At 56.9% G+C, this 60,948-nt stretch overlaps 2 protein-coding genes across 2 annotated transcripts; both read right to left on the reverse strand.

Moving 5' to 3' along the window:
• Positions 1-35,860: 35,860 nt before the first annotated feature.
• On the reverse strand, positions 35,861-38,391 carry ADRA2B (adrenoceptor alpha 2B). The gene has a single exon (XM_062208757.1). It carries the CDS (start codon positions 38,350-38,352, stop codon positions 36,991-36,993), a length of 1,362 nt encoding a protein of 453 aa, XP_062064741.1. The 5' UTR covers positions 38,353-38,391; the 3' UTR covers positions 35,861-36,990.
• Positions 38,392-56,843: 18,452 nt separating this feature from the next.
• Positions 56,844-58,758, reverse strand: DUSP2 (dual specificity phosphatase 2). The gene is made up of 4 exons (XM_062208758.1): positions 58,371-58,758; positions 58,152-58,273; positions 57,755-57,974; positions 56,844-57,635 (listed from the first exon to the last, which is right to left on the reverse strand). The coding sequence occupies exons 1-4, from the start codon at positions 58,756-58,758 to the stop codon at positions 57,421-57,423; spliced, it is 945 nt and encodes a 314-aa protein (XP_062064742.1). The 3' UTR covers positions 56,844-57,420.
• Between the last annotated feature and the right edge of the window lie 2,190 nt (positions 58,759-60,948).

Raw genomic sequence — 60,948 nt, forward strand, 5'->3', positions numbered from 1 at the left:
TCTCCCATGGGGTACAGGGCCCAAGGACTTGGGCCATCCTCCACTGCACTCCCTGGCCACAGCAGAGAGCTGGCCTGGAAGAGGGGCAACCGGGACAGGATCGGTGCCCCGACCGGGACTAGAACTCGGTGTGCCGGCGCCGCAAGGCGGAGGATTAGCCTAGTGAGCCGCGGCGCCGGCCTCTTTTTCCTTTTTTTTTTTTAAAGATTTATTTATTTATTTGAAAGTCAGAGTTATACAGAGAGAGAGGAGAAGCAGAGAGAGAGAGAGGGAGAGAGAGAGAGAGAGGTCTTTCATATGCTGGTTCACTCCCCAGTTGGCCGCAACAGCCGGAGCTGCGCTGATCCAAAGCCAGGAGCCAGGAGCTTCTTCCAGGTCTCCCATGCAGGTTCAGGGGCCATCTTCTACTGCTTTCCCAGGCCATAGCAGAGAGCTGGATTGGAAGTGGAGTAGCCAGGACTCGAACTGGCGCCCATATGGGATGCTGGCACTGCAGGTGGCAGCTTTACCTGCTATGCCACTGTGCTGGCCCCACACCTTTCTTTTCAAGGATCTTTTTATTGGGGTATACACATCTAAGGTCACAGACTTTTTTTTTTTTTTGGACTGTTAAAATTTAGTTGTCTTTTAGCTTCTTTTTTTTTTCTTATGAAAAGTCAGCATTCTGTGATACAACTGCATTTTCCAGATGAGTAAAGATTTCCTCTTTTGTTTCCTAGTTTGATTATTATGTCCCATCTTCTGCTGCTTTCCCAGGCTCCATAGCAGAGAGCTAGATCAGAGGAGCCAGGACTCCAATTGGTGTTCCAGCATGGGACGCGGGCCTTGCAGGCAGTGGCTTAACCCGCTGCTCCACAACACCAGCCCCCCATCCTGTTTTCTGGGCTAGTAAACGAATGCTTCATTTTAGAGATGGCATTTTTCAGTTCTGGGGTTTTCATCTGTGTACTTCCAATAAGTAGCGCTATGGTTTGCACATTAGTTTGAGCTTACCCCCAAAAGCCCACATGTTAAAGTCTTGGTCCCTAAAGTCTTATCTTACTGGTACTAAGAGAATGGGAACTTGACCCGTTACAGCATCTGAAGGTGGCCCCCCTCGGGAGCATTAGTTTGGATAAGGTTGTAAGGGCGGGGCCCTGTGCCACCTTAAGGCTCTGCCAACAAGAACGCCATCACCAGATGCTGGACCAGTGAGGACTGCCCGATTTTGGACTGTGAACCTCCAAAACCATGAGCTAAAATAAACCTTCCTTCATGAGTCGCTTGCATCAGGTGTGTCATTGTAGTAGCAAAAAGCAAACGAATACAAATATTTTTTGAAGTTTATTCCTCACTTATTGAATAGACTTAATTTTTTGGAGCAGTTTTAGATTCATAGCAAAACTGAACAGAAAGTAAAGAGAATTCCCATATACTCCCCACTCCTGTGCGTGCACAGCCTCCTCCATTATTTTAAGATTTTTATTCATTGATTGTTTTGTTTTAAAGTTTTATTTATTTATTTGAAATAAATAAAGAGGGGGAGAGAGAGAGAGAAAGATCTTCCATCTGCTGGTTCTCTCCCCAAGTGTCCACAATAGCTGGAGCTGGGCCAGGCCGAAGCCAGGAGCCAAGAACTCCATCTGGGTCACGCACATGGATGGCAGGAACCGAGTACTTGGGCATCTTCTGCTGCTTTCCCAGGTGCATTAGCAGGAAGCTGGATCAGAAGCAGAGCAACCAGGACTTAAAGTGGTGTTCCTTTGGGACACCAGCCCAACCTTCCCCAGTATGTCTGTCTTCTCCCAGAGTAAACTTGTGTTACAGTTGATGAACCCTCATTCACACGACTACCACCCAAAGTCCATTGTTTCCGTTGGAGTTCACTTCCGGTGGATTTTGATAAACGTGTCATGACACGTACCCACCATGATAGGATCACACGGTGGGCTCATTGCCTTAAAAGAGCCTGTGCTCCATTTGTTCACCCTTCCCTTCTTCCTAACCTCTCAGCTTTTTTATTTCTGAAAGGCAGAGAAGCAGAGACAGAGAGACAGTCCGTGCCCTGGACTGCAACAATCAGGGCTGGACCAGGCTGAAGCCAGGAGACTGGATCTCAGTCCGGGTCTCCCATGCACAGGGCAGGGACTCAGGCCCATGAGCCATCACCTGTTGCTTCCCGGAGTGTGCATTAGTGGGAAGCCGGGGTGTGGCGTGCCGCCAAGCCTGGAGTGCAGGCACTCCTACAAGGGATGTAGGCGTCCCAAGTGGCATCTTAACTGCTGTGCCAAACCCCCGCCCTCCACGGATCGTTCTACTGTCTCCGTCGTTTTGCCTTTTCCAGAATGTCATATAGTTGGAATCACAGAGCCTTTTCAGATCGGCTTCTCTCGCTTAGTAACGTGTATTTATGTTCCTTCTATGTCTTTTCAGGCCTTGACAGCTCATTTCTTTTTAGCACTGAGTAATATATTCCATTGTCTGAATATACCATTGTTGATTTATTCGTTCACCTAATGAAAGAAATCTCGGTTGCTTTTAAGTTCCCACGGTTATGAACAAAACAGCTGTAAGCATCCGTGTGCAGGCTTTTCCATGGACGTGATTTTTGGACTCGTTTAGGTAAATTCTACAAAGTACAGTTGCTGGTTTAGCATTGTAAGAAAGTGCTGTACTGGCTTCAGAAGAGGCCGTAACACGCTGCATTCCCACCAGCAGTGAGTGGGAGTCCCTGTCCATATCCCCAGCAGTATTTGGTGTTGTCAGTGTTGTGCATTTTGGTTATTCTAATACATATGTAGTAGTAACTCATTGTTTTAACTTGCAATTCCCTATTGACATGCAATATTGAGCATGATTTTCTATGCTTTCTTGCCACCGTATATCTTTTTTGATGAGATATTCTGTTCAGATCTTTGGCCCATTTTTTAATTGGATTTTTTTTTAATCATTTAGGTTTTTTTGTTTTTGTTTTGTTTTTGTTTTTGTTTTTTGACAGGCAGAGTGGACAGTGAGAGAGAGAGAGACAGAGAGAAAGGTCTTCCTTTTGCCGTTGGTTCACCCTCCAATGGCTGCCACTGTCGGCGCGCTGCACTGATCCAAAGGCAGGAGCCAGGTGCTTCTCCTGTTCTCCCATGGGGTGCAGGGCCCAAGCACTTGGGCCATCCTCCACTGCACTCCCGGGTCACAGCAGAGAGCTGGCCTGGAAGAGGGGCAACCGGGACAGAATCCGGTGCCCCAACCTGGACTAGAACCCAGAGTGCCAGCGCCGCAAGGCGGAGGATTAGCCTAGTGAGCCACGGCGCCGGCCTCATTTAGTTCTTTGTGTATTTTGGATGAAAGTCCTTCATTTTCTCCCAGTCTGTGTGATTCACAGGGAAGTTTTTGATTTCAATGAAGTCCAGCTTATCAAATATTTCAGAGATCATGCTGTATTTACCAAGCCATTCCAGAGGCAGGTGTGTCATGGTAGACCAAGATTCTGCTTGGGACGTCCACAGCCCTTATCAGAGAGCCCGCTTCAAGTTCCAGCTGCTCCACAGTTCTGATCCAGCTTCCTTCCAAAGTCCCCGGGAGGCAGCAGATGCTGGCCCAACTATTCGAATTTCTGCCACCCACATGGGAGAGCAGGATGGAGTTCCTCGCTCCTAGCTTTGGCCTGGCCCAGCCTTGGCTTTGACAGGCATATGGGGCGTGAGCCAGTAAATGGAAGATTTCTCTCTCCCTCTCTCTGACTCTCCTTCTCTGTCACTCTGCTTTTTAAATAAATACATAAATCTTAAAAAAAAAAAAAGTCATCACCCTATGCAAGGTTATCTAGATTTTATACGATGCAATCTTCGGAGTGTTACAGCTTTTGATTTTACATTTAGGTATTTGATTCATTTTGAGTTGATTTTTACGAAGGATTTAAACTTTGAGCCTAATTGCTTTGCTTGTTTTTGGCATGTGGATGTCTAGTTTTTCCAGCCCCACTTTAGAAAATATGAACTTTTCTCCACGGTATTGCCTTCCATGCTTTGTATGGAAGGTCAGCTAACTGTATTTTAGGCATCTGATTCTAGGCTTTCTCTCCTGCCCCATTGAACTATTGTCTGTTCTTTCCCAATGCTGTACTGCTGCGATGACGGTGGTTTTATTGTAAGGCATGGAGTTGAGTAGTATATTGTAAGGCGTGGAGTTGAGTGGTGTATTGTAAGTCATAGAGGTGAGTGGTGTATTGAAGGCGTGGTTGAGTGGTGTATTGTAAGCTGTGGAGTTGAGTGATGCATTGTAAGTTGGAGTTGAGTGGTGTATTGAAGGCGTGGAGTTGAGTGGTGCATTGTAAGTTGGAGTTGAGTGGTGTATTGTAAGCTGTGGAGTTGAGTGGTGCATTGTAAGTTGGAGTTGAGTGGTGTATTGTAAGCTGTGGAGTTGAGTGGTGTATTGTAAGCTGTGGAGTTGAGTGGTGCATTGTAAGTCTGGAACTGAGTGGTGTCGGTGTTGCTCCTCCAACTTTGTTCTTCTTCACCACTGTGCTGCTTGTTCTGGATCTCCTGCCTCTCTGCATAAACTTTAGGATCAGTGTATGAACATCCGCAAAACAACTGGGTGAAATTCAGATTGGGATTGTGTTTTATCTAAAGACCAAATTGGAAAAAAACTGACATCAACAATATTGAGTTTTCCTAACCATGAGCATGGAATATCTCTCCATTTATTTAGTTTCTCTTTGATTTCTTTTGTTGGAGTTTTGTAGCCTCCTCATACGAATTTTGCACACATTTTGTTATGTTTATACTCAAGTCCTTGATATTTTGTAACGTAAATGGCATTGTGCTTTTAAGTCCAAGTTCCTCTCGTCCATTGCAGGTTATAGGAAAGTGATTGACTTTAATATATTGACCTTGTATCCTACAACTTTGATAACATTGCTTATTAGTTTTATAACTTTTGTGTTGATTCTTTCGCATTTTCTACATAAACAAACACAGTGCCTGAAAACAGAGACAGTACATTTCCTTCCTTTACAATCAGTACTAAAGGACTTGTGGCACTTTTCCCCTCCTCGCGTTCTTCCTCCTTCCCCATCCCTGCCCACATCCTCCCTTTCCTCTAGATCCTTGGTGCCTGACCCAACCCTTCTCAACTCCTTGCAATGCAAATGGCAAAACTGGGCAGCAATGAAACAGACAAGAGGGAAATTCCCAGAGACTTCGAAGAGCCCCCTACTCCTCTTCTAGCTGCCTCCCCCCTCAAATTCCCTCCTAACCCAGATAAAATCCGGAGTCCCACAGGCACCCAGCCACATTCTCTTTGCAGGAACAGACAGTTGCCAACCTATTTGCTTCCAAAAAAGCAACCTGTCTCTGTTGAAGTCGGTCTCCATCTCCTTTATCCGTCTCTCCTTTCTGAGGGTACGAAAGACCGGAACCCCGAGCTATTCCAGACCTGACAAGTATACTTTTTATTTCCTTTTCTTGTCTATTGCATTCAGTACACATTTTGGAAAAGAGTGGTGAGATAGGGCATCCTTGCCTTGTTCATGGTCTTCACAGTAAAACCGGATTTGACCATAAAGTAGAGCATTAGCTGTAGGATTTCAGTGGATATGATTGACCAAGTTAAGGAAATCTCCTTCTAAGTTTACTGACGGTTTTTATCATGAGTGAGTATTGGATTTTGTCAAACGTGTTTTTTCAATCAATTGGTGATTACATGGTTTTGTTTTCCGCCAGTTGGTAGTAATGAATTACATAAAATGATTTTAATTTTTTAGATGTATTTATTTGAGAGACAGAGGGGGGGAAGAAGAAGGGAAGTGGAGAGGGGGGAGAAAGGGGAGAAGGGGTGGGTGGGCGGGAGATGAGAGAGAGAGAGAGAGAGAGAGAGAGAGAGCTCTCCCATCCACTGGTTCACTTCCCAAATGCTTACAGTCCCAGAGCCAGGCTGAACTAAAGCCGGGAGCCAGGAACTCAATCCAAATCGCACATGTGGGTGGCAGAAATCCAATTACTTGAGCTGTCACTGGTGCCTCCCAAGACCTGCATTAGTAGGAAACTGGAATCAGGAACCAGAGCCAGGTACTTCAACATGAAATGTGGGCATTTAAAAAAAATTCATTTATTCATTTTTATTTATTTTAAATACAGAACAACACGCAGAGAAATCTTCCATCTGCTGGCTCACTCCCCCAGAAGGCGGCAAACCTGGGCTGGGCCAGGCTGAAGCTGGGAGCCAGGGGCTCCATTTGGACTCCCAAGTGAATGGCAGGCTCTCCTACCATTAGTAGGGAGTTGGATTGGAAGAAGGGGTGGAGGTGGGACTTGATCCGAGGTGCTCTGATATAGGATGTGGGTGTCCCAAGCAGCAGCTTAACACACTGTGCCACAATGCCTACCTCAAGATGTGGGATGGTTGGCGCCGTGGCTTAACAGGCTAATCCTCCGCCTTGCGGCGCCAGCACACTGGGTTCTAGTCCCGGTTGGGGCGCCGGATTCTATCCTGGTTGCCCCTCTTCCAGGCCAGCTCTCTGCTGTGGCCTGGGAAGGCAGTGGAGGATGGCCCAAGTGCTTGGGTCCTGCACCCGCATGGGAGACCAGGAGAAGCACCTGGCTCCTGGCTTCAGATCAGCGAGATGCGAGCGGCCATTGGAGGGTGAACCAATGGAAAAGGAAGACCTTTCTCTCTGTCTCTCTCTCTCACTGTCCACTCTGCCTGTCAAAAAATAAATAAATTAATTAATTAATTAATTAAAAAAAAAGATGTGGGCATCTTAACTGGAATATTAAACCACTAGGTTATATGCCCACCCCAATTTTTGAATGTTGAACCAGCCTTGTACACCCGGGGTAAATACCACTTGGTCTTGATGTGTAACTATTTCATGTTTTTTTTTTTTTTTTTAAGATTGACTTATTTATTTGAAAGTCAGAGTTACAGAGAGAGGTAAAGCCAGAGAGAGAGAGGTCTTCCACCTGCTGGTTCACTCCCCAGATGGCCGCAATGGCCGGAGCTGTGCCAATCCAAAGCCAGGAGCCAAGAGCTTCTTCTGGGTCTCCCACGCGGGTGCAGGACTTGGGCCATTTTCCACTGCTTTCCCAGGCCATAGCAGAGAGCTGGATCAGAAGTGGAGTAGCCGGGACTCGAACTGGCGCCCATATGGGATGCCAGCTTCAGGCCAGGGCATTAACCCGCTGCACCACAGCGCCAGTCCCCATGTTTTGTTTTTATTGGCCAATAGATGTTGAGAGTTTTTCATCTATGTTCATACAAGATATTGGTCTATAGTTTCCTTTTTTTTTTTTTTTGGACAGGCAGAGTGGATAGTGAGAGAGAGAGAGTCAGAGAGAAAGGTCTTCCTTTTCCGTTGGTTCACCCTCCAATGGCCGCTGCAGCCGGCGCATCGCGCTGATCCGAAGCCAGGAGCCAGGTGCTTCTCCTGGTCTCCCATGGGGTGCAGGACCCAAGCACTTGGGCCATCCTCCACTGCACTCCCGGGCCATAGCAGAGAGCTGGCCTGGAAGAGGGGCAACCGGGATAGAATCCGGTGCCCCGACCGGGACTAGAACCTGGTGTGCCGGCGCCGCAAGGCAGAGGATTAGCCTGTTAAGCCACGGCGCCGGCCGGTCTGTAGGTTCCTTATAAAGTCTGGTTTTGGTATCATAGTAGTGCTGGCGTCATGAGAACAAGGAGGAACAGTATCCCCTCTGTTTATTTTCTGGAAGAGCTAGCAGGATTTTGGCGTCACTTCTTCCTTGGATGTTTGGTAGAACTCACTAGTGAACCTGACTGGGCTGGGTGCTTTCTGTTTCAGATGGTTATTAATGACTTTTAAATTTCTTAAATAGAGATAGACCTCTTCCTGTTGTCTTTTTTTTTTTTTTTTTTTTGACAGGCAGAGTTAGACAGTGAGAGAGAGAGAGAGACAGAGAGAAAGGTCTTCCTTCTGTTGGTTCAACCCCACCGCTACGGCTGGCACTGCACCGATCCAAAGCCAGGAGCCAGGTGCTTCCTCCTGGTCTCCCACGCAGGTGCAGGGCCCAAGCACTTGGGCCATCCTCCACTGCACTCCCAGGCCACAGCAGAGAGCTGGACTGGAAGAGGAGCAACCGGGACAGAATCCAGCGCCCCGACCGGGACTAGAATCCGGTATGTCGGCACCGCAGGCGGAGGATTAGCCTAGTGAGCCGCTTGCCAGCTGTCTATTTCTTCTTGCATGAGTTTTGACATATTGATATTCAAAGAATTGGTTCATTTTGTCCAAGTCATCACATTTGTAGGCATAGAATTTTCAGAATATTCCATAGGGTCTGTGGTCGCCTTTCATTTCTGATACTAATAATTTGCTCCCTCCCTCTTTTTTGGCGGGGAGTAGGGGTTAGCCTGGGTAGAGCTTTTAGGTTCTATTGATCTTTTCAAAGAACTGACTCGATTTTGTTGATTTTCTTTACTATTGATTTCTTGTTTTCAATTTCCTTGATTTCTGCTATAATTTTTATTTTCTTTTTCCTGCTTTAGATTTAATGTGACTTTTTTAGTTTCCTAAATTAGAAATTTAGATGATCTTACTTTTCTAATATGTAATCTAATAATTATTTTCATTAATTTGTTGCTATAAATTCCCCTCTACTCACTATTTTTGCTACATCCTACAAATTTTGGTGTTATATTATCACTTTCATCTGTTCCAAAATATCATTAACTTCTCTAAATTTTTCTTTTACCCATGTATTATTTAGAAATGTATTGTTTAACCTCCAAGTATTTTGGTATTTTCAATCTATCATTTTGTTATTTATTTCTAGTTTAATTCCATTGTGGTCTGAGGACAGACATTCTGTGATTTCTGTTCTATTAAATTTTTAAGATCTGTTTTATGTGGTCTATGTTGGTGAATATTTCATATCAACTTCCGAAGATTTTGTTTCTGATGTTATTGGACAAAGTCATCTGTAGATGTCCATTATACCCAATTTATTGATGGTATTGTTGAGTCCAACTATGTTTTTACTGATTTTATGCCTAGCGTATAAATCTATTCCTGATGGAGTGGTGTGAAGACTCCAAATATTACAGCATATTGACCTAGTTTTCCTTGCAGTTCTATCTTTAGGTTTTGCAGAAAGAGAAAGTGAGAGGTCTTCCATCCACTGGTTCACTCCCCAGATGGCTGCAATAACCAAGGCCGGGCCAAGCAGAAGCCAGGAGCCCAGAATTCCATCCAGCTCCCCCACGCAGGTGCAGAGGCCTAAGCACTTGGGCCATCTTCCACTGCTTTCCCAAGCGCATTAGCAGGGAGCTGGATCAGAAGTGAGAAGTCAGGACTCCAGCTGCTGCTCATATGGGATGCTGGCTTCGCAGGTGACAACTTCACCTCCCACGCTACAGTGCTGGCCCCAGGGAGATTCTTTAGTCCTGTGATCCGTCTTTTAGTGAACACGTGCCTTTGAACCGTGAACTTCCAAAGTACTTCTCATTTCTTTTTCCACTCTCTGTGCATACATAAAAAAGTATTAAAGGGGTCAGCGCTGTGGCGTAGCGGGTAAAGCCACCGCCTGCAGTGCCGGCATCCCAGATGGGCACCGGATTGAGTCCTGGCTGCTCCACTTCGATCCAGCTCTCTGCTACAGCCTGAGAAAGCAGTAGAAGATGGCCCAAGTCCTTGGACCCCTGCAGCCACGTGGGAGACCTGGAAGAATCTCCTGGCTCCTGGCTTCAGATCGGCCCAGCTCTAGTTGTTGCAACCATCTAGGGAGTGAACCCACAGATGGAAGACCTCTCTCTCTGCCTCTGCCTCTGTATCTCTACCTTTCAAATAAATAAAAAAAATTTTTTTAAAGTATTGAAGTCTAACCAGTGTGTACACGATGGAAATAAATAAATAATTTTTTTTAAAGTATTGAAGTCTAACCAGTGTGTGCATGATGGAATGTTTGAAGGGTTGGGGGAAGTATACAGATGTCTCCAATTTACTCTGAAGGTCATCAAAAGATAAGATGGATTGATAGATATGAGACAAAGCAAGTGTGGTAAAATAGAGATTGTAGAAGCTAGGTGATGGATATATATATATAGTCCTGGCACTATTCTTTTAACTTTTTTGTGTGTAATTGAAATTCTCAAAACAAAATGTTCAAGAAAGTAGCCCAACAGGCTAGGGATATAGGTTACAGCCAATAGGGTAAAACTCAATGCCAGTGAGGGGCAAGGAATATGTTCTCTTCTGCTTAAGGAGAGGTTGAGACTGTCATTTCTTTTTAAAGATTTATTTATTTATTTGAAAGTCAGAGTTATAGAGAGGCAGGAACAGAGAGAGAGGTCTTCCATCTGCTGGTTCACTCTCCAGATGGCTGCAATGACCAGGGCTGGGCCAGGCTGAAGCAAGGACCCAGGAGCCTCTTCTAGGTCTTCCACGTAAGTGACAGGGGCCCCAAGCACTCGAGCTATCTTCCTCTGATTTTCCCAGGCACATTAGCAGGGGGCTGGAGCGGAAATAGAGCAGCCGGGACACAAATCAGTCCCCGTATGGGATGCCAGCTTGGCAGGCAGCAGCTTAACCTACTACGCCATGGCACCAGCCCCAGAGAAAATCGTTTCGTACCAACTCTTCATGCTCCTAAGAAATGGCTGCACCTAAGGTTTTGTCAAGAGCTGCCGTTGCAAGAGATGTAGAATCAATGAGCGCTTCCATGATACTAAGACAGAAAATGGGGCACGCCCTCCTACTCCACCACCTCCTCCTAAAACGAGAGGTCCCACTTTCAGGGAGTCTGGAAAACAAATGTGTATCAGTGAGGATTGACTGAGTTTTACTGCAGTAACAATCCCCCCAGATCTCAAAGACTGCTCTCTCATGCTCCGTATCCACTCTGGATTGGCTGTGGCTCTCCTGTTTGCTCTGGGATCCAAGCTGATAGCGTAGTTTTTATCTAGAACATTCTAGCTGCAGGGGGAAAGAGATGTGGCCAAGCACAAGCTGGCTCTTTATTTTTATTTTTTTATTATTTTTTGACAGGTAGAGTTAGACAGTGAGAGACAGAGAGACAGAGAGAAAGGTCTTCCTTTTTCCATTGGTTCACCCCCCAAGTGGCCTCTATGGCAGGCACATTGCGGCCAGCACGCTGCACTGATTCAAAGCCAGGTGCCAGGTGCTTCCTCCTGGTCTCCCATGCAGGTGCAGGGCCCAAGCACTTGGGCCATCCTCCACTGCCTTCCCAGGCCACAGCAGAGAGCTGGCCTGGAAGAGGGGCAACCGGGACAGAATCCGGCACCCCGACCAGGACTAGAACCCGGTGTGCCGGCGCCTCAGGCGGAGGATTAGCCTAGTGAGCTGCGGCGCCAGCCCAAAGCACAAGCTGGCTCTTCCAGGGGTCTGGAAGGATTAGATGATGCCTCTGCCCACACATCATAGGCCACCACAAGTCACAAAGGCACACTTTGGTTCCACTGGACGTGGATGTCCCACTTCCTGCGGGGAGAACAGCCGACGACCAGCAGTGCCTGGATCTACCCCAAGCGGTCTGTCCGGATGGTGTGAGTTCTGGGAAAAGCAAGGACGGGGGCAGGGAGAGGAGGCTGAGCCCTGCGTGATGGCTTTCTTCAAACACCCTGGGAGACGTAGGACTAGACTCGTTCTGTCCAGCTGCAGAGGCTGCCTGCGGTCATTTGCCCTGAGACTGCCCAGCTATGGGAAGCAAGGAAGGCACCGCTACCCAGGCAAGGCCAAGGGCACAGCCAGCCCTTGAAGACATTGCTGCGTCTCCTCCTCTCCCTGCACCTGCAAATGCTGGGGTGGGGGGCCCGTGAGCTCCTTGTGGCCGGGAGGATAAGCAGAGCCTGGGTGCCCAGGTGGCTGCGCTGTGCAGAGTGGGAGCGCACCAGACTCCCCGGGCTGGCTCCCCGAGAGGGAGGGACACCGAGCTCCCTGTCACCCCTCTCCTGCTGCGTAACCAGGTCTTACTGCGGGGGACTGAAAGGCAGGAAACGCCCAGCCCCAGACAGCTGCCCAGGGCCCCAAGACCTGGGATCCTGGCCAGGACTGTCACCGACCAGCCCTGTGACCTAGGGCTTACTTCGGGCGAGGGGCGGGTGAGAGTGTGGGCCCCTGCGGCTCCCACGACCCACCCAGCGGCCTTCCCGGGAGATTCACACCACGCGCCTGTTGTTTGGAGACGCCAGCTGTCACCCGTTGTGCGTTTGCTCCCGGGGTTATCAGACCTGTCTTGTCGCAGTAATGGCCCTTCTCGTGGGCACATCCTCCCTCCCTTCCCGTCCCCGTTTGCAAAATGCAAACTGACCGAGCCTCTCGGCGCCACACGGCTGCCCTGGCCAGATTCTGACTCACAGCCTCCCATCTGCACACTATAGTTGGGACAGGGAGGAGGAAGAGAGAGGGCCCACCCCGCGGCCTAGACACCTGCCTATCCCCTTGGCCTCTGATTGCCCCACTGAAGTTTCCCACCATCACCTGTTCAAGGCCGGCTCTCGCCCTCACCTCCTGTCCCGGTAGCACTTTGCAGTTTACCAAGGAGGCTTCTGCACCCCCCGTGCGTTCCTCAGGTGGGAAGGAAACCCCTTGCCCAGGTCACTCCAATGGAGAGAGGCAGGCAAGGATGGGCACCCACATCTCCCGTCCCTGGGAACCCCAGTGGGCCTCACGCAGCTGCCCTCCCTCCCTCAGACCCCACTGGTGGGTAGCTCTGGAGCTGCCTGGACAAAGACGAGGTGCCCACCTGCTCCCTCCCCCAGCCTAGGCAAGGCCGCCACATCCCGGGGTCAACGCCAGATGTACTTGGCACTCGCTGTAAAACATCTTTTTAATTAGGAAGCAGTGGAGATGGAAGGTGCCCCTTCCCTTCTGTACCTAGGGTCCTTCACCATTCCAGTTCATCCCAGGACAGAGCCTGGCCGGCCATTGGCCTCCGGGGAGGGGGGCATGTGGAGGAGAGGGGCCGGCTGAGGTCAGGGACCACGGAGCTGCTCACGTCTGCACATTTCTGAGCGTCCACATCCCTTGATGTACTCCAGAGGCCAAGGCCCCCGCCCTTCCACAGGGAAGGGCCGCCTTCTTCTGCGCTTGGCCGGACGTGGCCCCGGAGGCCGAGCTGGCCTGGCCTCGCACGCAACCTCAGCAGCGAGGCACGCAAGGCAGGCCACGTCTTACAAGCTCTGCCCCAGACATGCACAGTCAGAGCCACACGTGGTCAAACGCTGGCCCCTGGAGGCTGCTGCCCTGCAGGGCTTCCAGGGGCCCCAGAGAGGGAGGCTCTGCCTCGGTCTGCAGCTGCAGCCAGCTCAGTTCCTCGTGCCTGAGTTAGGCACAAACCTCTGTCTGCTGCCACCATGACCTGCGGGCCCTGGCCAGTGCCACTGGCACGGTTTTACTTTCATTTTCCCTCCCTCGCCTTCCCCCACCTATCCCCAGTGGGGGTCCTTAAACACACAGGTATCCTTAAAACCCCCTAATGTGGTTCCGTGTGTGCCTGTGTTTACACAGTGGGTGCACGGCGTCGCCTCTGTCCACCACGCAGTTTTCCGATCAGTACTGTACAGTTAGGATCTCCAGGTGTCACCATGTTCCAACCAGCACTGTGTTCAGGGCCTCTCATGGCTGTGTAGCCCACAACCCCTCCATTCTCCTAAATGCCAAACCACTAATTCCATCCCAACTCTGCACACCGTAAATAACACTGCAAGGAACATCCTGGCGGAGGACAAGCTAACAGGTGCGCATGCAGTCCTGGCCCCAGCCTCCCTCCAGCTCCCTGCTAATGCACACCCTGGAGGAAATACCCACAGTGTATTGCACTGTGCAGGTTGACTCCCCACCCCAGGGACTGTCAGGTGCTCCCAGAGTGAGGCACCCATGGACACCCCCACCTGCAGTTCGGGAGATCCTTGCCTCACTCAGCATTCTTGGCATCCCTTGCTTTATCCAGCCTTGGTTTTTGTTGCTGTTCGTTTTATTTGTTTAATGTTACATTTATTGGGTACAGTGTGATACCATCTTATTTGGGCTGCTTTACTGGGTGTGGAGTGGTCCTTGGTGGATGCTTTTATTGGCCTCTTTCCAATTACAAGCAAACAGGAGAATCACATTTAGCAACAGGAGAGTGTTATGGGCTGAATTGTGTTCCCCACAAAAATTCAGATGGTACAGTCCTAACCCTGCCCCACCCCCACCCCGAGTACTTCAGAGTGTGATTGCACTTAGAGATGGGACCTTTAAAAAGGTGACTTTGATGTAAAATGTGGTCACAGGATGGGTGTTTGGAGCAATGGTTGGGACACCACTTGGGGGACTGGCTTTGTGGCACAGCAGGTTAAGCTGCTGCCTGCAATGTTGGCATCCCATATGGGCACCAGTTCAAGTCCCGGCTACACCACTTCTTATCCAACTCCCTGCTGATGGTCTGGGAAATCAGTAGAAGATGGCCCAAGTGCTTGGGCCCCTGCACCCGCGTGGGAGACCCGGAAGAAGCTCCTGGCTCCTGGCATTGGATCAGCTCAGCCTCTGTGCTGGCTGCTAGAGGTGTCCAGTCCAGGGAGAGGCAGACATATGGACAAACAACTGAGCACAGTGCAGCCAGGGCCATGCCAAGCAGTGTCCTCAGGCCGCAGGGCACAGACATGGGTGCCCTCGGGCTGGGGGCTCCACAGAGACCCAGAAGGGAGAGCGTAGGGAAGAAAGGGCTCAGCACAGGGAGGGGCACAGGCAGAGGCCTAGAGTCCACATGAGATAGCACCCAGGACCCAGGGCTGCCGGGACCTTGGTGCCACCTCACTCTGCCTTTCCCGGGACCTGAGCTGGGGTGCTATTGTCTCATTTCCCAGGTGAGAAAACTGAGTCTCATGTTGGCATGACTGGCCAACACACGCTCCTAGGAGATCTGTAGGCTGGTGTTCTGCTCATGGCACCGTCCAGGGTGAGTCCAGGCGGGGACACAGGGACCCAGGCTCCATTCTCCCTCTAGGGGTACCATCCTCAGCCAGTGGCCTACAAGAGTGCTGTGAGAGGAAAACTGAGGGAGGATCATGCCTGGGGACGTGGCATGTGTCTCCCATCACCCTTTCCCTGCCATCTTATGCCTGGATCAAGGGGGCTAGGGGCCGGCACTATGGTGTAGCAGGTAAATCTGCCACCTGCAGTGCCGGCATCCCATATGGGCGCCGGTTCTAGTCCCAGCTGCTCTACTTCTGATCCAGCTCTCTGCTATGGCCTGGGAAAGCAGTAGAGGATGGCCCGAGTCCTTGGGCCCCTGCACCCATGTGGGAGACCCAAAGGAAGCTCCTGGTTCCTGGCTTTGGATCGGCACAGCTCCAACCACTGTGGCTATTTGGGGAGTGAATCAGCAGATGGAAGACCTCTCTCTCTCTCTCTCTCTCTCTCTCTTCCTCTGCCTCTTTATAATTCTGACTTTAAAATAAATACATCTTTAACAAAAAAAGAGGGGGCAGGGACTGGGGAGTGTGGCATAATGGGAGCTCAGAAGACAGGGAACCCCAAGAATGCCAGTGACCACTGGACACTCACCCTTGAGCAAGCAGCCCTGAGTATGTGCTGTTGGCCAGAGGCTACGGCCTCCCCCATGCCACAGAGGAACTGGGCACTGGGAGGCCTGGCAGAGGACAACCGTGGCATCTGGACTTTGTTCTGTGGGCAGCAAAGGAGCCACTGGCAGGTCAGATGCACAAAGCGCTGTGGGCGAGCCTGGGCTACAGAGAGATAAGGCTGCTGAGGACAGAGCATGGGAGGCAGGGGTGGGGACACCAGGACAGGAAGGTCACAAGGGCCTGAGTCTCTGGAGCCCTGCTCCAGGCGTATCCTCCTCTGTCCCCGGCCATCACAAAAGTGGGGATCCACTTCTGCAGCTGTGTGAGGTGCACCCCACGGCAGGGAGAGGAGGGCCACACTGGATCTGGGAGGCTGCTGGGAGGGCCAACTGGGAGCTGCCATTCTATCGCCAGCGTCCAGGAGCGGGCAGGAGCGGGAGACCGCTTAACCACATTTCATTCATTGCAGGTGCCAGGGACATCACTCAGCCCGGAGAGGAGCCATTAGCCTAGACTGAGTGTGTCCCGCGGGGAAAGTGTCTCCCAGCAGCCACCTCAGGACAGGGCCTTGCAGCGGGAGACGTGAGGTGGACCTTGGTGGAGTCGTCTGGGAGGCTGGGCAGTGGGAAGCCTGCAGTCTGTCTGGGAGCCTGGTGCCCTGACTCTCACCACCCTGACCGTCCACCCTCCTCACCCAGGGCTGGCACGGGCATGCACAGGACACTGGGAAGAGCCAAGGGCGTGTGCCCTCCCCAGAGGGAAGCATGGCCTGGGGGTGGGGGGCTGTGCAGACGGGGAACCCGGCCCCAGATCTCAGCACTTCTTGGCTGCAGAGCACAGCGCTCCCTGATGTGTGGGGGCCGCCTGGTACTCAGGCACCTGCTGGTTCCCGTGAGCCTCTGCACACCCACCCTGCCCAGTGCTGCCTGTGACAACGCCTCCCTGGCCCCTGCCCTGTCCTCCTCAGACCCTTCCAGGCTTTGCAAGGAGAAGCAGGAGAGACCTGCCATGATGGCAGCTGCTGACCCTCCCCCGCCCTGATCCCCTGTTCCCATCACAGCCTCCCGGGTAACCTCAGCGGCTCCCATACCAGTCACCCCCCTCCCCAGTGCTGTCCAGGGAACAGGCCTGGCCTCTGACTTGGTTTCCACTCCCTCATCTCATCTTCTGAAGCCTGATGAGCACTGCCCTCCCCAGTCCACAGCTGATGGACAGCTGCCCAGAGAGGGGAGGGAGCCTGCCTGAGGTCGCACAGCACCTGAGAGTAGAGCCAGATGAGTTGCCCCCTCTTCCCTCCACTCTGGCCCCTCTTCTCTGGCTTCAGATCCCCACCCCACCCCCATTGCTCCCCCTCGCCCCTGGGAAGGAAACCCAGGCTCTGAGGCTGTGTCATACAAGCAATGTGTGTGGACAGAGCCCCTCAGACCGGAGACTGGCAGGCAGCTTCGGGGCTCCAGCCCAGGGCCCAGGAGCAAAGGGAAGGCATGAGCCCCTCCTGGGAGACCACGCCTCTGCCTAAGGGAGCTGCCCAAGAGTGGGGGCATGGAGCTGAAGCCATCCCATAGCCACGCCCTCCCCAAACACACACACACACACACACACACACCCTCCCGGGAGCCCCAGGAACAGTGAGGGACCAGATGCCCCTTCCGCTGCCAGAAGGAGGCTGGCAGCTGAGTGGCTTCCTGCCAGGCTCCCCCTCCCCGCCAGGGTCCTGCACCTGGAGAATGCGAGGCAGGCGCGCACGCGCGCGCGTGTGTGTGTGTGTGTGTGTGTCTCAGACAGCAAAGAGGTAGGGAGAGGATCTTCACACTTCAACCACTCGGTCTAGGGAGGTGCCGTCTTGGAGCCTGTCCCCCATAATGCAAATGACAATCATTGGAATTCCTTTACTTCTGTGGCCGGTGCCCAAGGTTGTAGTTCCACCTCTCCCTGTACGGCGGCGCCCTGGGGTAGTGGTCCCAGGCAGTTCTCTGGCAGAGGTAACCCCCCTAGCAGTAGCCCTGCTAGGGACAGGAGCGGGGTGGGGCAGGCAGCCTTGGAGGCAGAGAGCTGGCTCTGCACTCCTGCGCTCTACATGAGGAGCTGTGTGCCCTGGGCAAGCTGCAGCCCCTCTCTGAGCTTCTGTCTCCTCGTGTGCAACTTGCAGGTGCCTGTGAGGCTGGCGGGCTGCACGGCACATTCCAGCCCTGGGCACTCGGCCATCGGGAGCCCCCACCGCGATGGCCAGGGTCCTGGCTGCCTGGGAGGCGTGTCTGCCCGCCCACATTGCCAAGGCCTCAGAGTCACTTATGGACCAACTGGACTCATTGTTTTGGTCCCACACCAGCTTCCCGACTGAACTTCCACATTTCTGACCCGAGAAAGGCGATCATCCCCAGATGCTAAGGTTAAAAGCAATGAAATCTTTGCGTTTGTCTCCTGGGTTAAGTGGTCATTAAGCTCAGGTGAGCCCCTCTTCCAAATCTGTATTTATCTCAGCCCTCCACACTCAGACCAGAGCCAGCACAAAAGCCTGCTCACGGCAAAGGGTGGGGTCCTTGCCCTCACAGGGCTTCCACCCAAGGGCAGGGAGGCCGAGTCCCGGCCGTCCCCGTCTCAAAGGAGAGGAAGCCAGCAGCCCTGCCAACAAAGGAAGCACGGAGGCCCACAGGGAAGAGGTGACGTTTGGATGGTGAGCCTTTAACAGGGCAGGAAGTGAGAAAGGCCATTCGAGGCCAGGGAACAGGGACTGTTTGTTCAATGACATTTGCAGTGCCTGTTCTGCTGAGGCTCCTGACACCCGGTCGCGGGGAGCCTCGGTCCTCTGGCAGTTTACAAATTCAAGCATGACGAGTGCTACGCAGAAAGCCAAAGCACGTCGTTGGGCTGGAGCGGCCAGGACCACCCCTCCGAGGGCGCGCTTCTGGATGGTCTGCGTGATCCAAAGGAACCATGGGAAACTGAAGGGCCAGCATTCCCGACCAAGGAAGCCACGAGCACAGAAACGGCCTGGATTCTCCAGGGAACAGAAATACATTTTATAACCCAAACAATGCGGTACTGGAAAAATGATAAACACATAGACCAGTAGCATAGACTTGAGAATCCAAAAATAGATCCCTATGTCTATGCTCAATTGATTCTCCACGGGGGTGCCGAGACCAGTCAGTGAGAATGACCACTGGGACATATGGTTCCGACAACTGGATAGCCACAGGTCAAGAATAAAGGTGGAGGCCGGCGCTGTGGCGCAGTGGATAAGGCTGCGGCCTGCAGTGCCGGCATCCCCAGTGGGCGCCAGTTCGAGTCCCAGCCGCTCCACTTCCGATCCAGCTCTCTGCTGTGGCCAGGGAAAGCAGTAGAGGATGGTCCAAGTCCTTGGGCCCCTGCACCGGCGTGGGAGACCCAGAGGAAGATCCTGGCTCCTGGCTTCAGATTGGCGCAGCTCCGGCTGTTGCAGCCAACTGAGGAGTGAACCAGAAAATGGAGAACTTCTCTTTCTCTGCCACTCCTTCTCTCTGTGTGTAACTCTGACTTTCAAGTAAAATAAATCAATCTTAAAAAAAAAAAAAAGAATGAAGGTGGACCCCAACCTCACACCCCACACAAAAATTAACTAGACATGGATTAGAGAGCAAAATGTAAGTACTTAAATATAAAACTCTTGGATGAAAACATAGGGGTAAATCTTTATGTTCTTGGATTTGGTCATAGAGAAAGCCTAATATCCAGAATATATAAAGAGCACTCATGGCCAGCGCCGTGGCTCACTTGGTTAATCTTCCGCCTGCAGCGCCGGCATCCCATATGGGCGCCGGGTTCTATCCCGGCTGCTCCTCTTCCAGTCCAGCTCTCTGCTGTGTCCTGGGGGGCAGTGGAGGATGGCCCAGGTGCTCGGGCCCTGCACCTGCACGGGAGACCAAGAGGAAGCACCTGGCTCCTGGCTTTGGATCAGTGCAGTGCACCGGCCGTAGCAGCCATTTGGGGGTGAACCAATGGAAGGAAGACCTTTCTCTCTGTCTCTCTCTCTCTCACTATCTAACTCTGCCTGTCAAAAAAAAAAAGAACACTCACAACTCAATAACCAAAAGACAACTAAAAAATGTGGCCCAAGGATAGGAATAGACAGTTCTTCAGAGAAGATATGCCAATAGCCAAAAGGCACCAAGAAGACTTTTGCCATCCCTGGTCATCTGGGAAATGCAAATGAAAGCTACAGCGAGAAACCACTTTGCAGCACTCGAGTGAACCGGAATGTTTGAAAACAAACAATAAATCGTGCAGCCAAGGATGTGGAGCGGTTGGAAGCCTCGTCTGTCTGCTGTTAGGAGTAGGAAATAGGGCAGCTGCTTTGGAAAACCATCTGCCACACCTCAAAAAGCTAAACCTAGAATTACCACGTGACCCAGCAGCCCCCATCCTCCTACACAGGTGTCTGTGGCGAGCCAGAGTGGGAAAGAGCCCACGTGTCGCCCACCTGCCAAGCGGGTAGATGGGGTGTGGCCTCCCCACGTCGCGGGACACTCGTGAACTGGAAACAGGAGCGCAGTGCTTACACCTGCTGCTACACAGGTCGACCCGTGGAGAAACAGGAGCCAGACACAAAAGGCCACGCTGCTATGAAATCCCCCGCTCCCCCACCCCGGCCACGTGACGAAAGAGACAGAGAGACAGAGACAGAGACAGAGATAGAGAGACAGAGGCTGCAGATCAGTGGTTGCCAGGGACTGGAGAGAAGAGAAATGGGGAGTGACGGCTTCCGCTTGGTGGAAATGGAGTTTTCTTTTGGGAACAGGAGAGAGGGGCTGGTGGCACACACCGTTGTGAAGGTACTAAGTGCTGCTGAGTTGCGTATTTTTAAATGGCTGTTTTTAGATGATGTTCATTCTACCTCAGTTTTGAAAATACTTTTTCTGTCTGCTCATAACTAACTTCTTTTTTTAATATTTATTTATTTATTTATTTGAAAGTCAGAGTTACACAGAGAGAGAAGGAGAGGCAGAGAGAAAGAGAGAGGTCTTTCATCTGCTGGTTCACTCCCCAATTGGCCACAACGGCTGGAGCTGCACTGATCCAAAGCCAGGAGCTTCTTCCAGGTCTCCTGCGTGGGAGCAGGGGCCCAAGGACTTGGGCCATCTTCTGCTGCTTTCCCAGGCCATAACAAAGAGCTGGATCGGAAGTGGAGCAGCCGAGACTCAAACCAGCACCCATATGGGATACCGGCACTGCAGGCGGCAGCTTTACCCTCTATGCCACAGTGCCGGCCACATCATAACTAACTTCTATAAAGCAGTAAGAAAAACAATGCAATTTTTTAAATTGATGAAAGACTAGAACTGGCACTTCCTACAACAGGATGTTCCAACAGCCAATAAGCACATGAAAATGTTCTCCCATGAGGCTGGTTTTGAGGCACAGATTAAGCCTGCCTGAAATGCCAGTGTCCCACATCAGAGAGACTCTTGACTGCTCAGTTTTCAATCTAATTCTGCTATTACCCTGGGAAGGCAGCAGAAGATGGCCCAAGTGCTCAAGCCCCTGTACCCACATGGGAGACCAGCTCCTGGCTCCAGTTCAGGCTAACCTAGATCCGGCATTGGGGCCATGTGGGGAGTAAACCAATAGATGGAGAACCTTTCTCTGTCTCATCTTCTCTTTATTTTTTTAAAAAGATTTATTTGAAAGGCAGAGTTACAGAGAGCCAGAGACAGACAGACAGACAGAGAGAGAGAGGTCTTCCATCATCTGGTTCATTCCCCAGATGGCTGCAACAGCCGGAGCTGTGCCAATCCGAAGCCAGGAGCCAGGAGCTTCTTCCAGGTCTCCCACGCAGGTGCAGGGGCCCAAGGTCTTGGGCCATCTTCTACTGCTTTCCTAGGCCATAGCAAAGAGCTGGATCGGAAGTGGAGCAGCCAGGACTCGAACTGCTGCCCATATGGGATGCCGGCACTGCAGGCAGCGGTTTTACCCACTACACCACAGCGCCAGCTCCTCACCTTCTCTTTATAACTCTGCCTTTCAAATAAATAAAATAAATCTTTAAAAGAAAAGATTCTCAACAGCAGAAGTCATCAGGAAAATGCCAACAAAAGCCCATTAGGATGACTATTAAAAAAAAAAAAAAGAAAAATCACAATGTTGATGAGGAGGTGGAGGAACATTGTTGGTCGGGAGAGAAAACAGCACAGCCTCTGCGGACAGCACTATGGTCCTCAAAAGAATGGAGCTAGAATCACCCCGTGACCCAGCAATTCCACTCTGGGCGTGCACCTGAGAGATCCCTGTGCACCTGTATCCATAGCAACGTGATTCCTGGCAGCCAAAACTGGCCAATGGAAGAATGGCCAAACAAAATGGCGTGTTGCGTGGTGTGGCATACACAAGCCATGGACTATTTTTCAGCCTCAAAAAGGAGAGAATTCTGGTACAGGTTACGGCAGGGATAAAACTTGAAGGCTAGGCTAGTGAAAATAAGCCAGGGGCTGGTGCTGTGGTGTAGTGGGTAAAGCCACCGCCTGTAGTGCCAGCATCCCATATGGGCGCTGGTTTGAGTCTTGGCTGCTCCTCTTCCCTTCCAGCTCTCTGCTATGGCCTGGGAAAGCAGTGGAAGATGGCCCAAGTGCTTGGGCCCCTGCACCCTCGTGGGAGACCCAGAAGAAGCTCCTGGCTCCTGGCTTTGGATCAGCGCATCTCCAGCCGTTGTGGCCAGTTGGGGAGTGAACCAGCTGATGGTCTGTGTCTCTACCTTTCTCTGCAACTCTTTCAAATAAACAAAAAATAAATCTTTAAAATATAAATAAATAAATAAAAATAAAATAAGAGAAGAAGCCAGTGCCCGAAGGACTAACATGGTCTGATTGCCCTGCTATGAAGCATCAGGAATAGTGAACTCACAGGGATGGAATGCAGGATGGCAGCTGCCAGCCCCGGGGGGGAGAGCGGGAGTCGGGATCTGATGCCTGCAGAGTTCAGCCTTACCAAAGGAAGAACTGCGAGAGGATGACGGGGACGGCTGCACGACTCTCTGAAGTGAGCGCTCGCAAACGATTAAGATGGCGAATTTCGTTTCGCCTATTCCAGCACTGTTAGGAAGCTCGGAAAAACTACCCCCTCCCCATGGGGTGCTCCCCCCGGAGCACCGCGGGGATGGTCAGAGGCAGAAAGACACAGAAGAGCATGGTGAGAGCATGGAGCAGCCGGAGCTCCACACACTGCCAGTGTCGTTTTGAAAGACGCGACATTCCCCTAAGCTAAATATTTGTTAGCTTATGACCCAGTAATTCCTTCTCTAGAGTTCTAGCTAGAAGAAATACATGGATGTGTCTACCAAATTACATATACATACTCATGAATATTCATGGTGTCCTTGCCAAAAATCAAACAATCCAAATGTCCATCAGCGGGGAACGGATAAATAAACTGTGGCACATCCAGACCATGGAATATTACTCAGCAATGAAAAGGGATGAACTCTAGGCCGGCGCCGTGGCTTAACAGGCTAATCCTCCGCCTTGCGGCGCCGGCACACCGGGTTCTAGTCCCGGTCAGGGCACCGATCCTGTCCCGGTTGCCCCTCTTCCAGGCCAGCTCTCTGCTGTGGCCAGGGAGTGCAGTGGAGGATGGCCCAAGTGCTTGGGCCCTGCACCCCATGGGAGACCAGGAGAAGCACCTGGCTCCTGCCATCGGATCAGCGTGGTGCGCCGGCCGCAGCGCGCCTACTGCGGCGGCCATTGGAGGGTGAACCAACGGCAAAAAGGAAGACCTTTCTCTCTGTTCTGTCTCCCTCTACTGTCCACTCTGCCTGTCAAAAAAAAAAAGGGGGGGGATGAACTCATCCTGAAACAGCCCAGATGGTTCCTGTGGACACGAGAGAGTCTGTATTATGCTTGTTAGAAAGTTCTAGCGCAGGCAAAACTAACCGTTGCTGGGAGAAATCAGAATGATGTTTGCTCTGGTGCATCCTGACTGAGAAGCAGGGCCCGTTGCCTTGCTCTGGGAGCCGTCCACTCAAGCAAGGGCTGTGCAGCCCACTCTGGGACCCCAGGACTAATTTAGGGAGGTCCCCTGAGTACAGGCTGGAGAGGGGCTTGGGCGGGACTCGGGCACCACGTGGTGAGGGCACCACGGGCACATCCATCCAGCTCCCCTGATCCCTAGGCCTGGCTGGCCACGCCTGGACCCCAGGAGTGTCCCACAGCAGGTGGCAGCAGAGCTGGGTAGAGTCAGGGCCCAGACCCCCACGGGCAGGATGCCGCGCTGCAGGGCGGTCACGGGGCCCGGAGTCTTTGGAAAGTGCTGAAAGGACCAGCGTAGCAAATGCTGAGGGGTCTGAAGAAGCCCCAAGCATCACCCAGGGGACCCTGAGTCCTTGCTCAAGCTGGGGAGGGCCCAGGAGCAGAGAGAAGGAGCTACATCCCTCAGAGGAGCAGAAAGAGCTGGAAGGAGAAGGAGGGGGTGGTCCAGGCTGGCTAGAGCTGGCCAGTTCCAGCCCTGGGGTCCCTGCAGGCCCTGGGGTGGCCACGACACCCAATCTGCTCCCAGGCCTGCAACCTCTAGAGGGCAGATGGGGGCTCTTCAGAGGTACCTGCCAGCAACAACCTCTCCAACCGACGGCCACGGACCCCACCAACCCCAGGGCCTGCCCAAGCCTGCAGAGCTCTCAGACCGAGGAGGAGGGAGCGAGAATCGAGGGCAGAGTGAGGGTGGGAGGCCCTGGAGCCGTGGCCCCCACCCTCCCTGCTGTCCCCTTTGGGCCTGGAAGAGGCTTTTGTCCGTGACTCTTGGCTGTTAAAAATAACCCGCTTTCCATCATCCCGACAGCCACACTCGGGACAGCGTGTTCCAGGGCCCAAGCGGCTCTCTAGGGACCTGAGCAAGGGGGAAGAAGGGTGTGGATGCTCCCGGCTTGGGGAGGCTGGTCCAGGCTCCGTGCCCACACCTCAGTCCTCCTGCCGCCTGGGGAGAGGGGCCCATGACCAGGGCCCGGGGCTCCTGGGTGCTGCAGGTGCCTCACAGCACATATTGCAGGCCCCTCCTGGTGACCTGAAGAGGACATCCAGGCACAGGAGGCAGAAAGACCTGGGTTCAAATCCCGGCACAGGGCCGGCGCTCTGGCGTAGCAGGTGAAGCCGCCGCCTGTGATGCCAGCATCCGCTATGGGTGGCAGTTCATATCCCGGCTGCTCCACTTCTGATCTGGCTCCCTGCTAGTATGCCTGGGGAAGCAGCAGAAGATGGCCCAAGTGCTTGGGCCAGTGCACCAATGTGGGAGACCCAGAAGAAGCTCCTGGCTCCTGGCTTTGGCCTGGCCCAGCCCTGGCCATTGCAGATGGAAGATCTCCCCCTCCCACCTCCCCTTCCCTCTTTGTAACTTTACCTTTCAAATAAATAAATAAATCTTTAAAAAAAAAAAAAAAGAAGAAGTCCCAGCACAGCCCTGACTGCAGCGTGACCTTGGACGATTCTACGACCTCCGTATGTGCTTCCTATCATGTACCATGGGCCTGCGCACTGGTGCTGGGGGGGGGGGGGGAATTTCAAGCCCCGCCTCTGCTATCGGCCAGCTGTGCAGCCTTGAGCAAGTTGCTCGACCTTTCTGAGCCCTAACTTCCTGGCCCAGGAAATAGAACGAAACCGCCAGCCTCCGGGGACCATGGCAAGGCATCTCAGGAGGAGGCCCTATGGGAAGGGGAGTGCTCCAGGCCCCAGCCTGCAGAGTGTTCCAGCCCCAGAGCCCCAGAGGCCGGAGGGGCAAGATGGTGCCTCTGACACAGGCTTGCTCCTGAGCTGCAGAGCCCTTCCTGGCTGCCCGCACACCACAAAGGCTGGAGGCCCTCCGGGCTGCCCACTGGGAGCTCAGCTGGCCCCGGGCTAGCAAGCCCCATCCCTGCAGAGCAGACATAGCCCCCCCCCTTCCTCCCATCCCACGTCTCCCAAAGGTGAGGGGAGTGTGAGGGAGAGACAGAGAGAAGGGAAGCAGGAGGGGAGAGACCCAGTGAAACAGAGACGAGGAAGCCCAACGTAACAGCAAACTTCTGGGCCTTTGGAAAGCAGGAGTAGCCCCCTGACCAGACCCAGTGGGGGTGGGAGGGGAGGAGCAGCCAGGGGCCCTGGGGGAGACAGAGGCCACGGCCCGCCTCCCCACTAGGCAGAGATTTTCTTTTTGTAAAGATTTCTTTAATTATTTGAAAGTCAGAGTTACAGAGAGAGAGATCTTCCATCTGCTGGTTCACTTCCCAGAAGGCCGAAAGGGCCAGGGTTGGGCCAGGCTGAAGCCAGGAGCCAGAAGCTTCTTCAGAGTCTCCCACGTGGGTGCAGGGGCCCAAGCACGTGGGCCATCTTCTGCTGCTTTTCCCAGGCCGTTAGCAGGGAGTTGGATCGGAAGTAGGACACAAACCGGTGCCCATACAAGATGCCGGCATCACAGGCAGCGCCTTTACCTGGTACACCACAGCGCCAGGCCCCAAGCCCGGCTTTTATCTGAGGATGGGAAAGCCGTCGTCATGACAACAGGTCTACCTCTGCCGTAGAGATTTGGGGTAATTACCAGTGAGCAACAGAGAAGAGAGGGCAGTCCCCGTGGGTGCTACAGCCCAGGGAGTGGGACTGGAAGCAGCCCCTGGCCCCACAGGCCCCCGCCCCTGCTACATTCCAGACCCAGCCTAGCCAGGACTCCCCAGTCCAGGAATCCACTCCCACTCTGAGCTTCTGGGCCACAGCCTTATCCACAGGCCCTGTTCCCCTTCTTCACCCTGCCCAGGGCAACAACACATCCAGGCACTGTCTAGGTGACGAGAAGGAACCTCATTTACACACGAGAAGACAAGAATCAGGGAAGCTGAGTAACTTCTCTGAGATCACACAGTAAGTCCAGATCTGAACACAGCTCTGCTGCCCTGCCCAGCTGTTCCCCAGGTGGTGGCCAGGATCAAGGGCTGACCTTGGGCAGGCCTGGAGATGAGATGTTCTTGAAAATCTCACCCTCCGGCACCTGCCGGGAAGGCTCAGAGGCAGCCCTTGTGGGTGAGAAGAGAAGGGGAGACTGCAATTTTTCCGTGCCCCTGGCACTCTGCAGACCTAACACCCTGGACAAACGCAGTGGATGCCCCAGAATCTAGGGGGTGGGGGAGCTTGTCTGCAGGGTAGCTGTGGGGCCCAGGCTCTGTTGGGGTCCCCTGATTCCGGGGGCTTCAGGGACCTCAGAGGCCGAGACTCTCATCTGGCCCCCTCCAGCCTGGGGTAGTCCCAGCCATGAAGTTCAGGTGCTCACAGCCTCTGCCTCTGGGTCTTTAGCCTCAGCCCCATAGCCCCCTCCCCAGACCAGACACACACTTCAGGGCTGCCAGGCCAGGGGCTGATGGGACGGCCCAGCTCCAGGGAGTGCCGAGTGCGGGGAATGAAGGACATGCTTGTTACTGGATCCCATCCCTGGCTGGCTAAGGCCCCATGCCCTGAGCCCAGAGCTCCGCCTGGCTGGCATCAGGGTACAGAGGGTCCTCTTGACACCCCCCAAGTCCAGCCTGGACCCTCACCCCAAGAGGCTTCCTGAAATAACTCCCAGCATGGGCCAGGCCAGCCACGGGGATGAGTGACCCAGCTGGGAGAGGAGACAGCCAGGGGGTAGGGGGGAGCAGAAGGGAGAAGGGGAGGGGAGGCTTTGGGAAGCTCAGAGCTGGGTGAGCACTTGTAGAGTCATCAATGGAAAACTCAATAAAACAGGACGAGGGGCCTGACCGTGCTGCCCAGCCGTCTCCTCTCCTGCCGGCTGCTGTCAGCGCTGGGATCCCTCACTGTCCCCTGCAGCGGTGGGCGGCACAGAGGCCTGGTTCTGTGGTCAGAGGACACAGGCCACCAGGGACCGGCATTCACAGCAGTGAGAGCTGCTCTGAGACTGCAGGGCAGCCAGTGGACCATGGCCTCCCGGGCAGCCAGGGTCCACCTCGTAGAGGTCTTTCTGAGCAAAGACCGAGAGTGGACGATGGGGCTGGGGGGGGGGGGGGGGAGTGGGGCACGGGTCACAGGCCAGGTTAGGGCTGGGCCCAGGGTCACTGGTATGCGGGGAGGGGCCTGGGTCAGGAGAGGAAGGCCAGTGCCCCCGTCACCCCAGTGGGCTCTGCAGCCCACAAGACAGCTGGGCTCCCCCATAGCCATACTCCAGAACCCACCACACCTTCCCCCAGCTGTGTCTGGACGTCTGGCAGGTGGGCTGAGGCGATGCCACATGCCCCATGGTGGCCAGCCTGCCCCTGCACCCCAGCTGCACACTGCCCTCCCCAACCCCCATGGCTAGGGGCAGGGTGGGCAGTGCAGGGGCCGCGTCTGGGCTGAGCCCATTCAGAGCCATGCCCTGGGTGTCTAGACACCGGGGCTCTGGTGGACTCAGGCTAAGGGGCCTGGGACAAGTCCCTCCAGTGCTCAGGCCTGCTTTGGGCACCTGCTGTGGACGGAAGGGCTGGAAACAACATTATATGTCGGGGTTATTCTCTTCCTCTAAACAGGCCCTTTGAAACCTGGCCCATTTTGTGCCCCCTCCCCAGGATCCCCATCTCCTGTCCGCCACCAGTGGGATTTTTGAGGGGGCCAGGAAATGGGGCCCTGGGCATGTAGGAAGACTCTGGGGACACACACAGGCTCTTGGAGCCAGTGCCCCTTGCCAGAGCCAGGGAGCAGCAGCCAGAGAGATGTCAGCCCGAGAGAAGCAAATAAACAAACGCGCTCGCCTCTGCCGCCTCCTCTGTGAGTGGGGTGGCTCCTGCCACTCATCACTCTTCTCACTCCTTGGAGACAGGGGACCCTGACAGCCCTACGGGTCTTTACTCAGCTGCCTCTGGAGCTGGGCTGCACGCCCTGGACCTCACCCAGCCCTGTCCCCTGCCCCTTGCGGGGCAGCCCAGCGCCAGAAGGCAGCTCAGAACGTGAGCAAGCCTACGCCCAAGCTGCAGCCTGGACAGCGTGTCCCCTGCCCCCCGGCCCATCACCTCTCCTGCCATAGACCCCAGCAGTGCGCCTGCCCCACCGAGGCCCACCCTGCTCGTGTGTACTCCATAGCTTTGCTGCCTCTGTCCTTCCCTGGCCCCTCCTCGGGATGCACAGTGGTCCTGTGTGTGGCACTTTGAGCCTGGCACGGAGCTCAGGGCAGGAAGGGGCCCCAGGTGTCCGGGGAGGGGGGTCCAACACAGAGCCCTACAAATTGTGCCCATCCTGCACTTGCTGTCCACCCTGCGACTGCAGGCTGGAGTTGCTCCCTGTCCAACACCAAGGTCCCTAGCAATTCCGCTTCAGCCCCTAAACTTGCACCCCGGATGCAGCCAAACCAAAGCTGTGCTCTGTGGGACTCTGGCCCGCTCACCAAACACCGCACAGCCGCTGCTGTCCGCGCCCTCCCTGGAGGCTTTAGCTGCTCGCCTCTGCTCTGAGAAGTTCTCACACAAAGGGTTTTCCACTTCACCACGCCCCTCAGAGGCTGGGGTCAGGAGCAGCCCTGCCATGGGCACTGTCTGACCAGACACAAGTGAATGAGGCATGGAGAGATCTTGACCCCATGTTGTCAGGTGGGCCCGTTGGTGAGGGCACCGTGCAGGTGGAGGGAGCCAGGGCTCAAATGGCACCTCTGGGACACAGAGAGCCCCACCGCGTACCCTCGGACCAGGCGATGACACCCACAGGCAGCACAGAGGCTGCTGAGCCACGCGGGCTAGGGCCGCTCTCGAACCAGCCCTGCCTTGCTTCCACCCTTCCCCCCCCCCCCCCCCAGCTCTGGCCCAGGTCAAGGCTGGTCCAAGGAGCCTCCACTGCCCACCACACCGCCTGGCCTCCCCCAGGCTGCCTGGCCCCGCCAGACTCTCCGGATGCAGTTGTTCTCAGGGTCTCTGGGGACCCCTGGTGCCCCTGTTGCACAGCAATGCAGAAATTCTAGAGGTCTACAGGCCCAGCTCTGCTCACATCGGGACGTTCAACCTTTCTCCTACGCCACCAAGGATAAGGCTGCAACTCCCCAGACCTAAGGGCCTGATACGTTTCATCTTTTACATCAGCAATCATTCTCAAATGCCTGCCTGGGATTCCCTCCAGCCTTGTCTCTGATCCTGGAGCGAGCTCTGTCCATTACGAATGTCTGCCATGGGCACTCCATGAAGGATGGAAGTGGCACACTCGACACATATGCCTGAGACCCTTCCCCTCTCGGCTGTGCACTGGCGAGAACCTGCAGCAGCTCTCCCTGGAGAGGCTTTGGAGTCCGTGGGAGCATGGATAGAGCGATCAGGCCACTGGGCAGTGAGCCCGGGGATACCTGGGACTGGGGGTCTAGCAGCCAGTCTCAGAGTGATCACAATGGCTCTGCCATTCCCAAGCACCAGCTCTATGACCTCAGGTAATAAAAGGACATCTTATGGTCCATCTCTATATCCCAGTCCGCCTCTTCAAGTAACCAGTGCCATCTGAAGTGAGGTTCAGAGTGCTTCCACTGGGGCCACACAGCCAAGAAGCAATAGAGCCAGGTTTGACTCCTGTCCACGCTGCCACCAGGATGACCCCTTGTGTCCGCCTGTCCCCTCTCTGCCCAGCCCTGTCTGATGCTTCCACACTCTGTGGTCTCGGCCACCATTCCTCCCAATGCCCAGGCGCTTCCCCAGCTCTGTGGGGACAATTCTCCCACTTCCAGCTCAGCCAAGACCAGAAGAAATCTTCCAACAGAATTTCCCTAGGAAACTACAGACAATACAAAACAAAACATAAGACAAAGTCCCCAAGTCACGGATATGTTCCCAGAGCCCAGGGGCCCCAGCGTGGGGTGACTCACACCAGAGTGGCTCCAGTTCGCTGGGAAGTCTCACGCATCCAACCACGGCTGACTGGCACCTGCTCTGTGCCAGGCTCTGCCGTAGGGCAAAGAGCACAGTCTCAACCAAGGCAGCCCCGGCTCCCTCCACTGTCCTTGTAAGGAAGCCCCTGAGCACAGGGCACGGCCCTGCTCTGACCGGCCCCTCCATCCCCACAGCTGGGGTGAATGCGGGGCTAAGGCGGGAGCCACATCTTCTCCCAATGTCATTCTAAGCCCTGACCTCATGGGAGCATGGTGTCCCCAAGCATCCCCCTCCTAAAGGGTCTCGCCCCTCTTCCCACTCTGTTGCAACCCCCAGCTCAAGTTCCCCTTCTCAGCCCTGCTTGAGACACATCAGCCACCCCCTGTCCCACGAGCTTGCATTTGCATAACCTTTTCCATGATGGTCCTTCGGCAGCTCAGTCACCTATATCTCCCAGGAGCCCTGGGGTCAAGGGCAGGATGGGGAGGTGATGGGGATGTTGTCTGAACCTGGGGTGGGGGTAGATTGGGGGGTGGAGGCCATGGAGGTGCAGGCAGGAGGGCAGAGGAGGAAGCCTGGTGAGCAAGGCTGGGGAGCTGCTGCCTGAACAATCGATCAGCCAGAGAAGGCAGGGGTGAGGCAGAGACAGAGGACCTGGGTTTGCACCCCTGCCCAGCGGATCCTGGGGCAACACCCAGGACACCATGCGGCCCATGGTCCAGTCTGACAATGACGAACCTGAAGCCGAGAGGTAATGTGAAACAAGTGAGGTGGCCCAGCGATGTAGTGGCCCTGCTGGGATCGTGACCCCAGCTCCTGAGTGCCAGCCGAGGGATGCTGGGCACCCACCCGAACTCCAGCCGCCAGCTGCAGGGGCCACTTCCCTCCCAGATTTGTAGCTGAGACAGCTGTGTCCAAGCGGCACCTGGCGAAAAGCACACAGGCAGTCCCAGCGGAGCCTCCTGCCCGGGACCGCTGGCGCCCACCCTCCTGCACTGGGTTTAACCCTTAGCCACCCCCACCACACAAGCATCCGGGGAATCTAGGCAGCAGGTCCCGGCAGCCTCTCACGCTCCCCCGTCACAGCTGCAGCCAAGCTGGGGTGGGAAAGGGACACAGGTGTCCCACTGCCACGGTCCCAGGTCCCCATGAGAGCTGAAGTGGGGAGAGGGGTGGTCCCTCTGAGCCCTGGCTGTTCTGAGATTGGAGGGCCGGCCCCTCAGCTCCAAAAAGGGCCTGCTCTGTCCTCCCACTGGGGAAATGGAGGGTCAGGACCCTCGCACCCTCCGCCCAGCCCAGCCCTCCCCTGCCTGCTCTGGCAGAGAGCCAGGGCCCCCGGAGGGCTGCAGCAGGGACAGAAATAGCCTTGACTTTCCGGGGAGGAAGCTCCTTGTTGGTTTCTAATGCATTCCCAACCCTCGAAGCCACCACTGGTCCAGAGAGCCTGCAGCCCTAAGAAGAGGGGACCACCCCACAGGCAAGGCGGAAGTCAGAGGGTCCGCAGGAGGCGGTGGCGGTTCAGAGAAAGGGTAATGGATCACTGGGGACCCAGGAGTGGCAAGGGCCAGGAAGGGGGCGGGGAGGAGGGGAGGACCCAGGAGAGGACAGAGGGAACTAGAATCCCAGGGGTACAGAACGCACGGGAAACGGGCCTCTCCCTTCAAAATCACTGCTAATCAATAGATGACCACAAGGCCAAGCCAAGGGCAGGAGCCTCTGGCCCAGGGCCAGCCCAGGGTGTGAGACGATCGGAGCGCACAAGCCGGGGGAGGCTGTGGGCTGCCATCCAGGCTCCCTTCAGCTCTGGCCTCCTGACAGCAGCCTGCCCCAGCCGGGCGGAAGAAAGCACGGATGCGGGAGCGAGAAGAATCTTAGAATCTAATTTTAACCCAAAGCGCCCCTCCTCCCCTGTTAGCAGTGAGCAGAGCTCCAGAGGCCCCCCTGCCTGGGCTCCCACTCTGATGGAGAGATGCAGGCATGGGGGCTGCCCCCAGAGTGCAGGGGGCCTGTGTAAGACAGACCCCAAGAGCTCACCCAGGGGCAGGGCTGTGGCTGGGCTGGGAGCCCACCGGGGCCTGCTCCCTGCTGAGCCAGGGAGTGACACAGCTGAGGTCAGATTGGGTGGGCCCCATCTTGATGGTGGATGACCTTGGCCTCAGCTTCCTCGCCTGTACCCTGGGGGTGGCAATCGCCCCGGGCCCTGTGAGCTCAGGGCTGTCTCATTCTCGTCACTGCACATCTCAGAGGGTCCAAGCTCCAGACTCGGTGCCCAATCCTGCACTGAGGCTCAAAGGTGAGGAAAACAGCCCCAACCCTGCCCACAGTCCTGGCCCTGGGAAAACGGATTCATGCCAGGAATCTCCGCGGGGCAGCTGGGCATGGAAGCAGCCACCTGGCCCTGTGAGCAGGATGCACAGCCAGCACCAGGGAGGCTGGAGTTTGCCCAGGACAGAGTCCAGCTGGGCAGGTGCACTCGGCCCAGCCAGCACGCAACAGCTGGGCAAGGTCTCCCTGACATCCCCTCCCAGCACCCTACACACACATGCTCACACACACACTCACACTCACACATACACACACTCACACACATACACATTCACACATAAACACGCTCACACTCACACACACACTCATACACACTCACACATACACATGCACACACTCAGACACATGCACGCACACTCACATACACACTCATACATACACATATGCACACTCACATGCACACACACATACACTCACACATACACACACACTCACACATATACACACCACTCACACATACACACATTCACATACATACACTCACATATACATATACACACACTCACAAAAACACACTCACACATACACACTCACACATACACATATACACACACTCACATACACACACTCATACATATACACATAAACACACTCACATATACACACTCACACATACACATACACACACTCACACATACACATACACACACACACTCACATACACACACACTCACACATGCTCACAATGGAGATTATATAGAAGATGGGAGTGGAGAATGAGGACCAGGACCTGACTAACCCATGAGCTTCTCTCTTCTTTGAGTCCTGGCCAGAGGTGAGTCGGACCCCCACCACCACCAAGTACCTTCTGAGCAGGCGGCCAGGGGTGCCTCCTCCACAGTGCTCCAGAGAGTAATTCTCAGTGGCCCGGTGCTGTGTTTAGTAGGCTAAGCCTCTGCCTGCAACAGCAGCATCCTGTATGGGCACCAGTTCGTGTCCTGGTTGCTCCTCTTCCAATCCAACACTCCACTTATGGCCTGAGACAGCAGTAGAAGATGGTCCAAGTGCTTGGGCCCCTGCACCCACATGGAAGACCCGGAAGAAGCTCCTGGCTCTTGGCTTCAGATCGGCACAGCTCCTGTCATTGCGGCCATCTAGGGAGTGAACTAGCGGGTAGAAGACCTTTCTCTCTGTCTCTTCCTCTCTCTGTCTGCAACTCTTCCTCTCAAATAAATAAATAAAATCTTTAAAAAAAAATTCTCAGAGGCCCCCAGATTCCCAGCAGCCACCCCAGGGCTGGGGCTGGCTCAGAAAACCCTCTCAAGGGTGTCCCCTGGAATCTAAGGACCCAGATTTGCACGGAGCAGGCGAAGCTGGTGGGACCTTCCTTATTCTCCCCACTTCTTCCATGTCGGGGCCTCCCTGAGGTCAGGGCCATGTTGAGAAAGGTCTCCAGCAGGCCTGGTGCTTGGCCCAGACAGCTGTACGTGGTGACCAGTGGAGGCCTCAGCTCACCTCCCATCCCCTCTCACCTCCCTGGCCTTGCTGGTCTTCTTGGAGAAGGAGGACTTCACTCACGCTGCCCTCCGTCTCTACTGCTCTGAGCCTGCCCCAGCAACCCAGCACCACTCAGACGGGTGCTACGGACAGAGACCCGCAGGAAGGAGGCGGTTCAGGGCCCAGGGCTCATCTCCGTCATCTGAGAAGGGAATAAGCAAAACCAAGACAAGCCCAGCCCAGGAGCAGGCACAGAGTGGGCTGCCAGCAGAGGCTTCCGGCACGTGGGCCTGCATGTGACGCGGTTCATTCAGTACGAAGTACGGCATGATCTAGATCCGGCTCTGCCACCAAGTGTCCACCCAAGACCACCCGAGGCATGTCGGCTTCTCCTTCCCAGGCTCCATCTTCCTTAACAAAATTCAGGGATTGAGCCGAGTTGTCAGGAATGGAAACCTTGGGACATACATACCATCATTACACTGTGGCGATGACAGACATGAGCAATCAACCACAGCACTGCCGCATACGGAATCCAACCAGATATGGTCTCAGAATCTCCAGTCAGCACCACTGAATGAGAGGCTGACCCAAAGGGTGGGGTCGCCATCCTTTGTGCTGCTAGGTGACTTGAGTGTCAAGTTTCCTCTTCTGTAAAATGACCCCTCCCACCCAGCAAGGTGGATGGTTGGCTGATGATTAAAACAGAGACACTGCAGGCATCATGGGCTTGCAGACAATCCCGCTCCAGCCATCTCCAGAGATGGGGCAGGGCACTCTGCACCCATGGCCTGCTCCTTGCAGACCCTCGGAGCAGGAGGAGACCATGTGGGTCAGTGGAAGGAGCCTGGGCCCGGATGACCTCAGACAAGTCATTCCCCCTTTCTGAGCCTGCCTGAGTCCTTTGCCTTCTGGATTGTTTGTACTCTCCCACTAGGACCCAGCGCCAAGGCACCTCCTCTGGGAAGCCCTCCTCTCCCTCGGTCTCCAGGCAGCCAGGCTGAGGCTCCTCTGGCCACTCTTGGGCCCTGCTGGCTTAGGAAGCCTAAAGATGCTGAACGGACAAATGCAAGGCAGGCAGATCGGGGGCACCTGGGGGAGGAGAGAGCAAGCACCCTAGAAGGGGCCCCACTCCCCAGGCCATCAGCCAGCAGCTGCAGTGTAAGCCGCTTGAGGAAGAGCTGCTCCTGACAGCCCTGGATAGTGAGGACACAGCTGGCTTATTACAAAATACTCTTTATTGATAAAATAGCTCAGACTTTGTAAAGACACCTGCAAGTCACAAAGGGGCCTCAGGCAATAATATGGGGGTCCTTGGGACACACACAAGGTCAGGCCGCAGATGGTCTACAAATCAGTCCCTCCCCTGCACCCAGCCGTGCCCCCAGGGCAAAGCCCCTGATGGAGCCCGCACCCCTCTCCCCAGGAGGGACTCTCTCTCCTCCCCTCCACTCTCTCCACCCCCAAAACATACCCTCAGCACCTGGCAGGTCCATCAGGGTGCCAACAGTGCCTGCGGGGCTCAACCCAGCCCCACCCCAAGCTAAGATGCTCATGCTCGCTGGCCCAACAGTGAAGCCAGGCCCCCTGGGGTCCGGGACATGTCCTCTACAGTTCCCATTGTGCTGGGTGCCAGGGTCCAGCATGGGTGAGAGGACCAGGAAGGAGCGGCCCCCGGAGTTGGGGAGCACCATGGCTGGGTCTGAGCAGCTCAGCCAAGCACCCTCCCACAAGGACCCACGCGGGCGTGGAGCCCTCCCACCCCCGCCCCGCGCACTCCAGCCAGAGGCTCCTCCCAGCCCCAGCTCCCCACCTGGGGGCTTTGTCCGCCAAAGGCTCTCATCTCAGATGGTCCCCACGGGCGGGTATTTTTGGCTGTCTCAGGGAAACCGTTTGCCTCCTTGCCTGCTTGATGACATTCCCTCGCCCCCAAGGTGGGTGTGGGGAGGCAAGCAGGTGCAATGTCAAGGAACCTCAAGCAGCGTGAGAACTCCAACCCCAGCAGGTGCAAGAACACGGCCTCAAAGAAATCCTTTAACTGGGAACAGTGAGTCTGCCTGCTCGGGCAGGACTTCACACACCCCAGGCACAGAAAGTCTCCGGGAAGCAGGGGTGGTAAACACAGAGGAGAGGGATTTCTGTATCACCGGATAATCACATTTTCTGGTTCTCGGGTGCGTTACCCCACCAAGCTCAAAGCTCTCTGCAAAGCCTTTCATCTCCCTGCGGCAAGTAGGCGGCGAGCGATTGTCGCCCTGGTTTTTGCAGGGGGTGAACGCTTAGTGATTGGGATCTCCCGTGGAGACCGAGGCCAGGCCGCCAGACCACCCCGTGGAGGCATCCACGTGCGCGCCCGCCTCTCAGAGGGGCTTCGGGTAAGGAAATTGATCCAGGGTCTGGCCGAGAAAGGAGGCGCGGATTCAGGAACCAGAAGCAGGGGACGGAGCCCAGAGACAGGGCTGTTGCAAGAACCCTCACCCCTTCCCAGCGCCTGATGGGGACCGCGGGGTGACCACGTGGGTGGACAGTCTTCATCTGCCCTCCTGGCTGGCGTCCTGCTCCTGGGGATGAGGCTGGGCAGAGGGGAACAGGATGGAAAAGAAAAAGGAAGCCACGGAATACCAGGTCCTCACAAAACGGAAGTCCGCTCCTGGCCCGGAGGGGTCTGGGGCTCTGTTCTTGCCTGGCCTCAGCTACATTCAGAAAGACCTGAGCCTCATCCTGCCTGTGCACCAGAGACAGCAAGGGAGGCTTTAAAAGGACCCAAGTGCACAGCACCCAAGCCCCTCTGCTCTTAAGATGAGACCTGCAGCATCCCAGAAAGTCCCAGGATGGGGTGGGGGTGGGGCAGCCACGAAAAGCAGACCAAGAAGCAGCAAGGTCCCGGTGCCACTTGGCACCGAGCCCACCCGGGCAGCCTGCAGGTGGGCTCACCAGGCTGTCTGGGTCCACTGGCGGCAAAGGATCCTCCGGAAGGCGCGGCGGAAGTCCTGGTTGAAGATGGTGTAGATGACGGGGTTCAGGGAGCTGTTACAGTACCCGATCCAGAAGAAGAACTGGAAGAGGCCGTGGGGCACCCGGCACTGCTGCGGGCAGATGGCACTCAGGCTGTAGCTGAAGAAGAAAGGGAACCAGCAGAGCACAAAGACGCCGATGACCACGGCCAGCACGAAGGTGAAACGCTTCTCCCGGCTCAGCTGCGCCCGGCGACGCCACCACTGCCCGCTCACGGCACCCACGCCCCGGCCCACGAGCACCTGGCCACGGAGGGTGGCCAGCACCCGGGAGCCCTGTGGCTGCTGCAAGGGTGGGCTGCCCACTGAGGCAGGAGACACTGGCACTGCCTGAGGCTCGTCTTCCTCCTCCTCCTCCTCTTCCTCCTCCTCCTCCTCCTCTTCAGCTTCTTCCTCCAGAGATGCGCCCGAAACGCCCTCTTTCTGGCCCTGGCCTGAATTGGGAAGGGTGGCCCAGCCGGGCGGCAAGGCCTGGGTCCCAGGGTCTTCGGGGGTCTCCCCTTCCTCCTTCTCCCCAGCAGGCTTGGAGGGTCCATTGGCCTCGCTGGCAGAAGCCACAGGAGTGACCAGGGTTGGCAGCTTGGCAGAGGCAGAAGGGCCCCCAGGGACAGGGCAGGCCTGCCTGGACTCTCCCTCCCCGGGGCCCCCCTTGGCTCTGGGACCTCTGCGGTGGCTGCGTTTGGCGATCAGGTAGATGCGCAGGTAGACAAGGATCATGATGAGACACGGCGCGAAGAAGGAGCCGAAGCTGGAGGACAAGATGTACCAGGCCTCCTGGTTGAGTTTGCACTGCGGGCGCCCGTGGGGCTGGGGGCCCTGGTCGCCCTTGTAGATGAGGGGGGGCAGCGAGATGGCGGCGGCGATGAGCCACACGGTGAGGATGATGCACTTGATCCGCCGCGGGGTGCGTTTGCAGTTGTACTCCAGGGCCCGGCTCACGGCCCAGTAGCGGTCCAGGCTGATGGCACACAGGTGCACGATGGACGACGTGCAGAAGAGCACATCGAGCGCCAGGTACACCTCGCACCACGTGCGCCGGAAGTACCAGTAGCCCAGCAGCTCGTTGGCCAGCGAGAAGGGGATGATGAGCGTGGCCACCAGGATGTCGGCCGCGGCCAGCGACACCAGGAACAGGTTTTGCGGGGCACGCAGCGAGCGGCTGGTCAACACAGCCAGGATGACCAGAGCGTTGCCGAAGATGGTGAAGAGGATGAGGAAGGTGATGACCGCCGCGATGGCCGCCGTGGCCTGCACGGAGTAAGGCTCCTGATGGTCCATGGCGGAGCCGGACGCGGCCACAGCGGGCGAGAGCACTGCCCCGGCCCGGCTAGACCAGAGGGTCGGTCCCTCGGCGGCGCCGCAGCCGCATGGCCTGGCCGAACCGGGCCTGGAAGGTGGCGGGACACCCGTGGCCAGTCCCGGCCCGCCTACATCCTCTTCCACCGGCGCCCCGCGTCCCTGCGGTCCGCCCCCGGGGGGAAGTTTTCCAAGTTGTCCCGCTGCTGGCCCCGTCGCTCCGGGGACCGGGGGAACGTGGCGCTCTCCAGCCACACAGCAGCCGGACGCACGGGGGCCGCGCGGCGGGCTCCCTCGCTGGCTGTCGCCCGGAGCCGCGCCTGCAGGCAGCCGGCGGCGGTAGCGGAGTGGGGCGCCGAGCGAGCGCGGCTGGAGGAGGGAGGAGACGGGAGCGGGGGCGGGAGGAGCGGAGGGAGGGCGGGGCGCGCGTCCGGACCGAGGGTGGGCTGAAGGCGCGCTCGGCCGCCCCGGCACCCCGGAGGAGTCCCGTCTGGGGGCTGCGGGGCTCAGAGGACGCGCGGTAAAGCGGGAGGTCCGGTGCGTGCGGGGAGCGGGCACGCGGGGTGGGCGCGCGGAGGGCACCGAGGTGGGACCGCGGCGGAGCATCCGAGTCCAGGGCGGTGGGCGTGAGCCGTCCCCTGCCCCCCGCCGCCCAACCGCCGTAGGGGAAGGCGGGGTGGGTGTGTTACGGAGCTGGAGCGGAAGGAGCCGCGGCCCTGGCCGGACCCCTGACAGTGAAGAAACCCAGCGACGGCGTGGCCGCGCCCGTCCTGAACCTGCCCCAAGGGCTGCTCCACCCGAGACCCGGCTCCGTCGGGCCTGCGGAGCGCGAGGGGACGCGCGGCGCCGAGGTGCGAGCGCCCCCTGCTGCCGCGCTCGGGTGAGCACCGTCCGCACCTGCCGGTGAGAGTCCGGGGCTCAGAGCCGGCCGTGTGCGGCTTGGGCTTTCCTGTGTCTCCTGCGGCTGCCTCCTCCGTCTCCTCCACTAAAGGCAAAGGAGGTACGCGGGGAGCTGGCTTGGCCTCGGCGCACAAAAGCGACTGCGACTTGAGCTACCGACTGCGTGTCTGGGGGCGAGGGGGCCCCAGCCCCTTGACCCAGGGAAAGACGGGGTCCCTGCCCCTTCGTGGAGTGCGCAGAAGCAGCGGGTCTAGGGGCAGCGGTGGAGGAAGGGGCTTCCGTTTACCTCCGCGGAGACCCCAGGGGTGGGGGCTGATCCCTCCTCCCCCCCAATCCCCATATGTACGTCTCAGTGGAAAGCTGGGATAAGAAATGTCAGAATGCGCCCCCTCTCCCTTTCAAACAGCGACTGAGGGGGCGGGCGTTTGGTGCAGCTGCAAAGTGGTTCGGGTTGCCTCTGTTCAAGTCCCACCTCTGATCCCGATTCCACATCCTGCTAACGCATCCTAGGGGCCAGCAGGTGATGAGGCGAGTACTTGGGTCCCTGCCACTCCCGTGGGAGACCCGGATTGAGTTTTGGCTCCTGGCTCTTGGCTTTACCTGGACCCAGCCCTGGTGTTGCAGGCATTTGGGAGGATGGACCAGTGGATGGGGGCATCATCTCTGTCTCCCCACAGCCAGGCTGAGACAAGCCGTTCCCCAGGCCATCCGCCCTGGCTGTAGAGAGTGCTGGAGGTGAGTTCTTCCTCCATCCCAGCCTGTCCCTCCATCCTGCCTGATGACCCAGCTCCCTGGCTAGGTGCAAGTGTGTTGGCCAGGTGCAGTGGAGCCCTCCAGAGACAGGATCCTTGGGTGTGTGCTTCCCACTCATGGGCTGGTCCTTGTCCCCAGTCTCTAGGGAGAGAGGCCCCAGGAGCTCCTTTGCTGGGGCAGGGGCTTGGGAGTGACCACTGGGGCTTGGGAAGCAGCTACTTAGGAAAGTTCCTGCCTGTCCCATTGCTGCCTGCCCCAAGTGGGCATTGATGGGACCACAGCTCCACCCACTCCGGCCGTCCTCGGGCTGGGGCCCAGTGTCTCCCGGGCACTGCGGCCAGCTTCCTCACCTTCATCTTCTGACCCATTTTCCTGAGAGCCGTGCTTCTGGCATGCTGCAGGCACTGAGGCCAGTCGCCCATGCACCCTCCCCGCCCACGAGACCCCAGTGAGGGATGCCCGCTGGGGCCTTCCCTGGAGGGGCGGGGGCTGCAGGGCTGCAGAGGCCACACCCTGCTGGACTGTCCTGTCCTGGGTCAGTCAGGAACCAGCCCGGTTAGGCACACCAAAGATGGAGTCTGGACAGGTGGGATGTGCGTCCGTGCCTGGGACGGTGGCTCAGGCTTGTCTCCTCCCAGCACTGTCCCCCAGTCACGTGCAGCAGCTGCAGCAGGGCCTGGCTGACCACAGTGAGTCTCCTGTTAGCACCCCCCAAGCTAGATCTGGCCTTGCGCTACCATCCCCTCCCACCAGGCCGGACCTATGGCAGCCCAGGGAAGGAGCTGCCTAAAGGGTGCATGGAGTGGGCGGTCAGGGCACAGCACCAGGCCCCGCCCCTCCAGACGTGCCATGGGCCTGCACACCTCCAGTCCTTTCCAGATGCTGTTTGCACTGCCAGAGACGCCCTCCTGCCTCCCCTTTCTGTGCCTGGTGGGCCCCGCCCACCCTTCCAGGTACACTCCCCTGTCCCCAGCCAGTGCGGTTCGTTGATGCCCACACTCCATGCCACTTTCCCACTCAGCACCTTGCACTTCGATGGTGACAGGTGAGTTTCCTGCACCACTGCTCTCCGTCAGAGTGGGCATCTCTTGTCTCCCCCATACCTGGCTCACGGTTACTGGATGGAGTGGGGCAGTGGCCGCAGGTGTCAGTGTGTGACAGGCAGTGTTCACATGAAGGTGCCCCAGTAGGATGTCCGTGGGAAGAGGGGCGGGGCTTTCAGTGCTCCTGTGGCTGCCTCTGGGAGCCTAGGGAGAAGTGCGACACCTTGGTTCAAAGCCCTGGAGTTGCTTCCTCCCCAGGCCTGAGAGGTGAGGTGGTGAGGCCCTCCCTCCCCTGGAGCCGGCCCCCCATCGGGCTGCACACCCAGCTCTCCAGTCCCCGGACCACCCCATGCCTGAGCCTCCCCGCCCCCAGGCCCTTGTGCCTCCCACAACATAAATCAGTCATCCCCTTGCCTGCACCACCCACCCTGCAAAACCTCAGGCCCAGGCGGACCCAAACCATCCACCAGCTCCCCGCCTTGGACCCGGCAGCTGCTTTTTTCCGGAGCAAAACCCACTGCATCGACTGGCTTTGCTGTAAATTCCTGACCACGTGTCTCCAGCCTCCCTGCTGAGCTCCCTCCCCTCCCCTTAGATCGCAGCCTCTCCCCTCCTCCAACCCGCTCTGCTCCTGGCAGCACCTGGCACCTCAGGGCAGTGACTTTGCTACTTAAAGGAGAATGGAAGGCATCCCCCACCCTCACCTCCAGACCGCCCCACATACGCTCTTCTCTCCTCAGCCAGGACCCTCCTCCAGTTGTCCCTTCTGCAGAGTCCCTGCCTCCCACGCTCCAGGGCCAGCTCACTCCTTAGAGACCCCGTGTCCCTATGGCTGCTGCCTCTCCCAGGCACCGCTTTGCCGTCTGCAGCCAGGCACACCGTCCTCAGCCCACTGGCTGCTCCTGGTAGTCGTGAGCATCGCCATGCCACCCAGAGCCGGGCTTGCATCTCAGTTTCTCCAAGCCACATGCGAGAGCTCATGGCCACCTCGGACTTCACACCCTTCCCCCTCCCTCCAGCTCCCTCAGTGCTGTGCCCTCTCCCCCTACATGCAGCCTCCAGGGGAGCTACCTCCATCCGCAAACAGCCTCCAGGAGCTCCCCTGTCTGTCCAGCTCCAGTGGCCCCATCACTCCAATTGCTACACCTCAGGGGCTCCCTGACCGTAATGCTTCCAAGCCATTGACCATGGGACATCCAGGATGCCTCTTCAAACCTTAAGTGTGGGCCCCGACCTTGTGGCACAGCTGGGCAAGCTGCCGCCTGCGGCACCGGCATCTCATAGGAGCACCAGGTCACTTCCCAGCCAGCTCCCCGCTAACCTACCTAGGAAAGCAGCAGAAGACGGTCCCAGTGCTTGGGCCCCTTAAGATTTACTTATTTGAAAGAGTTGCAGGGAGGGAGCGACACACACAGACATACACACACAGAGGACCCTCACTGCATTCACACTCAGACCCCACCTGCCCCAGGGTCCAGGAGTGGGAAGAGGGCCAGCATTTCTCACCCTGATCCCTCCCGGAAACTGTTCGGTCTCAGAAAGTGACTGACCCAGGACTGAAACCCAAGCTGGATGAAGGGCAGGGACTCCAGCGTCCCCTGATGCAGCCCCTCCGCCAGGGCTGGTCAAGGCCAAGCTCGCTGCAGCTTAGCCCTCAGCCTGCACCTTAAGCGAGTCCGTGTGCTTCCCGAAGGCCCCTGTCGCCTGTGGAAAGTGGGCATGGCCACCTCCCCAGGTAACCATGGGGGCTGAAGTTCTCACGCATAGGGGGTGGTCAGCGCAGCAAGCACCCAGCTCGAGTTCCACCATCTCCCTAAACATCCTGCTCCCCTCCCAGCCCCAGAGGGGCTGCCTGGACCCCCTGGTGAGGCCACAAGAACAGGACCCCTGGGGACTGGGGGGCTCTTGGCCCAGCCCAGTCCCTCCTGCAAAAGAGGAGGCAGGAACTTGGCTGAAGGTGGTCCGAGGGAGTGATGCCTCTGGCTGGGTCCCACGGACCACGGTTCTGGAAGCAGCCATCTGGGGTGAGACGTGCTCCTGATAAGGTGTAGCGCCCCTCCTGCTTGCCGAGGTTCCTGCTGTGAGTCCCTGCAGGGCTCTCCTCCCCCGCCCCTTCCTGGGCTCCCTGTTGGCAGCACCCCTTGGGCCAGAGCCTTCCTGCTCTGCAGGGGCGTGACTTGGTGCCCACCCCACCCCAAAGCAGGGACAGAAGGCAGATCCCAGGGTCCCAGGCACAGGGCAAAGCCAGCCAAGGTGGAGGTGGGGGCAGCTCCTGCTAGCCCATGCTGGGGAGCTGGACCTCAGCTGCAGGAGGGCCCCCAGGGGCCTTATGGATCGGGTCCTGCCTCCCCCCATGTCCCCACCCCACCCCAGGGCCCTGCCGTGGAGAATGTCACCTCCCCTTCCCAGCAGCCTCTAGGGAACGGGGAAGAGCAGGAGCAGGCAGAGCCAGGACTCTCCCACGACAGGCCTAGAGGGGACCACTGTCCCTGAGAATCCTGGGAGGAGCATAATGGGAAAGGACAGAGGGAGAGGCCAGAGTGGGGCTGGAACAGGGAAGGAGCTGCCCCAAGGGCCCACAGATGGAGAAGCCAGCTCCTCTGGGTGATGGTCTCCCCACGTGGCATCACCCTGCCGCCTGCCATTGCCAAAGGCTCTCTCCAGGCCTTCCCTAGAATAGACTCTCAGGTCTCAGCCTCCCAGCACAACGGACCTCATCCAGATAGGTGCTGGCTGGTCTCCGACTTCCAGAACGGGAGCTGGAGGTACAGTGTACACTTGGGCCAGCCCAGACTACTCCAGAGCAATAGCAGGTGCACCTACTCTAGGCCTTGACCTTAGGGAGAAAGTTAGGGTCTGAATTGCCCTTGCCAAGGCCTCCACATTGAATTTGCTCAGGGCAGGGGATTCCCACGCACGTGGGCTCTCTCCGGATCCTCCAGCAACAAGCTGGCCTTTAGCCCTGGAACCACAAGGGTCTGGGTTCCTGGATTCCACTGACAGTGCTTCCAGAAGCTTCCACAGGTATGGTCTGGAGGCAGGAGCAAGGTTCCAAGCTATGGGCCTGGAACCCTGGAGCAAGAAAGATAAAAGCTGAGGTCACAGAATCACAGAGGGAAGAGTATGGCCTAGCTACAGAATTAGAGCTGGCTTCCTCTCGGCTTGATGCCCCACCGCGCGCCTGCCTGATGTTCGTGAGATCTAACCTGCCACACTAGTACTAAAGACCAGGAGGACAGATCCATCCCACTCCCTCCTCCCTCAGCCCCAAGGTCACCACCTCCGGCAATGATCAAGTCACTGGGGCCTGCTACCACTTCCCCTCTCAAACCCCTGGGCCGCTGGGACACCTGCGCCAGCACTTCCACACACACACACACACACACACACACACCCCACCCCGCCTTCCAGAACCCTCCATGGGCCAGAGCAACACCTCCTTCTCACTTTGCATCTGAAACGCCTTCCAGAATTGTCCCTGCCCTTGCAGCCACATCCAACCCCAAGAGAACAGCAGGAGGGCCCCAAGGCAGCTACTCAGGTCTGTTTCCAGCCGCCACCCCCAGCACCAGCCTCCTGCACTTCCTTGCCTAAGAATAGGGATCCTCAGAGCCACTGGAGCCCCTGCAGAGACCCCAGGCCTCCTCCCTCCCAGACCACTCTCCTCACTGGCTCAGGCACCGCAGCCCACAGCGCAGCTGCTCCCCAGGAGCCCGCCCCCTCTCTCTGCACTGCTGCCCACAGATCCTCAGGCCTGGAGGACCAGGTAGCTAACCCAGGGGCTGCCTGTGGCTGCCAGCACCTCCCTGTGTCCTGCCCAGTGCTCCGGGCTTCATCTCCTGCTCTCTGGCCAGCCGCTCTATACTTCTTGCGTCATTGGTGTCCCCTTCTGCACCTGCTCACGGCACCAACGCCCCTTCTTTGCCCCTCTCCAGACCCAGGTCTGTTATGTCTTCTTTAAAAAAAAATTTATTTTATTTATTTGAAAGACAGAGTTACAGAAAGAGGTCTTCCATCCACTGGTTCACTCCCCAGATGGCCGCAACGGCTGAAGCTGCACCAATCTGAAGCCAGGAGCCAGGAGCTTCTTCTGGGTCTCCCACGTGGGTGCAGGGGCCCAAGGACTTGGACCATCTTCCACTGCTTTCCTAGGCCGTAGCAGAGAGCTGGATTGGAAGAGGAGCAGCTGGGAGTAGAACTGGTGTCCATGTGGCATGCCAGTGCTTCAGGCCAGGGCATTAACCCGCTGAGCCACAGCGCCAGCCCCTGCTCTGTCTTCTTTCTCACGAAGTTCAAGGAGGCTCCCCAGCTCCCACCAGGGGCCACCGTGGCCCCTGGCTGCTCTGAGCGATCTCCCTCCCGTACCCACACTCCCTCCTGCTCCGGGGGTCACCCTTCCGTACCCAAACACACTGGCATGTCCACTGTCGTGATTATACCTTCCCTCGTCCAGTCCCTCCAAGCCATTTCCCAAATCCGTTCCTCATAATAGGTAGACGTAGGATAGTTACCAAGCTGTGCACATCTCCTCCTCTTTATCTAAAAAGTGGTATGTAACATTTTATGCCGTGAGAAACAGAGAGAGAGGGTGGGGCTTTTAAAAAAATCATGGAAAGGGTATACTATGAAAAAACTACATTGGTTTAAAAAAAAATTTGCACCACAATGAACTCATCTTTTGATTTTTCCATTTTTTAAAATTATTTTATTTTGAAAGTAAGAGTTACAGAGAGAGGGAGAGACAGAGAGGGATCTTCAATCCACTGGTGCTCTCCTCAAATGGCCACAATGGCTGGGGCTTCTTCCAGGTCTCCCACGCGGGTGTAGGGGCCCAAGCATTTGGGCCATCTTCCACTGCTTTCCCAGGCCATAGCAGAGAGCTGGATCAGAAGTGGAGAAGCCAGGACACAAACCAGAGCCTATATTGACTCTTTGATTATAAGGGAAAGAATGGGCCTTTAAGAAATGGTGCTGAGAGGCAGTGCTGTGGCATAGCGGGTAAAGCTGCCTTCTGCAGTGCCATCATCCCATATGGGCGCCGGTTCAAGTGCCGGCTGCTCCACTTCCGATCCAGCTCTCTGCTATGGCCTGGGAAAGCAGTGGAAGATGGCCCAAGTCCTTGGGCCCCTGCACCCACGTGGGAGACCCGGAAGAAGCTCCTGGCTCCTGGCTTCGGATCAGTGCAGCTCCGGCCATTGTGGCCATCTGGGGAGTGAACCAGCAGTTGGAAGACCTCTCTCTCTCTCTCTCTCTGGCTCTCTGTAACTCTGCCTTTCAAATAAATCTTTTAAAAAAGAAAGAAGGAAATGATGCTTTGGCAACTGGACCACTGTACTCAGACTCCTTCCTTCTGCCATGCACAAGTTAACCATAAGTGCATCAGAGACCTAAACATATGACCTGAAGTCAGGGCTCTCTTAGAAGATAGCAGAGGAGGAAGTCTTCATGATTGGTGATGAGCTTTGAACACAAACATTTGAAACTTTGAAGTCCAATCTCTTAGTTCTCTTGTCACTGTACTCTTGGTGTCATGTCTAAGAAGAATTTGCCCAACACAAGATCACATGTGATTAAACATGATGTTGACTAGGTAATGCATTCCCCGATGCAAAAGGCAAGGATTTAAAAAGAGGCAGTAAAAGCCTCCACTCCGTCCCCTACCTCTGAGCCCCGCCCCCCAGCAGCCGATTGCTGTTATTAGTTTGTTATCCTGGCAGAGTTTGTTCTGCACACATTAACTAAATGCAAATATATTTTTGCTTTTCTCTTCTTTAGAGAAACAATTTTTTTTGCCCCATTAGGGTGGCTGGTGTTTTAACCTGCTTTGTTATGAAAACAGCTTTCTCGAGTTCATTAGAGCTGTTTTCTAACTCATTAATTGCTGCTTTTGCCTTTATTAATTCCCTCCTGCTTTCATGTATTTTTTAACTTGGATTGACGTGCTTAATTTATTTGTTCTCAATTTTTATGGATAAGAGCACCTAAGTCTACACATTGTCTCCGAGCACTGCTTTTCCTGGAAATCACTGGTTTTAATACAGCATTTCATGAGTCTTTTTTTCTCTAGAATTCCTGCAATTTCTTTCACTGTAGAGCTAAAAGAAAGGTTTCTTGTTTTCAATTTTAATTTCCAAGTTGGGGGAAGTCCGAGGTTTGGATTTGTGTTATTTCCTACTTTTCCCTTTTCACCATGACCAAGACATCGCCTTCAACTCCACTTTTTCCAGTTGCCGGAGTTTTTCATTTGCTAACACAGGGTAAATTTCCACCAATATTCCATGAGCACTGGAATGGATCACAGCCTCTGTTTTTAGGGAACAAGGTCACCTCCCCACATACACACTCGTCTCCCCTTCAGCCCCCATCTGCACCTCTTTGCAAGGTGCTACCATGAACCCCCAAGCACCCCTTCCTCCAGTTCTCCCACGTATGCTGCTCTTTGGGCCTTGGGCACCGAAACCTCCATTTTCCTTGCCAGTGCCCCAGAAGAGGCCCCTGGGCCAGAAGCCCTCTGCTTGCAGGAAGCTCCCCCAACCAGACTCCTGGTCACACACCCCTCCCTCCTCGGGCACTTGTCTTTCCTGTTCTTGACTCTTGAATCAGGCCATAAAAGCTCACAGGGCAGGGGTCTCCCCATCGCTGGGATTCGGTCCCCAGCACATAACTGCTCCTCACTGGCATCAGAGCAGAGGGCCATCCCCTCTCCACCGAACTCACCACCGGCCGCAGCTCCCACTGCCGGGATCTCTCTGTGCCCGTGCGACACACCCAGCCCTGCAGCCCTGCTCTCTGGCCTATCACCTGGCCCTGGGCATAAGCAACCTACTCCCTCCAGAGCTCCCATCTCATGGTGCACAGCCCCAGCCCCAGCCCCCGCAATGGCATCTGGGGCACGAGGAACACAAGGGCCCGAGATTGGAGTCCCCAGCGATCAGATCAAGGGTCCCAGGACACTGCCAGCCCATCTTCAGGCGACTGGCAGTGATGAGAAAGGAGATGCCAGGTGTGCCTGCGGGTGGGCGGGCCAATGCTTGGAGCCCAGAACCGCAGCAGCAGGACCCCCAGCCAGGTCCCAGAGAGAAGCAGGACGCCCCCCGTCCCCACAGTGGACAGGCAGGTGACAAAGAGGACGAACAACTTCTTCCAAAGGAGCCGCTTCCTTTTCCTCCTCAGGCCTCTAACAGAACCCCCAGGCCAGCCCGGCCTGCCCAGCACCCCACTTACCCTGGAGGCTCTCGTTCCAGGTGACATGATGTCGCCGTCCTCATTGTCCAGGGAGGCTCGTGCCAGAAGCCCAGCACGTGAAGGAGCTCACGCGGGATGATGCTCTTGCCCTCTAGAGACAGGCGGGTGCCAAGGACGCCACCTGCTGCCCTCCACCGCATACTAAGCCAGAGAAGGCCACAGGGTGAGCTAAGTGGGTGCAGCCAGAGCGCGGATAGCGCAGACCCAGGCCCTTTCCCTCCTGCACATCCTGGGATGGACGAGCACCAGACCGTCCGCATCCTGGGCTCTGGTCTTGACTTTGGCCTTCTGTGGAATGGGACTAATGGAACACCGTTCCCAACCTGGGCGGGAACCAGCATTCACAATGGGCCACAGAGCCGCTCGGGAAGAGAATGGGCCCATGTGGCCAGCCCTCACGCGAGGCTTCCGTATACAGCATCTGAGGTCCTAGCAAGCTAAGAAGGAGGTGTTGGCGCTACTTCCACCTTGCAGAGAAGGTACAAGAGGCTCAGAAGCTGGGGGACGTGCCTGAACCCCCCAGGGCCCAAGACCTGGGCTGTCCCACAAGACCTGAACTCACCCCCAAACCACATGGCCTTCCAGGAGGTGATGGCTTCACACAAGGGGCGCTAGGCCCCGATTCCCACCCATCCCCCCTCCACCTTCCACACGGCCAGCTCAGCTCAGGCTGGCCAGGAGGACTTCGGACCCAGGAAGGCAGCCTCCAGAATGGGTTTCAGATCGTGGCCTAGTTCATTCCGGGCTCAACACAGAAGCAAGTGGGGACACCCCTCCCCCAGGAGCATGGGGATGATGGAGGGGCAGTCCTCCTGGCCCCGTTAGGGGACAAACCTGCTGTGTGAGAAAAGTTCACACTCGGCAAACGCCTGCTGGATGCCAGGTGGCTGGGCTCATCTGGAGAGACCTGCCCTGGCTGAACCCTTGGACAGCCCCCAGCCCCGAGCCCCCAGGGCAGGCCTCCAAACTCACAACCCAAGCTGTGCTCCAGACGGACCCCAGCAGGTCCCTGCTCTGCACCTGTGGTCCTGAGAGCCACCAGAGAGTCACCAGATACCCCCCCCCATCCCCATCAGCTCTTCCCACCAGGGGCAGAGCCACGCTCACCTGCGCTCACCGCACTCACCACACCCACCATACTGGCCACAGAGCAGGATGCGGCCGCCCCAGGCCATCAGCACTCCTGGGCCACTTGTTGCAGGCGGCTGGCAGCAGTGGGAAGGGATTCTGGGGGAGAAGGCAGCTCAGAGGTGCCCTGGGACTCAGCCCACCCAGGCTTTGTGCCCACGAGGAAGCTGTGCCCCAGGCCACCAGACCTGAGAGATATGAGAGGTGGGACCTAGCTGGGGGAGGACGAGGGGAGCATTACAAATGGGGTGGCAGTGCAGGGAGGAGCAGGCCAGCTGCGTCATACATGAGACACAATCCTAGGGTGCACAGGGAGTTGAACTGCCGCCTCCAACATCAGCATCCCACAGGAGCGCCGCTTTGGAGAGACCTGGATGGAGTTCCAGGCTCCTGGCTTTGACCTGGCCCAACTCTGGGTGTTAGAGCCATTCAGGGATTGAACCAAAGAATGGAAGTGCTCGCTCTCGCTCTCTCTCTCTCTCTCTCTCCCCGTCTCTCTCTCCCCCTCTCTTCCTCTCTCTTCACTCTGGCTTTCAAATAAATAAAACCAACCAAAACAAAAGCAAACAAGACAATCCTTTGGTCTGGACTGATACAGGAACTTGCCCCTTATTTTTTTTTAAAGATTTATTTTATTTATTTGAAAGACAGAGTTAAAGAGAGAGGTAGAGACAGAGAGAGAGGTCTTACATCCGCTGGTTCACTCCCCAGATGGCTGCAATGGCCAGAACTGTGCCGATCTGAAGCCAGGAGCCAGGCAATTCTTCTAGGTCTCCGACGTGGGTGCAGGGGCCCAAGGACTTGGGCCATCTTCCACTGCTTTCCCAGGCCACAGCAGAGAGCTGGATCAAAAGAGGAGCAGCCGGGACTAGAACCGGCACCCATATGGGATGTCGGCGCTTCAGGGGAGGGCTTTAACCTACTGTGCCACAGCGCCAGCCCCAGGGCTTGGCCCTTATTGCTTCAAGTGAATGAACTACAGGTGAGTCCCAAGGAGGCTGGGCCTCCCAGGACACGGAGGGCAGGCAGGCCTCTGCTCCCATCCCCTAGAGGCTGACCGCTCGGACAGCCTGCGCCTTTAATCTCCATGAAGATCCTGGCAGGCTCCAGCCACACCCTCTGGGCCTCTCCTTAGCACTCTGGAGGCTGGAACTGGCAGCAGGAGGGCCGGCAGCCAGCGTAGCTGGCAAGGAGAGCAGGCCCAGACCCCGGGCCAGAGGCCGCCTGTGCTCACATGGTGGAGCCCCTCTGGAGACTGGCAAGCACGAAGGAGGACGGATTCCGGTGAGGCAAGGCATCCTGATTGCAGGCTCAGCATCACCAACTCCCCCTCTCCCCCCTTGAAATTCAGCTCCTCCAGCCTCTACCTGGAGCTGCAACCCTTCCCCCAACCACCTCCACCTGCAGCCCCCGCCCTGGGCCAGCCCAGCCGGAGCCTCCTGGCCCTTAGTCCAGCCCCTCTTAGGCTGAAGCGGATTAAGGGGGGGTAGGGGGAGGGGCGGGGATACACTGCTGAGTGTGGCTTTGCTGAGCTTCCCTCCCGCCACCAGGGGGCAGAAGAAGACGCAGAAAGTGCCCCTGGCTGGCCGAGGCGCAGGCACCGTTGGGATCCCACCCTTTAGCTGGGGAGACCCCTTTGGCTGCGCCTGCCCTGTACTCAGACATGGGAAAAGCTGCCTGACACCCTGAGTTCTCCCCAGTGTATCTATAGAAAGAGAAAAGTCACAACATTTTCTGTCTTTATAAAAATTGCTATTTGTTGCCAGTGCTGTGGCACAGCAAGTTAAGCCACCGTCTGCAGCACCAGCATCCCATACGAGCACCTGTTAAGAGTCCTGGCCGCTCCACTTCTGATCCAGCTCCCTGCTAATGGGCCTGCCTTTCAAATAGATAAATAAATCTTTAAAATTTTTTTCTATATATTTTCATTTTATTGGAAAGACAAAGGAACAGAGACAGAGAAACAGACAAAGATGTCCTATCCACTGGTCCACTCCCCAAATGCCCACAACAGCCAGGGCTGGGCCAAACCAAAGCCAGGAGCCCAGAACCCCATCCAGGTCTCCTACATGGGTGACAGGGACCCAAGTACCTGAGTGACCACCTGCTGCCCCCCAGGGTGTGCATCAGCAGGGAGCTGGGGCAGAAGCTGAGGAGCTGGGACTCAGAGCAGACCCTCTGACAGGGGACACGGGCGTTCCAAGCAGCGTCTTAACCGCTGAGTCAAACACCAGTTCCACAGATTCTTTTTTTTTTTAAGATTTATTTTATATATTTGAAAGACAGAGTTACAAAGAGGTAGAGACAGAGAGAGAGAGGTCTTCCATCCGCTGGTTCACTCCCCAGATGGCCACAACGTCCGAAGCTGCACCAATCTGAAGCCAGGAGCCAGGAGCTTCTTCTGGATTCTCCAGGAGGGCACAGGGGCCCAAGGACTTGGGTCATCCTCTGCTTTCCTAGGCCATAACAGAGAGCTGGATCGGAAGAGGAGCAGCTGGGACTAGAACCAGCGCCCATATGGGATGCTGGCACTGCAGGCCAGGGTGTGAACCTGCTGCGCCACAGAACCAGCCCCCACAATGTTCTTTTAAACAGTTTTTATTTCACTAGGCATACAGAAAAGTGCCCAGCACAGGTGGTTTCCATGGCATTCACAAACTAAATGCACCCTGAGAAGCCTCCCGCGTGGGCAGGGTGGCACCCCTGGGTGCTCAGGCCCTCACAAGGACACTGCCCCCTGCAACTCCCTACAGCAGCTTGGCATGATAGATGAGGGTTCACGCCCATTTCACAGACTCAGAAACCAAAGCTCCTTACCCATCTTCCTCCACCTCGGACTACCTCTCGGCTTCACAGCCCAGTCACCTGGGAGCCCCACCTGGACTGAAACCCGGATGGAGGAACATGTCAGTGCCAGAGAGGCTTGAACCCACCCCCCATCACCAATGCCCAGGCTGCCACCTCCGGGTGTAGGGGCTGCTTGGCGTTCCGGCCATGCCTGGAATGCAGCATTTCTGAAGACAGAGATCGGAGCACAGGGAGGTCGTGAGGAAGGTAGATGACGTGCATGACGTTCATCACTTGTTTGTGCTCATCAAGTCACAGCAGATAGAAATGCCAAATCACCGCCGTGGACATCGTAAACACATCGAATTTTGCTTGTCGATGATACCTCAGTAAAGTTGGGAAAATGGGGGGTTGCAGGACAGCTGGTTATACTGCCTCACCTGTGACACTGGCAGCCCACGAGTGCTGCTTCAGCCTAGTCCAGAGCCCTGGCTGTTATGGCCACTTGGGGAGTAAACCAGTGGATGGAAGATCTCTCTCTCTCTCTCTCTCTCTCTCTCTCTCTCTCTAACTATGACTTTCAAATAAATAAATAAATATTTTTAAAAATTCTCTCTCTTGGGGCCAGTGTTGTGGCATAGCAGGTAAAGCCACCGCCTGCAATGCCAGCATCCCATATGGGCAGCAGTTCGAGTCCCGGCTGCTCCACTTCCAGTCCAGCTCTCTGCTATGGCCTGGGAAAGCAGTAGAAGATGGCCCAAGTCCTTGGGCTCCTGCACCTGCATGGGAGATCTGGAAGAAGCTCCTGGCTCCTGGCTTTGGATCAGTGCAGCTCCAGACTTTGTGGCCATCTGAGGAGTGAACCAGCAGATGGAAGACCTCTCTCTCTCTCTCCCTCTCTGTCTCTACCTCTCCCTCTGTAACTCTGCCTTTCAAATAAATAAAATAAATCTTTAAAAAAAAGTCTATTTCCACACTCTCCCATAACTCTTTCAAATAAAAATAAAGAATAAAATAGGAACCATCCAAAAACACGCAGAGCTGACCACTTAAAATGAATACACAGCAAAATCTGGGGGGAAAAAGGATAATAAATAATCACTTCTTAAAAGTTTATTTGAGCCGGTGCCGTGGCTCACAGGCCAATCCTCCGCCTAGTGGCACCGGCACACTGGGTTCTAGTCCCGGTTGGGGCGCCGGATTCTATCCCGGTTGCCCCTCTTCCAGGCCAGCTCTCTGCTGTGGCCCGGGAATGCAGTGGAGGATGGCCCAAGTGCTTGGGCCCTGCACCTGCATGGGAGACCAGGAGAAGCACCTGGCTTCTGGCTTTGGATCAGCGCGGTGAGCCGGCCACAGCACGCCAGCCGCGGTGGCCATTGGAAGACCTTTCTCTCTGTCTCTCTCTCTCACTATCCACTCTGCCTGTCAAAAAAAAAAAAAAAAGTTTATTTGAAGGGCCGGTGCCGTGGCGCAGTGGGTTAATGCCCTGATCTGAAGCGCTGGCATCCCATATGGGCGCCAGTTCGAGCCCCAGCTGTTCCACTTCCAATCCAATCCAGCTCTCTGCTGTGGCCTGGGAAAGCAGTAGAAGATGGTCCAAGACCTTGGGCCCCTGCATCCACAAGGGAGACCCGGAAGAAGCTCCTGGCTCCTGGCTTCGGATCGGTGCAGCTCCGGCTGTTGCGGCCAATTGAGGAGTGAACCAGCAGATGGAAGACCTCTCTCTCTCTCTCTCTCTCTGCCTCTCTTCTCTCTGTGTAACTCTGACTTTCAAATAAATAAATATATCTTTTTAAAAAAGTTTATTTGAAAGGCAGAGTTCTGGGGTTGGTGGGGAGAAAGAGAGATATTGTATCTGCTGGGTCACTCCTCAAATGGCCACAATGGCCAGGCCTGGCCCCAGCTGAAACCAGGAGCCAGGAGCTTCATCCGGGTCTCCCACATGAGTGGCAGGGGCCTAAGCATTTGGGCCATCTTCTGCTGCTTTCCTCCCAGGCATGTTATCAGATATCTGGATCAGAAACAGAGCAGCTGAGACTCGAACCAGCGCTCGTGTGGGACACCAGCATTGCTGCATTGCACCTACTGTGCCACAAGGCCGCCCCCAAAATTTCAATTATAGAGAAAGAAAAGGAGAAAAGGAGGAGGAAGAAAAGGGAACAAAGGAAAGAGAGTGAGCAAGAGAGAAAGGCAGTTTGGAAGACAAACTACTAAAACCACGGGTAGAGTCAGGTGGGCTGTTTGGGGTGAGCAGAGGTGTGAGATGGGCTGACTGGTGAGAAGCCCCCAGGCGCTCAGCGCCCCAGATGTCCCCCACCCACCCCAGGCCAGCACCAGAGTTACAGACACACCCCAAAAGCAGCCCACTTGGGCCTGAGGAGCCCGCTCTTGCCCAGCCCGCACCAGGAGACCCCACCCTACTCGCCAAAGACAGAGAACCAGACACTGGGACAAGCTGTTCATCTTGCATTCGGCCTCAAGGAACAAGAGCCCCAGTGCTGAGCAGGCCACAGGCCCGGGCCCAGATGCACACTGCCACACCGGCACAGCAGGAACACGCGGCTCCCAGGCCCAGGCCGAGGACTGCCTATGCACAGGCACTGGTCTAAGCCCCTCACGTGGGCTGTATAAAGCTACACACCTAGGATGTGGGGCCTGCTGATAAGCCCCACTTCACTGACAAGGAAACTCACAGAGAGTTTACCAAAGCAGCCTCCACCCCCCCTGCCAGGACACCCTGCCGCTCACGGAAGACCACGGGTGAGAGATGGCGTTGGCGGGGTGACCCCGGAGCTGAGTGTGCAAAGTGTAGTCACCAGATGCACTGAGCACCTGTACGTGTCCCAGGGAGGGACCCAGGGCTCCGCACCTCTGGCTGTCGGGCCGAGCACTGCACCCTCTCTGGCAGCCACAGAAGGAACCCGTCTGCTCTGGATCGGGCTGTGCCGAGCGCCCAGCCCATGTCCACCGAAGCCTGGCTCATCAGGCAGCCGCGAAGAGCAAGGCCTCTGCACCCGACACGGGCATGCAGGCCTTTGGGGACAAGAAGCAGCTCTAGAATGGGGCCAGCATCAGCCCTGAGGCTGACACCCAAGGACTCAGCCTGGGGACGTGCGGAGGACGTGAGAGACCCTGCTGCCCTCTGGGGAGGAGGCAGAGGCCTGGGCCAGCCACGCAGCGCTGGCTATGGGAGAGACACACTCAGGCTCATAGAACACCCCTCACACACAGGAAACCCACATCCCCACAGGAACACCACACATGCAGGACACCCACACACCCTCATAAGAACACATCACAGGGCCGGTACCGTGGCTCACAAGGCTAATCCTCCGCCTGCGGCACCAGCACCCCAGGTTCTAGACCCAGTTGGGGCGCCGGTTCTGTCCCAGTTGCTCCTCTTCCAGTCCAGCTCTCTGCTGTGGCCCGGGAGTGCAGTGGAGGATGGCCCAAGTGCTTGGGCCCTACACCCACATAGGAGACCAGGAGGACGCACCTGGCTCCTGGCTTCAGATCGGCGCAGCGCGGCGCCGGCTGCAGCGGCCCTTGGGGGGTGAACCAACGGAAAAAGGAAGACCTTTCTCTCTGTCTCTAACTCCGCCTGTCAAAAAAAAAAAAAAAAGAACACATCACAGGGCCAAGCGCTGTGGCGTACCAGGTAAAGCTGCCGTCAGCAATGCCAGCATCCCATATGGGCGCCGGTTCAAGTCCTGGCTGCTCCACTTCCTTTTTTTTTTTTTTTTTTTTTGACAGGCAGAGTGGATAGAGAGAGAGAGAGACAGAGAGAAAGGTCTTCCTTTGCCCTTGGTTCACCCTCTAATGGCTGCCACGGCCGGCGCATCTCGCTGATCCAAAGCCAGGAGCCAGGTGCTTCTCCTGGTCTCCCATACGGGTGCAGACCTGGGCCATCCTCCACTGCACTCCCGGGCCATAGCAGAGAGCTGGCCTGGAAGAGGGGCAACCGGGACAGAATCTGGCGCCCCGACCAGGACTAGAACCCGGTGTGCCAGCGCCGCAAGGCGGAGGATTAGCCTATTGAGCCATGGCGCAGGCCTACTCCACTTCCAATCCAGCTCCCTGCTGTGGACTGGGAAAGCAGTAGAAGATGGCCCAAGTCCTTGGGCCCCTGCACCCACATGGGAGACCCAGAAGAAGCTCCTGGCTCCTGGCTTCAGATGGGTGTAGTTCCGGCCAGCACAGCCAATTGGGGAGTAACCATCGGATGGAAAACCTCTCTCTCTCTCTCTCTCTCTCTCTCTCTCTCTCTGCCTCTCCTCTCTCTGTGTAATTCTGACTTTCAAATAAATATTTAAAAAACCACATCACACGTGGACACCCCCCATGGGAACACAACACACACAGGACACACACACAGTCCCGTAAGAATGCAAGTGTGGACACTCACAGCCCCATAGGAAGCCCACACACTCCACTCCCACGAGAGCCCCACACTCCCTCGCCCCACATTCCACAGAGAAGCGAGGGCCGAGCAGGGCTGCACTCCGAGCAGGGCTGCACTCCGGGACAGAACCCTGGCCCCCGCTGCCACCGCCAAGGGCAGGGCAGCTTCTGACCACCCCGGGGGCGCGGACCCAACACCAAACACCGGAGGAGCTGTTTGTAAACAAACCAATATTTTATTCACACGTCCTCAATGTTCCGTATAAATATAAAGTGCTACGCTTCCAACCCCCGCCCACAGGGCTGGGAGGAAGTGGGGAGGAGGTGCTAAATGCCAGCTGAACACCCATAACTTTCCAGTGCCGCCTTGGCGACAATGCCCACACACACACACACACACACACACACACACATACACACTCGACACACATCCCCAGCCGAGGCCCCCCCGCACTCAGGACCCGGGCTCCAGGCCCCTACACGGGGGTCCTGGTTATCACAGCTTGTGCTTGGAGCGCTCAGGCTTCGGCTCGGTGGTGGGACCCAAGTCCAGGGCTGTAGCGTCCAGTTCGTATCTGCCAGAGGGTGGAGGCGAGAACACACCCTCCACGCTCCTCCTCTGAACGAGGGGTGGGGGTGGCGGGGACACCGCCCTCATGCTCCCGGCAGAAGAGCACCAGGTCAGAAGGCCTCTTCCGACTCCCAGGAGGCCGGAGGTGACCCGCTCGTCCACGGTCAGGGTCAGCTTGCCCCAGGAATCAGCGAGGGTCGGCAGGGGTGCAGGCGGCGCACCTCAGTGACACAGCACCTGAGTCTCAAACTGCAGCAGCTGCCCCATGAACCCGAAGTTGGGGGAGATGACTCCCCGGCGCTGTTTGACGAAGGCAAAGGCCTCATCCAGCCGCACGCGGCGGCTCTGAATCAGGTAGGCCAGGCAGATGGTGGCCGAGCGAGAGATGCCCGCCTGGCAGTGCACCAGCACCCGGCCTCCGCTGTTCTTCACCGAGTCTGCAAGGGAGGTGGGGGTGGGGGTCAGACAGGAACGCGCACAGGCGGGGAGACAGGTGCCCCCGGCCCCTACACACACACCCCACCCCACACCCCCGCGGCCGCTCCAGGCCCCTTACCGATGAAGCCGATGGCCTCCTGGAACCAGGCACTGATCTCCACCATCTGGTTGTCCTCCACGGGGATGCTCTTGTAGCAGAAAAGCCCCTCGAAATGGTTGGGGCAGCTGGCGGAGACGTTGAGGACAGCTGTGATGCCGCAGGCCTGCAGCCCCTGCAGGTCGGAGGAGTGGCTGCAGCTGCCCAGGAAGAGGTAGGGCAAGATCTCCACAGGGCCACCCTGGAGGGGAGAAGGGGCGGTGCTGAGACCGGCTCTGACCCGCCCGCGGCAGCACCCAGTGCAGGGGACCCCGCCACCAGCACTCCCGACCAAGACCAAAGGGGCACACGCACGCACACACGTATACACACCCACATACCCCAGGCAGGGGAGCACGGAGCTCTGGACTCAACTAACCTGGTCATAGAAGGCGACCCTGGGATCGGAGCTGCTGCTTTCGGGCCCTGCAGGTGACAGCGCTGGAGCGGGGGCCTCCGTGCACAGGTCGGGACAACAGGCCTGGAAGCCGTCGAAGCCTCCTGCGGGGAGGGCAAGGGCACGCTTAGCCGGGAGGGCTCGGCTGGGGTTGGCAGAGGGGGCCCCGCGGGTGGTCACTGCGCGCAGGCCGGCGCTCACCTCGCAGGAAGCACACGGCGGTCGGCCCGCTGCGGGTCTCGTGCAGCAGGGCGGCGAGCAGGACGTGGGCCGGGCCGTCGGGCCGCAGCTCGGCCACGGAGGCGCTGCCCTCGTCCAGCACCACGGCGCGCGCCAGCTCCCCGCGGGCCAGGCGCGCCCGCAGCGCCCGGTCGGGCAGCAGGCAGGCGAGGGCGGCGGCGGGCGGGCCGCGCACGCGGCGCCGCAGCAGAGCGTTCCAGGGCACGGGCCGCGCGGCGCGCACGTGGCGGCGGCAGAAGGCCAGGAAGGGGCGGCAGTCGAGCAGCAGCGTGCGCTCGGCCTCCCGCGGCTCCCGCAGCAGCGCGCCCAGCGCCGCGCACTCCAGCTCGCGTGCTGCCTCCAGCCCCATTGGCGATCGGTGTCGGGCGGCCCCTTCTTGCCCTCTTCCCCGCGCTCCCGGGCTCCCAGCCGTCGGCTCTGGGCGCCCTCGGCAGCTCTCGGGCTTAAGTACGCACGGGTCCGCCTCCCGGGTTACCATACAAGGGCAGAACAGGAAGGCGCCGGCGCCCGCCCCCGCGGCCTCACGTGGGGCGCAGCGGGGCGGGCCCGGGGGCTCCCAGGGGGAGGAAGCCGGGGAGCAGCTCCTAAGGGAAGGTGCCCAGAGTCCCCCTCCTCTTTGCGCGCGGGCGCACGCCCGACCCACAGTCCTTAGGGATCAGCTCCTGCAATACACGCTCCTGACCTCGGGGACTTTGTGGCTAGTGGTGGTGGCCCTTCGCTCCTGCTTCCTCTCCCTGGGTTCTGCCCCCAGGAATTTGTGACAACAAAAAAATTGGCAGTCGCCTGCTGCCGCGGTTGATTACAGGGGAGTTGGGGCCCTGGCTGAGACCATTGCACGGGGTCTTCTAGCTGGTGCGTGGCCAAGCCGGGCCGGAACGGAACACAGTCCGTGGGGCCCCCGCCCCTGGGCGGTGAGGGGCCTGGGGGAGGTCTGCGGGCTGTTCAAGGGGGAAACAGCAGGGGCCTGTGACGGGTTTCCAGCTAGGAGTGGGCAGAGCTGCTGCCGCCGAGGCCCCCAGAAAGCCCCAGGGGCCCCAGGGGAGCATTTCCCCTGTTACGCCGCTGGGCAGCTCTGAAAGCGACTCTGCTGACGCTGCGGGACTCTCTGCGGGCCTTGCCCCGTGGGAATTTCAAGGGGAAGAGGGAGAGGCGCCAACAGTACCTGTCTCCTCCTGCCCCCCATCCTTTCCTGCCCTTCAGATCCACAAACTCCCCCTGGATGGCAGTGCTGGGGCCCAGAACCAACCCTTGAGCGGCTAGGAGGGGGTGCTGGGTAACCCACAGCCCCGGTGCCGGCTGTGAGGAGGCTCAGGTGTGCGTGGGGGCTCGCACCTCTGGGTTGGGGGCAAGAAACACTGGCGGGGGGACACTCTGAGGCCGAGAGGTTCAGGTGGGCAGAGGGTCCGCAGAACCCAACCCTCAGACGCCCCCATTCTCCCGGGTCACTCTTCTGTGCCCCCTGTGAGATCCTTCCGGCTCCTCTCTAGACCCCTGAGTCTCGAACAGGGAGGACCTGTGCGCATGCCCAGTGAATGCAAGGGATGTTGTGTCCTGGAGCCCCAGCATGTGTGCAATTCCCCTGTGTTTGAGATGCAGCACGGAGCTTGTGCGTGCTGGGACGCAGAAGGGAGGCAGGGAGAGAAGCTCCAAGGACTCCAAAGATAGACCTGGGGCCACGGCACCCCTCTTGTGCCTCAGTTTCCCCATCTGTAAATGGGAGCGGTGCCCATCCACACTGGTTCCAAGGGTTGGAGGCTGTGCCCCTGCCTGGACTCTTGCAGCTGAGGCCCTGCCCCTCCCTAGCAGGCCAGGCTGGAGGCTGATGGACCAAAGCCCATGGCAGAGCCGGGGAGTCTGGGCCACAGATCCCAGGGGCCGATATGGGCCCTTATCCTTGGCATCAGCCCGGCAAATGAGTTAATGGCTGATTCCAGGAGCAAATTACAGAGCAGGCAGGAGGGGAGTCAGGGCCAGTCTTGCTGACCAGTATGGCTGGCGTCATCTGCCATGCCAGGAGCAGGCGGGAGGGCCCAGCCAGCTGCCATCCCTGAGGCAGGAGTGAGATCAGCTCTGCCAGTTGCAGGGGGCTCCTGGTCCTGGACTCCCACGCTCCGGTCTCCTCCTGGAGGAGGGCGTGCACCTAGCTGGAAGTTCTGCGTGGGGGTGGGGGTGGGAGTGCCGTGCGGCAGGTTCGCTGTCATCACAGCCCCTGGCGTTCTGGCCAAGGACCAATGATTGCGGCTTGAGATGGCTGCGTGGATGTTTGGGGGGCTGTCCCCTACCCAGCTCCCACAGTGAGGCCTGACTTGGCCACCAAAGAGGGCTCCCCTTGGCCCTCCTCCCCCGGGGGAGGGAAACCCCAGCCTTCAAGCCCCCAGCCAGAGCCCACAGTGGGGTGGGGGTGGGGGGTGCCCTGGGGGGGAGCGGGAGGTGGGGTAAGAGTAGAGAGCGCGTCTCACAAGCCCACGCGCCTCCCCCACTTCTGCTCTGACTGCGGGTGAGTCACAGGGCAGGATGTCTGTTCCCTCGCCACTGCCAC

Source organism: Lepus europaeus, chromosome 13 (genome assembly GCF_033115175.1).
Source record: "Lepus europaeus isolate LE1 chromosome 13, mLepTim1.pri, whole genome shotgun sequence".
NCBI lineage: Eukaryota > Metazoa > Chordata > Mammalia > Lagomorpha > Leporidae > Lepus > Lepus europaeus.

Excerpts from the sequence above, each read along its gene's own strand:
- ADRA2B (XM_062208757.1), bottom strand. The coding sequence starts at position 38,352 with ATGGACCATCAGGAGCCTTACTCCGTGCAGGCCACGGCGGCCATCGCG.
- DUSP2 (XM_062208758.1), bottom strand. The coding sequence starts at position 58,758 with ATGGGGCTGGAGGCAGCACGCGAGCTGGAGTGCGCGGCGCTGGGCGCG. Across the intron at positions 58,274-58,370 it reads CGCCGTGTGCTTCCTGCGAG|GAGGCTTCGACGGCTTCCAG; the intron begins GTGAGCGCCGGC and ends CCCTCCCCGCAG. Across the intron at positions 57,636-57,754 it reads GGAGGCCATCGGCTTCATCG|ACTCGGTGAAGAACAGCGGA; the intron begins GTAAGGGGCCTG and ends CCTCCCTTGCAG.